This window comes from Salmo salar, chromosome ssa06 (assembly GCF_905237065.1).
Source record: "Salmo salar chromosome ssa06, Ssal_v3.1, whole genome shotgun sequence".
NCBI classification, from domain to species: domain Eukaryota; kingdom Metazoa; phylum Chordata; class Actinopteri; order Salmoniformes; family Salmonidae; genus Salmo; species Salmo salar.
The window spans coordinates 66,476,258-66,548,346 of NC_059447.1; the positions used below are offsets into that span (position 1 = coordinate 66,476,258).

The following is a 72,089-nucleotide window of genomic DNA, read 5'->3' on the forward strand; positions in this document are numbered from 1 at the left end:
ATTTGTAGCCTGCCCTACAATACGTCATTGTTTAGGGCCCAATGTCCATCTGTAGTTCAAAAGCACAGGTTAATCTCTAATAAAACATTTATTAATGATGCAAAATAACATTAAACCCTCCCTCCAATATATTAGGAGGATCGCATATAGCCCATATAGCCCCAGTCCTTGATAGAAAGTCCTCCATATATTTCTATGATCCATACCCAGCATCTCTAGCTGTGATCCGTGAAAGGGGCCAGAGATGGGTTGGAGCCAGCGCTATGGGGAGCCAGAGCCGCTTTCTGCCTGGGAATGGGATAAATGGGCCCATGATGGCTTTTTTATTGCAGTTTTATCTGCCCATGATTGAGTCGAGAAGACCATTAGGATTCTGGATTTGTTCTGATTTATCCCCAACATTGATATCCTTGCAAACGTCCATCTCCACTGGCAGGATTGGCTTGGTGCAGAGAGGGATACCATATGGGAACGTTATCTGAGTATTGTAGCCTAAAGAGACTGAGTAAGAGAAAATTGTGCCCTATGCACTGATTTAAAGGGCAATTGAACGCAAGAACCAACTTCGGCTGTTGAAAACAGCCTTTGTGGCATCGATATTATTCCGAAACGTTTACTCCAGAGCCAAAATTGACAAAAAAGTGTAAGTAGGATAATTTTGGTCATAAAGTCAGTATATTCCAACATTTTGTTTTGTGAGATTTGCGTTACTGAGTTTGTCCTGATTTACGTGGGCTTGGATTTTGATTTAAATTGTGCCAACTTGCTCACTAACACGGGATTGTAACGCCTAAGAGGAATTGTCAGGCGAAATGAGAATTGAGACGATGCGTACTTATTTGTATCCCAACTGCCATTTGTCAGTATTAAAAAATTCTAAAACATATTCATGATCATCTTGTGTCCTGCAGTGACCTGTTTTGTAACATGATTCCCTATGAAACACTGCCAGACAGACACACCCTGATAATAGATAGTGAAAAAGTTGTAAAAAACAAAATGGCACCGTCGCACCCGCCAGTGACTTGATAAGCTAATTTAGCTAGCGTGGCTCGCCTGCTCAATGTGTCACGTTCTGACCTGTAAAGGTGTTATTTGTTAGTGTTTAGTTTGGTCAGGACGTGGCAGGGGGTATTTGTTTTATGTGGTTCAGGGTGGTTGTGTGTATGTGTCCATGTAGAGAGGGGTATTTGATTTATTAGTCCAGGGTTTTGGTTATTGTTCTATGTTAGTTTATTTCTATGTTCTGTCTAGTCATTTGTATTTCTATGTTTAGTTAATTGGTGTTGGGGCCTTCAGTTGGAGGCAGCTGTCTATCGTTGCCTCTGATTGAAGGTCCTATAATTAGGGGTGTGTTTGTATTGTGGGTAGTTGTATTCTGTTTTGTGTTCTTCACCTGACAGAACTGTTAGTGTCGTTTTCGTAATTGTATACGTGGTTCATTTTGTTTCACCTTCTTCAGTATTAAAAAGAAGATGAGTATACACTTCCCTGTTGCGTCTTGGTCCTCCACACACGACACTTGTTATACAACTGCCTACTAGCTACTGCTAGCTAGCTTAATTGACAAACACAAATGGAACTTAGCTAGCTAGCTAGTGATTTTCAGTGGTGGAAAAAGTATCCAATTGTCATACTTGAGTAAAAGTAAAGATAGCTTGACTCAAGTAAAAGTGAATTACTTTTACTTGAGAATGACTCAAGTGAAGGTCACCCAGATTTTCAGTGGTGGAAAAAGTATCCAATTGTCATACTTGAGTAAAAGTAAAGATAGCTTGACTCAAGTAAAAGTGAATTGCTTTTACTTGAGAATGACTCAAGTGAAAGTCACCCAGTAAAATACTACTTGAGTAAATGTAATTGCAAAAATATACTTAAGTATCAAAAGTAAAAGTATAAATCATTTCAAATGACTTATATTAAGCAAACCAGACAGCACAATTTTCATGTCTTTTAAAAAAAAAATGTACAGATAGCCAGGGGCACACTACAACACGCAGACATAATTTACAAAAAAGCATTTTGTGTTTAGCGAGTCCTCCAGATCAGAGGCAGTAGGGATGACAAGGGATGTTCTCTTCATAAGTGCATGAATTGGACCATTTTCCTGTCTTGCTAAGCATTCAAAATGTAACGAGTACTTTTGAGTGTCTGGGAAAATGTATGGAGTAAAAAGTACATTCTTTTCTTTAGGAATGTGGTGAAGTTAAAGTAAAAGTTGTCAAAAATATAAAGCGAAGTACAGACACCCCAAAAAACAACTTACATCACTGATGAATTTGGGCTCTGATTAAGTGTGTAGCTTGTGCTTTACTTACGATAGTTTGACAGCTTGTTGACAGTCCTGCACAGCGGCAGACTCGATAATGTGACTGTATGCAGTGCACTGCTTGTTTTCATGCACATTTTTGAACTTGAGAAATACTGCACCAAACACCTTAGCTAGATGTAAAATTGAGCGACTAAAACCTCCTCAGAAATTTTTTTCCTAATTAATTATAGATTTATTGATTTATCTTAGATGAATTCTGACTATTTTGAGGAAGTGGTAGGCTAGTGGTTATGTTGTTGCTACGCTGTCTCAAGAGTGACAAACAACAGTACCTGCCAGGGTACAATAACACACATCGAACCACACCCCCAAGACTGAAATCTTGTTTTTCTTAATGAGCAACAGAAAAACGCATTGGAAAAATCGATGAGTTCAGTCACTCTTTAAGGCTAGTTTCGTCCTAACCCAACTACCGCCTAAAATAGGATTTGTGTATGGTAAGCTGATCCTAGATCTGTGCCTAAGGGCAAGCTCTACCTGAAGCATGTGGTCCTCACCTTAGATCCAAGTTATGTAAAAACATCAACTTTGAAGCGACAATGTCATCATCAATTACATTGAAGGTACATGCTTGTCACCACAGCTAAAATCACAACTGACCTGTTGACAGTGGCTCACTGTGTTTATTGATCAGCAGTGATGACACGTTTGTCACATTGCTGTCACTGTCATCAGAAATGAACCTTGTAGTTTTGTCTGCATGGTCATTATAAACTCCAAAATAAAACTTTCGGGTGAGTTTTTGCATGGCTTTAACAACATAATAAATCCACATTTCAGTTGGGGCTTTGCAGTTGGCATCTCTCAACTACAAATTACATTACTGTAGCAGTGTCATCGGGCGTGTGAGGCCAGGACCCTCTACCGTACCGTACTGTAATGATAGAGGTCCGATCCACAGCACCTGGCCTGGCCACCGACAGAACGGACCTTCATCTGCACAGGACAGCCATCCGGACCACACTGTATATGCTGAGGTAGCATATTATAAACATCAGCTGAAAAAGTAGGATGATCAAGTTACTATGGTGTAAGGGCCGACGCCGGAGATGAGAAGCAGGTACGGGATGTCAACATTTAATCAGGGACAAACAGGTAACAAGACAGGCGCAGCGTCGGCACATGGGTAAACTAGGACATGTGACAATTAATGCCGCAGCAGGGAATAGAGCGGGGAACAGACAGATATAGGGGAGGTAAAAAAGTGCGTGAAAACATAAGTCTCCTTGAATGACAAAAAATACGTAATTGAAGAATCCCTACTGTTGACCAAACCTAGATGAAGGGCCGTAGACATTGACTTGCGCCCTGAAAAAATATGCCCTAACAGCCGAAATAAATAAATAAAACCTTGACAAGTCCAAAACTAACAAAACCGTCACAAAATGTAGTCATAATATATGCAAGAACTCTTCGGCTGGGAAGCATGCAGGCGCTTTTAAGTGGAATGACATCACAGTTTTGGCTTCCCCTGCACTCAAATGGGGCCTGGGGGAATCCTGGAGAGCCCTAATGGGCTAATTTGAGCCCTGCCTGTTTTGTCTGCCCTGGTAATTCAAGCAGTGCATGATCACTGGGGTGTTAAGCTGTCATGGTGTGTTTACGGGTGTGAAGTGTGTGAGAATTGTCCACAATGTTCAGGTTGAAGACATCTACAAGTGGGTGTTGAAGAGCAGTGCCTCCTTGGACTTGGTGAAAATGAGAGTTGGTGTGTGAGTGAGATTCAGCGGTCTCACTGTCGCCTGTACTCTGTCTGGTCTTTGGAAAATGCTGAGTCTGCATTGTGGTTTTACACAAACCTTGTCAACAGGAACTATTTTGGTGTGTTTAGCCTGCTTGGCTGTGCAGCACTAGTGAGGAAATAAAGCCTTGTTTCAACATTTCAATTCTATAATAGTCTCTGTTATTTTTAACTAGGTGATCACATTTTGGCCTATTTAAGGAAGGTAGGCGTCTTGGAGGATCACTTTTAACTGAAACTAAAATAATCTGTCTGTTGTCCATGCTGGTTGAAGGCCAGGCCTCAGGCCTTAATGGCCATTTTCCTCACAGTAAGCAGCCATTGTGACCTGGAAGTAGGTTTTAATGGCTTATAAGTCAGTATGTGAGTAGAGCAGAGCGAGGAGCGGAGCGTGCCTAGGAGCGCTCTCTTCACCAGCTCAGGGCATGTCCGCCCCAGCATGCATTTGTAGTCTACTTGTGTGCTACTATAGCCCCTTGCTTTAGCTACTGTCATGGAGTTAGCTAAATATTTTCATAAAGAAACTAATATAGCACACAAGTGCTAAATCAAGGTGACTTACAAAGATGAGTACCAAGAGAGGGAGTGCGGTGATTGTAGTGTCCACAACTAAAGAATCATTGTGGAATCTGAAGACACATATCCCAAAAGCAAGATGGTGTACTTATTGTGTGCACATGCTAAAATAAAGGAATGTGGTGGGTAGATAACTGTATCATTGTAGAAAAGTATTTGTAAACTAAAAATCAGATCTCTTAAATGTTTACTTCATTTCCGTTGTATTATTTATACAATAAGCCATAATTGATTTTGGCCTAATAGGCCTGGGATATTCCCACATTCAAGGAGCTTTCTGTTTTGATTGGGGCCAGTACAACAAAAGAAATGCATGAAATGTATGCATTCACTACTGTAAGTCGCTCTGGATAAGAGCGTCTGCTAAATGACTAAAATATAAATATAAATATAGGTAATGACAGAGGTGATTTGAGTCCAGGTGAGTCTGATAAACGCTGATGTGCGTGACGGGTAAAGGCAGGTGTGCGTACTGATGGTGGCAGGAGTACGTAATGCTGGGGAGCCTGTCGCCTTCACGCACCAGGGAGGGAGAGCGGGAGCAGGCGTGACATACGGACTATGTAGAGCAAAGAGAACTACTGGTTTAACAATGCGTACGATGTACATGTTGATGTCACTCTGTTTAAACATCAGCCCAAAATACACACCCTTCCTGGATCAAGTCGCTGTAGAGTATAAAGATAGAACACCTTGTGAAGTCTAACAACAAAGTGTATGATGCTGGTAATATTAGCAGCTGGCTGCCTCTGAGGAGTATTTCCCTTGCTTGCTGTGTCGGGGGAATGTTCAGGTGCATTTTCAAGTGACCCAACATTAGCTTGGAGGTTGTGATCATTATCAGTGACTTAGCTATAATGGTTTTCATCCTTACCAACGTTCTGCTGTGTTGACCAGAACTACAGCAGATACACTTCTTGTCTCCTCTTTTCCAATTAGATGAATAGGAGCATGAACGACCATATCCTCCACTCCTCCTCAACCTGCTCTTTTACCATCCATTCATTACTGTTAGATCTCGGCTAGAGGAACAGTAGTGTTGTTTTGGAGTTTAATGATTAACATCATTGGTTGCAATTGCAGAACACTCTCTTGGAAAGGCTGTCATCACCGATTGTGATGTCCTCTCCAGTGATCAGGTGAGTAGGTTCAAAGAGCCACTTTTAGCCACTCTAGCAAAGAAAGGCATTATTTCCTGAGTGAAGTTAATGGAGATAATTTACATGAGTAGTGGACTGATAATGCAGTACAGATAGATTGAAGTGGTGTTGGAGATGATTTGTCATGTGCCCCGAACGATTAACTCCCACAATGTGAATTCATCACATCGATAGGCTCGTACCATGCTTCTGTGGTTTGTGTACAAATGGTGTGTGTGTGTTGTGTGTGTGTGGGGGGGAAGCAATAGAGGTACTGTACATCTCCAGCCCATGACTGAGCAAATTACTTTTTTTAATCCACACTCAGACAATCATGTCATTGTATTCTAAATCTCTAGCTTAGTTTATACCTGGTTCTAGTATGTGTCCTGTGTCCTGATCTAGTCTACATTCTGATTGTGCCTACATTTTCAGACATGTATCTACACATAAAATGTGTCTCTTATCGGTCCACTGTGTCCACATTTTTACAAGATTTCCTGGTCCCTCCCTGTATGCAAGTTATTTGACAGATATTGTTTCAAAATAATATTTCATTTTGACAACAGTTGATGCCCTAAGTCAATGGTGCCACCTGTCAATGATTTTAGAGGGTGGAATAATTATGATTTAAATGGTTTATCTGTCCAGATCTGTCTATACTTGTAAGATATCGAGACACAATGCATGTCTGACTACCTCCAGAGGTGGGCAGGATGAACTGATCACAATCAGATTACATTACATAGATTACATAGATTACATGTATTTTGATTGTCAACACCGGTCTAAAAATGTGGGCACAATCAGAATGTGGACAAGATCAGGAAAAAGGACGCATGTTAGAACCAATGATGTATATATACCCTGGATTGGTAATGTTATCCATTGGCCATTGAGAGGCTTTGAAGACACTGGTCGGCCATATTGGTACTCCCCAGTAGGAGCAGTCCTCCATAGGAATGGATGAAATGCTGAAGTATATAAATTAAATGTTTGAAGGATAAAAAATATATATATTTTCTATTTTTTTAATGTTTACACAATATAATTTCAAAGTATGCATTGAGGTGTCTGTAATAGAATAAATGTAGCAAAAACGAATGTAGACATTAATAAATGCATTTCTATAGCATCCAACATCGTTTTTTACAATGGTTGGGGAGTGCCAAATATAGAGGCACGGTGGTTTTAACACAGCGCCCTCTATCAGTCATCCAGTGTATATATAAATCATTGTTTAGAACCAGGTATAAACGAGACTTCTCTGTGCTTTATTGATGGAGCTGGGCAATTCACTAGGATGGATGCTCATGAAGGCCAAAATAAAGAACGGGTCTACAATTGTAGGTGTGTGCGTGCGTGCATCGGTGCGTGCGTGCGTGTATGTGTCTGATGGTATTTGTGATGCTAACCATCTGTGAAGTCCTAGGAACTCCTGGAAAACCTGTGCGGTGTTGGGATGTATAGTAGCTCCATGCAGCAGAAGAATCAGCCTACCAGTGGAGTCTGTGGGGAGCCATCAGGCTGCTCCTGGTTGGCAGGGAAAAGAGAGAGTATAGTAGCACCCGAGGCTACATCATAAAGACGAGAGGAAACACTTTCTGCAGTAGCAATAACAAAGTGTTTTACCCTAAGAAAGCAAATGAAGTCAGTCATGTGACGTGGAGCTCAAATGGAGGACAGTAGGCTAATAGGTGTCGTTCGGCAGCAGACATGTCATTTGAGGCCAAGGGGCTACTCTTCACAATGCATAAAGGGATTACAAAGCACTGGGACTTGAACATTGTGAAAATTCAGTGCAACTTTTGGCGCGCATTTACTGTGAATACTGAGGCTGTACCCGCTTTAAGTTACATTTATAACAGTATCCAATGGCTACTGTGGCTATTTGATCATATAGTAGGCCTATCAGAGTGGCCTACCATAAAAAATAATGGAGAAAATACATTTTAACATGGAAATAGCTATTCTATCGTTCAGCCTACAGTATCAGCCAATGTGTGGTGTTCAACGTAGCCCTACATTCCATGAGACTTTTGAAAAATAACATGTAGAGATTGACATAAACCTGTGTATCCTCTTGTTCTTCAGATAAGGAGGTGACTAAAAATATTGTGTTGTTTGATAAAAGAAAATCTTTACAAAATAAAATGTGTTATTATTCCCATAGCATTATTACAGAGAATCAGACAAATTATTCTACCCTCTACCTATTGGCTACTTAACTTATTCAAGACTATCTCAAAATACAACACTGCCCCAAAATACAACACTGCCCCTTACAGAAAAAAAGCTCTTTACCTGACTTACTTTTCAAAGATGGCTAGAAATGCACATTTTTGTGTGTATTAAAATAACATCAAATTGATCAGAAATGAAGTGCAGACATTGTTAATGTTGTAAATGACTATTGTAGCTGGAAACGGCTGATTTTTTAATGGAATATCTACATAGGCGTACAGAGGCTCATTATCAGCAATCATCACTCCTGTGTTCCAATGGCATGTTGTGTTAGCTAATCCAAGTTTATTATATTAAAAGGCTAATTTATCATTAGAAAACCCTTTTGCAATTATGTTAGCACAGCTGAAAACTGTTGTTCTGATTAAAGAAGCAATAAAACTGGCCTTCTTTAGACTAGTTGAGTATCTGGAGCATGAGCATTTGAGGGTTTGATAACAGGCTCAAAATGGCCAGTTTAAGACCTTCTGAAACTCGTCAGTCTATTCTTGTTCTGAGAAATGAAGGCTATTCAATGTGACAAATTGCCAAGAAACTGAAGATCTCGTACAACGCTGAGTACTACTCCCTTCACAGAACAGCACAAACTGGCCCTAACCAGAATAGAAAGAGGAGTGGGAGGCCCTGGTGCACAACTGAGCAAGAGGACAAGTACATTAGTGTCTAGTTTGAGAAACAGACAAGTCCTCAACTGGCAGCTTCATTAAATAGTACCCATGCTTCTCTGTGCGGACTGATATTTCTTCTGTGTGGCAGTCCCGGGGGAGCTGCGCGCCCGCATGCAGCTTAGAGGGAACATTGCTGCCTACGTGTGTGCATGTTAGAATGTGTGTTCTTGCATGCATTAGTCTCATTGTGAACAATGCTGAAGGCTATTCTGTGTCAGTCCTGTGCATGTGAATGAGGTAATGACAGCTGGGAGGCAATAGGATTCCATGCTGTCAGAACCAGTCTCTATGGTGACCAGATGCCACTATTACATTACATTTAAGTCATTTAGCAGACGCTCTTATCCAGAGCGACTTACAAATTGGTGCATTCACCTTATGATATCCAGTGGAACAACCACTTTACAATAGTGCATCTAAATCTTTTAAGGGGGGGGGGATTACTTTATCCTATCCTAGGTATTCCTTAAAGAGGTGGGGTTTCAGGTGTCTCCGGAAGGTGGTGATTGACTCCGCTGTCCTGGCGTCGTGAGGGAGCTTGTTCCACCATTGGGGTGCCAGAGCAGCGAACAGTTTTGACTGGGCTAAGCGGGAACTGTGCTTCCTCAGAGGTAGGGGGGCCAGCAGGCCAGAGGTGGATGAACGCAGTGCCCTTGTTTGGGTGTAGGGCCTGATCAGAGCCTGAAGGTATGGAGGTGCCGTTCCCTTCACAGCTCCGTAGGCAATCACCATGGTCTTGTAGCGGATGCGAGCTTCAACTGGAAACCAGTGGAGAGAGCGGAGGAGCGGGGTGACGTGAGAGAACTTGGGAAGGTTGAACACCAGACGGGCTTCGGCGTTCTGGATGAGTTGTAGGGGTTTAATGGCACAGGCAGGGAGCCCAGCCAACAGCGAGTTGCAGTAATCCAGACGGGAGATGACAAGTGCCTGGATTAGGACCTGCGCCGCTTCCTGTGTGAGGCAGGGTCGTACTCTGTGAATGTTGTAGAGCATGCACCTACAGGATCGGGTCACCGCCTTGATGTTAGTGGAGAACGACAGGGTGTTGTCCAGGATCACGCCAAGGTTCTTAGCACTCTGGAAGGAGGACACAAGGGAGTTGTCAACCGTGATGGCGAGATCATGGAACGGGCAGTCCTTCCCCTGGAGGAAGAGCAGCTCCGTCTTGCCGAGGTTCGGCTTGAGCTGGTGATCCGTCATCCACACTGATATGTCTGACAGACATGCAGAGATGCGATTCGCCGCCTGGTTATCAGAAGGGGGAAAGGAGAAGATTAATTGTGTGTCGTCTGCATAGCAATGATAGGAGAGACCATGTGAGGATATGACAGAGCCAAGTGACTTGGTGTATAGCGAGAATAGGAGAGGGCCTAGAACAGAGCCCTGGGGGACACCAGTGATGAGAGCGCATGGTGCGGAGACAGATTCTCGCCACGCCACCTGGTAGGAGCGACCTGTCAGGTAGGACGCAATCCAAGCGTGGGCCGCGCCGGAGATGCCCAACCCGGAGAGGGTGGAGAGGAGGATCTGATGGTTCACAGTATCAAAGGCAGCAGATAGGTCTAGAAGGATGAGAGCAGAGGAGAGAGAGTTAGCTTTAGCAGTGCGGAGAGCCTCCGTGACACAGAGAAGAGCAGTCTCAGTTGAATGCCCAGTCTTGAAACCTGACTGATTAGGATCAAGAAGGTCATTCTGAGAGAGATAGCAGGAGAGCTGGCCAAGGACGGCATGTTCAAGAGTTTTGGTTAGAAAAGAAAGAAGGGATACTGGTCTGTAGTTGTTGACATCGGAGGGATCGAGTGTAGGTTTTTTCAGAAGGGGTGCAACTATTGTAACAACCCTGTAGACTACACCATAGCATGCAAAGGCCTCACCATATACACCAGAGAGATTCGTAGCAGGGAGAAACTCTGAGAAACTGTTGGCCCAAGAACAGTTTGGGGAAATTGCTAAATGCCAGAACAACTCTAAAAGAGGAAAGAGGAAAAAGAAAGGGGGAAAAGTAGGTTGCTTTAAATTTGGCTCATTGGCGCTGCTCATTTGGATAATCCCCTGCTAAATCGCAGGAGAATCCGCCCTCAAAGCAAGGCAATGCTTCTCCAAAAAAATAGGGAAAAAAACTGTTGCTGTGTGCTTTCTTCTACAGTTCTCCTCTTACATTTTCAGGCGTGTAATGCTTTATGTGGTGGCATTGCTCTCTTTGTGCATACACTCACACATACCTTATTTTCCCTCTGTCTCTCACTGTTTCTCACTCACACATGTACATGTGTACACACACTCATGGCATGCTCTCTCTCTCTCTCTCTCTCTACCTCTAATCTCTCTCTCCTCCTGCACAGATGCTACTTTAGAAAAGGGCTGCATAGAATGCTCTCTCAGGGGACCACCATAGCATCTGGAATCCCATATCATTCTTCCTGTGCATTCTAGCTATCTGCACAGAACCAGATACTCTCTGCACTCCAAATGATCACACACATCATGGAATTGCTGACACATAATCATGGCCATAATGACACTGATCAAGGTGTTGCCTTGGAAAACACTCCACTCATCTCCAAAGGGAGATGCTGCCTGGTCCTAGTTGATAGAGCCCATCACCATCTTGGCAAGGTGCTAATATAAGTGGCTGATGCTTGAATTGCTGCAGAAACCTATTTTAGGTGGGTCTGTATCTGACCAGAGTCCATGCATTGAATCTGATTCGACTAGATTCTATCCGCTTAATAGTTAAGACATACAGCATATATTCTCCCTGTTCTTTCTACCTTTTGATGCTTTATTTACAGTTCAGACTCCTGCTGGTGTTGGATTATATTCACTTCCTTATACCAGTTCGTTTTTTTGTTTTGCTTTGCCTAGCTGCCTTACGTAATGAATGAATCCACATTGAGAAGACGTGCAGTATATTCATGGTTCTCTGGTTGTTGTGTACCTCTGTCACATTATACAGACTTTCTAGTGCATACCTCGCAGCAGATTACTAGGTTACAGGCTCAAGTGGACCTCTGTTTGAGCCTTGTGAATGACAAATCAATGGAAATATATTCTACCGGAAGGTCAGTAAACTTTGTGTAGTGATCGCATTGAGGGGGAAGAGATGTAATAGAAAAATGTTTTCTATATTAGATTAAACTATTCAGTCCAAAAGTAAATGTAAAGATATTTTATTTGATTACTATTTTTGTTTCTTTAACCTCTATGAAAGCATAGAAACAGTATTCAAATATATGAGGGAGTGTTTCCAATTTCTTTTGCAGTGTTTTTGAGTGATCTTATGTCCATAAGTCGACCATTATGTACAGAAAAGTTTAGAAATGTATCTTTTAGTGTTCTATTGATATTCATGTGTTCTTGGGGAGAGACTGTGTATGCCCTATTTAACACTGCACAGAGAAAGAACTTCCTTTGGGAGATCAAAGATAATTAATTCCCCATCCACTCCCATTATTAAACTCACATGTTTCTAATTTGATCAAAATGTAGTTCCGTTCATTAGAAAGTTTCCACTAATTAGATTTTCCCCTTGTTTTCCCCTTTGTCGCTTCTACAATGTGGTTGTTGTCATGTGTGTGCGTGTGTGTGCGTTTTTTTTGGACCCGTTCCGAAATGGACATGAGTCTTTCCCACCCGGACCCAATACACAGAAATATTTTTTATTAAATATAGAGACCCGTGCTGTTCGGATCCGATGGACAGACCTGTTCCGTATAGACCTGGTTGGATCCAGACCAGCTCCAATCCAATCCCAGTGAGGGAAGCAGCAGAAGAAAAAAAAATGAAGCTACTTTATAAACCAGTTGATAAAGCGCGAGAGGAGGGAAAGAGGTGCCACTCTAGCAGGCAGGGAAGGGCCGTACTGTGAGCGAGTGACACAGGGAGCGAGAGACGAAAGACACCAACCAACCAAGCCGACTTACCATACCTAGGTGGCGTTAAGCTAGCTAATGTTAGCTAGCTAGGCTACCTAAGGCTGCAGTGCATTGCAGTTTTGATGACTCATGATTGGCCAACAACAAGCTACACGAGGCCACGCTCCACTCTCGTGAAAAGCAAGTGCAGCAGCACAAACAGCAGCATTTCTCTCTTTCTCTACTGTAGCAGTCACGTTCAGATCAGTTCAGTCAGTTAAAATTACACACACCCGAAACCCGTGACAATCATATCAAATCCGACCCAGACCTGTGACATTATTTAGAATTCTGGATCCGGACACACTCGGGTCCTGGATCAGGTCTCGGGTATTCGGGTACAGGTGGATCAGTGAAGACCTCTAGTATGTGTGTGTGTGTGTGTGTGTGTGTGTGTGTGTGTGTGTGTGTGTGTGTGTGTGTGTGTGTGTGTGTGTGTGTGTGTGTGTGTGTGTGTGTGTGTGTGTGTGTGTGTGTGTGTGTGTGTGTGTAAGAGAGATATGATGATGATGTCAGACTAGCACAAACCTTCCTCACATACGCATGGTCATTATGGTCCTAATCTATATACTACATGAAACAACTCAAATGTTATCTATGGATTTTATTCATTTAATCTCAAAAACAACTCTCGTGTGAAATAAAAAATGAGGCCTTCCAGATATATTGACCAATGATAACAGAAGAAAGCAATTTTAGTGTCTCTCAAAATTCCCACACAGGCCAGATCTTGGCCTTCTAATTCAGCTACTGCGTGGAGTAGCCCAGTGCGGATCACTAAGTGGATATCACGTTATAAGATGCATGTCTGCAACTGAAGTAAAGGCCACAACATGGAATGGACATGAAAATAGTTTGATTATATAGAGATCCCTCTGCAGTGCAAAGAACATAAGGTATTCACAGGACGGTATCAGCATTGTACACACATGGAACATCTTGCCTCCGAATAGAATATGCATCTCCTTGCCTCCTTGCCCCCTCTAAATGTGTATCGTTGATACCGACGGCCATTCCTTAAGTTACACATAGCGAGTCTGCACAGCCTACACATAGTATTTAATGAACTGAAATGCCTATTGCTTATTTTATGCCTTTCTAATTATCATGCCTTTTATGTCTATGCTTATTTTCTTTGATGTGTAGAGACACATTAGTGTGTTATGGAGGACGAGAGACCCAAAATAAAAAAAATGCAGCAGCAGTCAACTTCCTCACTGCCCCTTCTGTACATATAAGGCTGAACAATATATGGACAACAACCACATCAAAGGTCATGCTTCAGTGAGGCACATGACCCTGTCTTTCAAAGATAAATCGTAAAAATCCAAATAACTTCATAGATCTTCATTGAAAAGGGTTTAAACACTGTTTCCCATGCTTGTTCAATGAACCATAAACAATTAATGAACATGCTCCTGTGGAATGGTCGTTAAGACACTAACAGCTTACAGACGGTAGGCAATTAAGGTCACAGTTATGAAAACTTAGGACACTAAGAGTCCTTTCTACTGACTCTGAAAAACACCAAAGAAAGATGCCCAGCGTCCCTGTTCATCTGCGTGAACGTGCCTTAGCCTGTTATGGCTAGGGGGCAGTATATTCACGGCTGGATAAAAAATGTACCCGATTTAATCTGGTTACTACTCCTGCCCAGTAACTAGAATATGCATATAATTATTGGCTTTGGATAGAAAACACTCCAAAGTTTCTAAAACTGTTTGAATGGTGTCTGTGAGTATAACAGAACTCAAATGGCAGGTCAAAACCTGAGAGATTCCTTTACAGGAAGTGGCCTGTCTGACCATTTCTTGAACTTCTTTGCCATCTCTATCTTTTACAAAGGATCTCTGCTCTAACGTGACACTTCCTACGTCTTCCATGGGCGCTCAGAGCCCGGGAAAAAACAGAATGTCGTCATCCCAGCCCCAGGCTGAAACACATTATCGCCTTTCTCAAGTGGCCGATCAAGGGACTGTGGGCTTAGGCGCGTGTCCTGGCCGCCCCCGTCTTTGATTTTTCCTCTGTTTGCCGAAAAGGAGATTCCCGATCGGATTATTATCGCTTTTTTACGAGATAAATTGCATAAAAATTGATTTTAAACAGCGGTTGACATGCTTCGAAGTACGGTAATGGAATATTTAGATTTTTTTTGTCACGAATTGCGCCATGCGCACGACCCTGATTTACCATTTCGGATAGTGTCTGGGACGCACGAACAAAACGCCGCTATTCGGATATAACGATGGATTATTTTGGACCAAACCAACATTTGTTATTGAAGTAGCAGTCCTGGGAGTGCATTCTGACGAAGACAACAAAAGGTAATCAAACTTTTATAATAGTAAATCTGATTTTGGTGAAGGCTAAACCTGCCGGGTGTCTAAATAGCTAGCCCTGTGATGGCTGGGCTATGTACTTAGAATATTGCAAAATGTGCTTTCACCAAAAAGCTATTTTAAAATCGGACATATCGAGTGCATAGAGGAGTTCTGTATCTATAATTCTTAAAATAATTGTTATGCTTTTTGTGAACGTTTATCGTGAGTAATTTAGTAAATTGTTAGCAAATTCCCCGGAAGTTTGCGGGGGGTATGCTAGTTCTGAACGTCACATGCTAATGTAAAAAGCTGTTTTTTGATATAAATATGAACTTGATTGAACAAAACATGCATGTATTGTATAACATAATGTCCTAGGTGTGTCATCTGATGAAGATCATCAAAGGTTAGTGCTGCATTTAGCTGTCTTCTGGGTTTTTGTGACATTATATGCTAGCTTGAAAAATGGGTGTCTGATTATTTCTGGCTTGGTACTCTGCTGACATAATCTAATGTTTTGCTTTCGCTGTAAAGCCTTTTTGAAATTGGACAGTGTGGTTAGATAAAGGAGAGTCTTGTCTTTAAAATGCTGTGAAATAGTCATATGTTTGAAAAATTGAAGTTTTTGTATTTTTGAGGAATTTGTAATTCGCGCCACGCCTATCATTGGATATTGGAGCAGGTGTTCCGCTAGCGGAACGTCTAGATGTAAGAGGTTATTAAGCATGCTGCAAGTAGGCATGAGGACTGCAGATGTGGCCAGGGCAATAAATTGCAATGTCCGTACTGTGAGAAGCCTAAAACAGCGCTACTGGGAGACAGGATGGACAGCTGATCGTCCTCGCAGTGGCAGACCACATGTAACAACACCTGCACAGGATCGGTACATCCGAACATCACACCTGCGGGACAGGTACAGGATGACAACAACAACTGCCCGAGTTACACCAGGAATGCACAATCCCTCCATCAGTGCTCAGACTGTCCGCAATAGGCTGAGAGAGACTGGACTGAGGGCTTGTAGGCCTGTTGTAAGGCAGGTCCTCACCAGACATCACTGGCAACAATGTTGCCTATGGGCACAAACCCACCGTCGCTGGACCAGACAGGACTGGCAAAAAGCACTCTTCACTGACGAGTCGCAGTTTTGTCTCACCAGGGGTCACCATCAGATTTGCATTTATTGTAGAAGAATGAGCATTACACCGAGGTCTGTACTCTGGAGCGAGATCGATTTGGAGGTGGAGGGTCCGTCATGGTCTGGGGTGGTGTGTCACAGCTTCATCGGACTAAGCTTGTTGTCTTTGCAGGCAATCTCAACGCTCTTCGTTACAGGGAAGACATCCTCCTCCCTCATGTGGTACTCTTCCTGCAGGATCATCCTGACATGACCCTCCAGCATGATAATGCCACATGCCATACTGCTCTTTCTGTGCGGGATTCCCTGCAAGACAGGAATGTCAGTGTTCTGCCATGGCCATAGAAGAGCCCGGATCTCAATCCCATTGAGCACGTCTGGGACCTGTTGGATCGGTGGGTGAGGGCTAGGGCCATTCCCCCCAGAAATGTCCGGGAACTTGCCTTGGTGCCTTGGTGGAAGAGGTGGGTAACATCTCACAGCAAGAATTTGCAAATTTGGTGCATTCCATGAGGAGGAGATGCGCTGCAGTACTTAATGAAGCTGGTGGCCACACCAGATACTGACTGTTACTTTTGATTTTAACCCCCCCTTTGTTCAGGGACACATTATTCAATGTCTGTTAGTCACGTGTCTGTGGAACTTGTTCAGTTTATGTCGCAGTTGTTGAATCTTTTGATGTTTACACATGTTGAGTTTGCTGAAAATAAACGCAGTTGACAGTGAGAGGACGTTTCTTTTTTTGCTGAGTTCCTTTTTTCTTCGTTTTTTGAATATATTTGATGTTCACGTTTTTTGATTTGCCCTATTTTTTCAGTTACATCAGTGTTTTTAATTACATTTTATAACTTGTAACTTTACTGTTATTTCTCTCTTTCAGAGTTCACAATCATAAAGTGTGGCTTCAGTTGTAGAAATGCGACACACTTTCATTGTTGCTGTTGCACGGCAACAATAATCAACAGAGCACAGTTTCTGAACACCTGACATACCATCAGCATCCAGTGGCCCCTCAAAAGCACCCAGAGGCCCTTAAACAGCGGCCAGTGGTCCCTCAAGAGCACCCAGAGGCCCTTAAACAGCGGCCAGTGGTCCCTCAAGAGCACCCAGAGGCCCTTAAACAGTGGCCAGTGGCCCCTCAAGAGCACCCAGAGGCCCATAAACAGTCCACACAGTGTTATGTGTTATGTTATGTTGTTTAGTAAAGCTGACGTTGAAGTCAGCAGAGTCTCTGATCTCTTTACAGGAGCTGGTTTAAGTTAATGTACAAAGCACATTCAGCTTGTCAGTATGTCTATATTGTATAGTCTGCCTCCATTCTCATGAGGAAAGTAAATTGCATTATAAATCAGGATAGGTAGTAACTGTATATATATGCTCAATTAAATAATATAATTACAAAGTTATAACATTTATCAACACAATTTTAACAGTACATGACATACATAACAAGCAGCAATATCAGTAGCTTGTCTCAAATATAGCATGAGGCAAAAGTGTTACTGTGCTGGTACCACTTTATATAATATTTCTTATGATCTTCAAAAATGAAATACGTTCGTATTCAACGTGTGCCTTGCACAAACATGTGTGTTTATATTCAGTGCGTGACTGTCAGACCTCAGCCCACATTGAGCCCGGCCCTGATATGCACACTGCAGTCAGGGGTACATGTATCTTTCTGTGTGTGTGTGTACAGCACTCAATGCTAATACTGTTATTATGAGAAGTATTCTTCTCATTGGGGGACTGGAGCCGCGGTGAACATCTCTTCTGTTGATATTTTTATGATTTAGTCCTTTGCTGTCATCACCAGCCCCTCCACCCCTCCATCTCTAGTTCTGTGACAGCATTATGAATGTGAATACCCCCACCACCTCCTGCAGAGAGATATCAGAGAGCCTCACAGCGCCAACCAAAATAATGAAGTCATTTTCATAATGAACCGTTGAAAGAAAAAGCACCATATACCTTCTTGGGTCAGAGGAGATAAAAATGGCCAGTCTCCTTTACAACATTTGTATAATATTTTAATGTGAGCCAGCTGGTTCGTCTTGGCTCGATGGAGTGCTGGTTATTTGCCATCAAATCACTCAATACCTCTCCATAGCTCTTACACCTAAAGGACTCATTTGACCTTCATCTACACTGATTGTTTCAGCTGCATCATCTACCTTAGCCAGCCAGATGAGTCACCTAGAACTGAGATTTAACCCAAATGGCACCCTATCCCCTGTATTCGGCTCTGGTCCAAAGTAGTGCACTATGAAGGCAATCGAATGCCATTAAGGATGGAGACCTGGGCTTGGGGTAGCAGGCTCACGGGAAGGGAGGGGCCAGGAGATGACGGATGGCCCATTACACCAGTCACGCGACTGCAATAGTCACCAGAGGAGAAAGCAAGGGAGAAACCCATAGCCAATTAATTGTGACCACTCAACTTTCTACATGTGGGTGAGTACTGAGAGGGAAGGAGGGTGTAATCCAGAAAAGCTATGTCAACTTGGTGGCGGTAGAATCCATTGTGACAAGTGAAATTATTAATACGTTTTTTTTTTACCCCCACAACCCCCACAACCCCCCACCCTGCTCCTTGTTATTCATTTGAAGTGGTTAAGAGATATTGCATTACAATCACAGCAGCATAGTACTACCTATAGCAGAATAGTACTACAGTATAGCAGAGCCAGTGTGGACCGAGGCTTGGCCTGTCTCCCCTTCTTACAGGAGGGTTCACGATCGTGTGCTCGATGAAGACGTACACAAGGAAAACACGGTCAGATTTCCAGACCAGGTGGTGCTTCCTGTTCCTCTGACCGGGTGCCAAGTCCATCCATGACTCAAGGTTGCTCTGACTGGGAATCAGAGGTGGGAGTCAGCACAAGACAAGGTGCACAGTATGTATAAAAGCCCATTGATAACACTGGCTAGAAACAACGGCAACAGACTGTCCTTCTCTGGCCGATGTTCCATTGAACGGCTGTTGCGTTGTTTGTGATTAATTGATCAAAAGATAGGAACAATAATGAGAGACCTGTACCTCCCTCTCTTTCTTCTTCTTCTTCTTCATCTTCTTCTTCTCTCTCCCCCCTCCCTCTCTCCCTACTGTTGTGAGTTAGTATGATGTTTACCAGAAGCTATAAGTGCAGTGTAACACTTGGCCACCCAAGTGGTGTTATGAATTACCCTATGTGTATAAAAGCGTGTCACGTTGGAGCAAAGCACCCATCATTTCAAATCGCCATACACCCGTCGTAGGCCTCGTTCGTAAGTTGCTGCAACTCAAACTACAGTACATTAGGCCATTATACATGTGATTGCTGAATATATATGGCTCTGCAATGTTGACTCGCTTTCAATGAGGGTTGTTGATCATCGACAGTCAAGATTCAAATAAAAAAAAGAAATTGCCTATAGTGTGCACTTTGAGTACACTTTTCCAATATCTCCAGCTCGTAGATATGATCCCATCCCACATGAGACGTCTTTAAAACCGCATTACGCAAGTAGATATTAAATAATGCATGAGGTTTCGTATTTATATGATATGGGTGTATTGACAGCAGCAGTCTATGTGGGTCCCTTCAAGAGGAAGCTTTGTTTTAAAGCCAGTCTTAATCAAAGAGGCTCATTCATTTTAGCTGGGATGTTATGGCTGGCCCAGTGGTGATCTATACACATTAGTGTCAGCTCATGTGGGTGGTGTGCTCCTAACCAGAACACATGTCAATACTTCTGTATTCATACGTAGAAACAAGCATAGCAATATGGCATCTGTTTGATATTGTATTATTGCATTAGTAATGTAAATAGATGTACAATTCTATACTATGAAATGAAAATTAAGTATCATTTTGCTACAGTACAGAGAATATTAATATATACATAACAATTAAAAGCCTTCTACCACCCACATAAAGAATAACAATCACAAATGCAAATTCTCAGCTGATGTCAATTATAGGTAACATAGTGAGATAAGTAAGATGGCGCCGGAAGAAATGGCAGCAGTTTTACGGGCGCCCAATCAATTGTGCTATTATGTGGGTTTTTTTCTCCGTATCTTACGGCAAAAAAGAGCTTCTGGATATCAAGACAGCGATCACTCACCTCGGATTAGACAAAGATTTTTTTCAACAACAAGCAAGACTGTGGCAGGGCTTGCAAACTACTACAGACTAAAAGAAAAGGGAAGCACAGCCGCGAGCTGCACAGTGACACGAGCCTACCAGACGAGCTAAATCACTTCTATGCTCGCTTCGAGGCAAGCAACACTGAGGCATGCATGAGAGCAGCAGCTGTTCCGGATGACTGTGTGATCACGCTCTCCATAGCTGACGTGAGTAAGACCTTTAAACAGGTCAATGTACACAAGGCTGCGGGGCCAGACGGATTATCAGGACGTGTGCTCCAGGCATGTGCTGACCAACTGGCAGGTGTCTTCACTGACATTTCAACATGTCCCTGATTGAGTCTGTAATACCAACATGTGTCAAGCAGACCACCATAGTCCCTGTGCCCAAGAACACAAAGGCAACCTGCCTAAATGACTACAGACCCGTAGCACTCACGTCCGTAGCCATGAAGTGCTTTGAAATGCTGGTAATGGCTCACATCAACACCATTATCCCAGAATCCCTAGACTCACTCCAATTTGCACACCGCCCAAACAGATCCACAGATGATGCTATCTCTATTGCACTACACATTGCCCTTTCCCACCTGGACAAAAGGTACACATATGTGAGAATGCTATTCATTGACTACAGCTCAGCGTTCAACACCATAGTACCCTCAAAGCTCATCACTAAGCTAAGGAACCTGGGACTAAACACCTCCCTCTGCAACTGGATCCTGGACTTCCTGACGGGCCGACCCCAGGTGGTGAGGGTAGGTAGCAACACATCTGCCACGCTGATCCTCAACACTGGAGCTCCCCAGGGGTGCGTGCTCAGTCCCCTCCTGTATTCCCTGTTCACCCACGACTGCATGGCCAGGCACAACTCCAACACCATCATTACGTTTGCAGACGACACAACAGTGGTAGGCCTGATCACCAACAACAACGAGACAGCCTATAGGGAGGAGGTCAGAGACCTGGCAGGGTGGTGACAGAATAACAACCTATCCCTCATCATAAAGAAGTCTAAGGAGATGATTGTGGACTACAGGAAAAGGAGCACCGAGCATACCCCCATTCTCATCGACGGGGCTGTAGTGGAGCAGGTTGAGAGCTTCAAGTTCCTTGGTGTCCACATCAACAACAAACTAGAATGGTCCAAACACACCAAGACAGTCGTGAAGAGGGCACGACAAAGCCTATTCACCCTCAGGAAACTAAAAAGATTTGGCATGGGTCCTGAAATCCTCAAAAGGTTCTACAGCTGCAACATCTAGAGCATCCTGACCGGTTGCATCACTGCCTGGTACGGCAATTGCTCAGCCTCCGACCGCAAGGCACTTCAGAGGGTAGTGCGTACGGCCCAGTACATCACTGGGGCAAAGCTGCCTGCCATCCAGGACCTCTACACCGGGCGGTGTCAGAGGAAGGCCCTAGAAATTGTCAAAGACCCCAGCCACCCCAGTCATAGACTGTTCTCTCTACTACCGCATGGCAAGCGGTACCGGAATGCCAAGTCTAGGACAAAAAGGCTTCTCAACAGTTTTTACCCTGAAGCCATAAGACTCCTGAACAGGTAACCAAATGGTTACCCGGACTATTTGCATTGTGTGCCCCCCAACCCCTCTTTTACGCTGCTGCTACTCTCTGTTTATCATATATGCATAGTCACTTTAACTATACATTCATATACATACTACCTCAATTGGCCCGACCAACCAGTGCTCCCGCACATTGGCTAACCGGGCTATCTGCATTCTGTCCCACCACCCGCCAACCCCTCTTTTTATGCTACTGCTACTCTCTGTTCATCATATAGTCACTTTAACCATACCTACATGTACATACTACCTCAATAAGCCTGACTAACCGGTGTCTGTATATAGCCTCGCTACTGTTATTTTCAAATTTATTTTTACTGTTGTTTTATTTCTTTACTTACCTACACACACACACACACACACACACACACACATACTTTTTTTTGCACTATTGGTTAGAGCCTGTAAGTAAGCATTTCACTGTAAGGTCTACACCCGTTGTATTCAGGGCACTTTGATTTGATTTGAGATACCAGTCGATATGTATAGATGTTTATATCATATACACAGCTTATGGACGTTGCATATGATAGTCTTTAATAACCCTATACTGACGTTCAGTACTATTGAAAATCCAATATACTGTTATCGCCCAGGTTTTTACCCTACTACAGTAGCTCAGGCCTACTGCCAATTTGTTGCCATGGACATGGGTAGATTGGAGTGGTATAAAGCGGATTGATGGTCTGACAGTAGTGATTGTGGATTCTGTCCGTGGCTGTGTGATTTATGAATGTACAAGTCGTTCTGGGCCGTGTTTCTGAGGCAGAGCACCTCCAGAGTGCAGCACCTGGCAGCAGTGCTACATTCGGTGATCCACCCAACATCCCTGCATCCCTGCACAGAAGTAGGCCGTCATTGTAAATAAGAACCTGTACTTAACTGACTTGCCTAGTTAAATAAAGATGAAATAAAAATAAAAATAAACAGAGAAGGGATCCCTAACTCATGGAGCACCCTGTCCTGAACCACATCCTCCTCCTGCCTACTCCTCCACTCTGTTTCTCTGTCTCTCTCAACCTTATCACAACCTCTAAATGCATGAAGCCTTTCTCACCATGGTCTCTCCATCTCTCTCTACCAAGACTCAGCCCATCTCTTTCTCTAGGTGCTGTGCATGTACTATTATTCTTTGGGGAATTGATGATGTCTTGTGCTTCCCGAGATACACAGAATAATATTTTGCACTACCTTTTAAAGAAAAGCAGCATGTACTGTACATCCAACATATGTATGCACATATGTTTCCATTATTAAGTATTAATGAATGGATGTACAGTGTATTTCCATGGACAGTCATGAATAAAACAACAACACAGCAACAAAGTTTAACTGGAGTAACACAACACACATATCTCAGGCAATATCTGCTGTCGTGAGTTTGAAACCAGGAATCCTCCATATGGTAGCGTAATTGTTGCCTTACTGGGGGGGTTTACTGAGGAAAACTTTGAGCTGATTGAAACATAATGACTCCCAATTTAGGTTAAATTAGCTAACTAAGAAATGTAGAATACAGTACTCATTTGGTTCGACTGTGGGGAATAGGCAAGGACAAGCTGAATTAATCAGTGACATTCTCCATTGTAACCTCATTAGGGACAAGGAGTGTACATTTCTGCTAAGTCACCTTTACATGGAGAGAGGAAAGAATTGCTCTTAAGATGCTCTGTGAATGTACTACTACAGAAAAAACTAGCTGCCGGCTAAATGTAGATTTTTTTGGAAAAACATTTTTATAAATAATGATTAGAACAGAGATGGTGAAATTAGAACATGAATCAAATGACAAAGCTACATCCTTCAATACTTATTATACTTAGGTAGACAGTAGGCCTTTAGTAGTCAGGTAGAGACAGAAATAGCTCATTTGAGCATAATAAAAGGCTCATTTGCTCAAGTCTTCCTGGAATTCACTGACAGTTTACTGATCCCCTTGAATCTATTTCAAAAGATGAATAACAGATCCGTAATTCCTTGTATTATATTATTGTGGCTAAGCTCCTTGCAATATAATATATGAAATCATATGGCCTAAAGAAATGTTTGTTTTGTAACATTTGAATATTATAGCATAATTCAAGGGAACATTTTGACGGATGTGTATTGCATTTATGTGCCAAAAATAAAGCATTATTATAAGTATTAAGCGTATGATGATGCATTTGAAACATAGCTTGACCTTGTCACTGTTCAAACAGGATGTGCTGCAGTCACAGCTTAAGGTATTATAGAGGTTTTAAATGTCAAAGCATTACCTCTGTTTGTCATGCTGCAGACCACATGGAGATTTGTGTTTGAACAAGTGCACACGCATATATCAACACAAACCGTTGTGACGTACTGTACAGTATGCTTGGCAAGGCCAACCACCCTCTTGACAGTGACTGTCATCTTTCATAGAACTCCACAACAAAGGAGAGCAATCCGTAATTCAATGGGTAAACGTGTATACACTCTCTCTCTCTCTTTCTTTCTCTCTCTCTGTGTCTGGGGGTGTTGATGAATAGTGGTGATTAGTTGTGAGAGGCAATGTGAGAGCCTTAATAGCAGTTTGCAGGATTACAAGCCATCACAAGGGTGGAAGACGATCACTGAGGCAGAAAATAACTTTCATAAAGAGTCTACATTTAAATAATACACACCACATACAAACAAGACCTGATAGGCCCAGGGTGCTGTAGTGGGTTACGTATAAACAATTTAAACATGGACAGCGAGGAATAAATTAAACCCCAATGCTGGTTCCGAACAAGAAATATAAAACGGGAAAAAATCATTGCCACGTTTCAAATTAAAACCAGCAGTCACTGGTGATATCAGTATGTCAGTGTGACATCATTCAAAACTCCACAGCTGAAAGGAAATAACACTGTCCATAGAAAGTTTATGGAAGAAAAACTGAGCACTGTTAAAGAAGTAAAAAATATATACTATAATAACTGCATGTTTACAACAACATTGGTTGGCTTGACTGTCATCTGTATGCTATGTATTTAAGAAACGCATAACTTATGCAAGGCTTGCGATCATTCAAATCAATTGTTATTTGTCACATGCTTTGTAAACAGCAGATGTCGACGAACAGTTAATTTCTTACTTAGGGACCCTTCCCAACAATGCAGAGAGAAAGAAAATAGAGAAATAATAGAAAAGTAAAAAAAGTAATAATAAATACACGAGTATCGATGACTTGGCAATATACACAGATGTTGTGACTTTACCTTCATTAATCTGATGACTGTTATTTATTTAATCCAATAACTATGTTTTGAACAGTCAGTTATGAACAAATTCTTATTTGAATTGATACCCGATTAAATGAATCATGTAACAATTAACTCATTAGGAATTTGGGGCACCACAGTAGAGGTTGTTAAAAGAGTTAACATCTCCTGAATTAAACTCTTTTAGGTATATATCTATTACATTGATAAACAGTCATCTTATTAATCATTACCTCTTATCATATCATCATTCTGAACAGTCGTAACCTTCTTGGATCTGCAAAAAACCCAGCCTTACTCATGATTCAGTACTCCACAAATTGGTTTAATTATTTATTTACTAGCTAACTAAATAATAACAGGATAACATGCACATTATATACATGTGTCACAGTTGTCTTCGTCTTCTGACGATAATGCGAAATCGTCATCAGAAAATGTGGACCAAAACGCAGCAGGTACGTGAATGCTCATCTTGATTTTTAATTAATCTCAAAAATGAACATACAAAATAACAAAAAACGAACACTCGACAAATAAACAGTCTGGTAAGGCACAAGGCTATACACAGAATAATCACCCACAAATAACACATACAAACACACCCTAATATATGGGACTCTCAATCAAAGGCAGATAGACAACACCTGCCTTCAACTGAGAGTCCCAACCCCAATCAACCAAACATAGAAACACACACACTAGACTAACCCTAGAATTAACTAAACATAAACCAAAACCCGGAAAACTAAATCAAACACCCTTTACACAAACACAACACCCCGAACCACATAAAACAAATACCCTCTGCCACGTCCTGACCAAACTACAAAAACAATTAACCTTATACTGGCCAGGACGTGACAACATGACACAAAGGTCCCGAGCGGACTTTTACAAGATGGTGACTTTTTACACAACGAGAGAGAGAGAGAGAGAGAGAGAGAGAGAGAGAGAGAGAGAGAGAGAGAGAGAGAGAGAGAGAGAGAGAGAGAGAGAGAGAGAGAGAGAGAGAGAGAGAGAGAGAGAGAGAGAGAGAGAGAGAGAGACTTATCGTGTATATATTTCAGAACTATCCTCACAGTAGTCAAATAGTTTGCACACGACCTGCCGACCGTTTGGAATAAGAAATCATGAATGTATTTACGTGTGAATGCCTTTGTTTTCTGTTTATCTCTGTCGGGAACCAGCCCTCCTTAGGAAGGTTGTTGGCCTTTCAGCGGCAAGATTGTATGGCTCTGATTGTCCGAAAGGGGTCACCCCTTTCCCGTCTTCTACTGTTGTTCACTCTGGAAGATAGCTAGCTAGCCATGTCGACGGTTCGACGGTTATGTGATGAGCGTAGTAGGATAGTCTCACTTAGATTAGCTTTTCTAGATATTTAACTCAAGACAGCTAATCAGCTGTCTCAGTGATTGTCTGAGAGGGGAGTTTGTTTTCCCCCTTGTGTTGGTATTCAGGATTTGGACCACGATGGACATGAGCTACAGCTCATCGTCTTTCTGGTCTAAAGGAAGAAGAGTTTATTTCTTCACCTCATGTTGAGGTTCAAAGTTCAAACCACTTCAAACGTGTAGCTCCTGCCTCACGTTTCCTGGTCTCTGAGATTCAGTGTTTAAACCACTTTAGATGTGGGCTGCAATTCCCCGTCTTTCCTGGTCTGAAATGTTAACTCTCAGCCAGTCCTTTCAAGCACTCTGGTCGAAAAGGACGGTTCCATCAGGCTGAAACACTCTTCTGACCTCACTCGGGGCATGGCTACTTACTATGCACAAAGTTAAGTAAAACTATTTTCTCTTATGGCTCCTAAAATCATGTACTTATCTTAACAATAATACTTTCTTAATTTTTCATATTACTTGCACATTGTATTGGATGGAAACTTGACAGAGAAAGTGGACATACTTTCCAAGTTACAGTATTTCGTCCATACCATTTTTAATGGCATCACAAAATAAAAACCAATATGACATTTGTTTAATATAGCTCTCCACTGACCATTCCCCACATTCTTATGTTTAAATTATTGTTTCCAGTATTCACGTTTGACCGCGTTAGAGTTTCGGTCAGGAAAACTGTCTGTGAAACAAAGACACATTGCTATGCGCATTTGAAGAGGGAGGGAGAGAGTCTTCTTCTACCTTAATTTACAACAGGGTGTGGAGGTGTTAAAACCCCTACACCAGTTCCATCCTCCCCTCTCCTGTGGGTGAGAGAAGGTCTGGTTACTGTCAGCCATTGCCAAGCTGATCTGACCCATTCTGATCCTCACAGAACAGTCATGACACAGAGTACCTGTGCCTAGTCGATGTGTAGGGGTACAAGGTAATTGAGGAAGATACACAATATATACAAATGTATGTGGACACCCCTTCAAATTAGTGGATTAAGCTATTTCTTCCGCAACCGTTGCTGACAGGTGTATAAAATTGAGCAAACAGCCATGCAATCTCCATAGAACCAAACATTGGCAGTAGAATGGCCTTACTGAAGAGCTCAGTGACTTTCAATGTGGCACCGTCATAGGATGCCACCTTTTCAACAAATCAGTTCATAAAATTTCTGCCCTGCTAGAGCTGCCCCGTGCAACTGTAAGTGCTGTTATTGTGAAGTGGAAACGTCTAGGAGCAACAATGGCTCAGCCGCGAAGTGGTTGGCCACACAAGCTCACAGAACGGGACCGCAGAGTGCTGAAGCACGTAGCACTTCAAAATTGTCTGTCCTCGGTTGTAACACTCACTACCGACTTCCAAACTGCCTTGGGATGCAATGTCAACATAATAACTGTTCGTCGGGAGCTTTATGAAATGGGTTTCCATGACCGAGCAGCCACACACAAGCCTAAGATCACCATGAGCAATGCCAAGCTTCGGCTGGACTGGTGTAAAGCTCGCCACCATTGGACTCTGGAGCAGCATAAACTCGTTCTCTGGAGTGATGAATTACACTTCACCATCTGGCAGTCCAACGGACTAATCTAGGTTTGGCGGATGCCAAGAGAACACTACCTGCCACACATGTAGAGTTTGGTGGAGGAGGAATAATGGTCTGGGGCTGTTTTTCATGGTTCGGGCTAGGCCCCATAGTTCCAGTGAAAGGAAATCTTAACGCTACAGCATACAATGACATTCTAAACAATTCTGTGCTTCCAACTTTGTGGCAACAGTTTGGGGAAGGCCCTTTACATTTACATTACATTTTAGTCATTTAGCAGACGCTCTTATCCAGAGCGACTTACAGTAGTGAATGCATACATTTCATACATTTTTTTTTTTTTTTGTACTGGCCCCCCGTGGGAATCGATCCCACAACCCTGGCGTTGCACACACCATGCTGGCGTTGCAAACAACATGCTCTACCAACTGAGCCACAGGGAAGGCCTTTCTTGATTTAGCATGACAATGCCCCCATGCACAAAGTGAGGTCCATACAGAAAGGGTTTGTCGAGATCGGTGTGGTAGAACTTGACTGGCCTGCACAGAGCCCTGACCTCAACCCCATCGAACACCTTTGGGATGAATTGGAACGCCAACTGCGAGCCAGGCCTAATCACCCAACATCAGTGCCTGACCTCACTAATGCTCTTGTGGCTGATTGGATGGATGCAAGTCCCCTCAGCAATGTTCCAACATCTAGCGGAAAGCCTTCCCAGAAGAATGGAGGCTGTTATAGCAGTTAAGGGGGGACCAACTCCATATTAATGCCCATGATTTTGGAATGAGATGTTCGACGAGCAGGTGTCCACATACTTTTGGTCATGGAGTGTATGTACATAAAACTAGGAATAAAGTGACAGATAATAAACAGTAGAAGCAGCATATGTGATGAGTCAAAAACGTTCGAGCAAAAAGGGTCAATGCAGATAGTTTGGGTAGCTATTTGGTTAAATATTTAGCAGTCTTATGGCTTGGGGGTAGAAGCTGTTCGGTGTTCTTTTGGTTCCAGACTTGGTGCACCAGTACCGCTTGCTGTGAAGAGAGAAAAGTCTATGACTTGGGTGGCTGGAGTCTTTAACAATTTTTTTCTGACACCGCCTGGTATTGAGGTCCTGGATGGCAGGGAGCTCGGCCACGCAAAATGTACTGGACTCTACGCACTACCCCCTGTAGCACCTTGTGGTCGGATGTCATGCAGGGTCCATACCAAGCGGTGATGTAGCCAGTCAATATGCTCTCAATGGTGCAGATGTAGAACTTTTTGAGGATCTGAGGTTCTGTGCGCCCATGAGAAATCTTTTCAGCCTCCTGAGAGGGAAGAGGCATTGTCATGACTGTATTGTTGTGTGTGGACCATGATAGATCCTTAGTGGACACCGAGGAACTTGAAGCTCTCAAACCAAGCTCTTCATCCAATGCAGATCAGCATGCAGCAAAACCTACTGTACTACGATATGGTTTCTTTCTTTCTAGAGTAATTGGAGAACTTCCTTTACTAGCTTTGTTGGTGACTTAATTTCCTCCCTGACGTTATGATTATTTATTTGAGGTATGCCGTATATGACTTCATTGCCGTGATGGATGTCTTGCTGCACTTTCAATGCCGTGCTTGTTTTTATGTGCACTTTGGAGAATGCATCACCATAATTAGATAATTTCTCTTATAAGTGAGCTGAATGAAAAGTCATTAGTGTGAAGCAACGCAGGCTGGAGGATTGTGTTACACTCTTTCACAACACCATTCATCAGAAAGCGTCACAAACGCAATTCATTCGTTTTTTGACGTGGTGTGACTGGCACTGAGTGAAGGGAGAGTTACTTAACATTAGCCTACAGGTATTACATTGCATATTTGATCATATTGCAGCAACCAGGGGGGTCTCAGCATTAAGCTTCCACTTCATCCACTTGTCTTGAGATGTTTTCCTTTCACTCACAATAACAGCAGTGTGCATGTGACCATCCCACAGAACTGGTGGATTTTTAAAGAAAACACTTGGCACATATTTAAAGGCAAGTGGTCTGGTCAATCACTGAGGAGAGCAATAGTGAATCCGTTCTCCAAGGAGAGGGCACACTTCACAGTGCACAAGGGAACAAACGTGACTATATTAGGCAACAATTTTGTCAATGTGTCTTTTGAATGTATGTAGCCAAGTGGAGGTAGTTGCAGCTAGCGTCATGCAAGGATGCAGAGTTCATAGGGGTGCCTTCCAGGTTATTCGAGGCGTCTCCCTCACTGTATAGGCCTCTTTCCATGTATCCTGGACGCGGACTCTCCAGGGTCAAGTGACTGTCGCTGTCCACGCTGTCCTGGTGCTGAAAATACGAATTCCGATTATGTCGCTGAATCGCCTCAATAGTGCTGAATTGCTTGTTTGTTTATTTACTGCCAATGAATCCCAACAGATAAAAGGGATCTATAGGTAGCCTGCTGTAACCCGATGGTATCATTGACAGTATTGTCCCAGATTGTGTGGCAGGTGTAAACAAGTGTTGTATTGAGAGGCAATCCAGCGTTGTCTTTACTTTACTTTGCTCCTGTAAATCGCTCTGGATAAGAGCGTCTGCTAAATGACTAAAATGTAAATATAAACTTCCTGGGGTGAAAAAAGTACTTCATCAGCAAACTCCCCATGACTTTGAAAGGCTTTGAAGGTCATGCTGTCTCCCCCTCTCACGAGCATAATTCATTAGCTAGTGTTAAATCTGAGCAAGACTATGTGATTTATCAAATACACCCATGTATAAAATACACCTAGCATAGCCTAGGCTACTGGCTATTTAGCGTTAAGCGCAACAGTATGGTTCTCATTCATGGGGTATTGGGAGTGATTTCAGAAAGTGCATTTGGCCATTGTGCCACCAGTGAATATTTCACGACTCTTGTGGCTATTGCGCGTGTTCCTAAAATAACCCACCATCAGCATTTCTCCGTCTTCCCCCTTCAACCAGCACATGGTTACAGTCAAGTAGGCGGCACCAATAGTGTAGTTAGAACTAGGTATGCAAGCACATCAGACAGCCGCAGGTTGCTGCTATTGCAGCAGGAGCAATGGACTAGTCACGGATCTGAGGTTAATAAGTGGGAGGAATGGCTTGAGATTAAACAAAAAAAAAGCAACGAGAGATGAGCAATATCTGACAGTCTTGTTGGAAATTGCTGCAGTGCTCTTTTTCCAGGTGTAGTGTATTATCATACAGATTGACTAAACTGGGCAACGGAGTCTCATGTCACATGTGCTTCATAGGAAGAAACGGGGCATCTGCAAGCTGGATCTGGAGGAGGATGCTGCGGCAAATGATACACAGAGGGCTCAAAGCTTCTTTCTACTGGCTGGGCTTATTTGTTAGTAGGCATCCGGTTTTTTTCCTCACCGTTCCCGCAGTCTTAACCATCATTTTCGGATCTACAGTGCTGAGCAGATTCAAGCCCGAAACGGACCTCGAAATACTGGTTGCCCCGACCCACAGCTTTGCTAAAGTAGAGCGGAGTCTTGCGAACAGCCTTTTCCCCATCGACCAGTCAAAAAACAAGCTGTATTCCGACCTGCACACCCCCGGCAGATATGGCAGACTGATTCTACTGGCCAAGTCTGGGGGAAATATATTGGAGCTAGCCGACCAGGTCCTGCAGGTTCACAAGCAGGTGTTGGATTTGAGTGTTAATTACAAGGGATTCAATTACACTTTCGCTCATCTCTGTGTCCTGAGCCATCAGGATAAGCGATGCATCTTGGATGATATAATTACGATATTTGAAGATATCCGTTTAGCTATTCTGTCGAATTATACTTTCTCGAAGGTGCCCGTAAGCTATCCAAATACAACCTTAAAGGTAAGAAGGCGAGAATTATGTTTTATTATAGTAAAATGATAGGCTACAATGTTGGCCGCAAGCATCAATTACCGATTTGAGTGTCAGAGAACGTGACTTGACACGCTGTGTTATTAAAAAAACGAATTACTTGGTTTAGCAGTGGGACAATGTTTTTGTAATGAGACCATAACCCACTGTCTGAAACCTGCAATAATTTCTCAATGAACGCAATAGTTGTATTCACTAAGCCTATTATGTAGGTTGCTGATGTCTTCATTTCAGGCAGTGAAGGCAAGGAAACACTCAGAATAGATTGATTGAATTGCCGGTGTGTAGGCTAGTTAGCTGCAGGTTGTGAATTGGCGGCACAGCCCTGCACTGCTCCAGTATACAGGGAATGTCCCCCTTCCTATTCTGATGCAGTGTCTTTCTCCCTCTCCTGCACACATATAATGACATAGCTGATAGACTAGTATGGGCCTGCATCCCGTCTTCCCCTGTAAAATATTGTTATGCCTCCTAAGTGTATGCTGTGATTGCAGCCCTCTGCAGATGTATCGCTAGGCTGCTAGGCTACCTCTGCCCATGTCATTTTACAGTAGGTTATAAATGAGGTTTATATTTTAATCAGCTGTTACACAGTTACAACAGGTAGCCTAATTTTACAACAGGTGACCAGATCTGTTGCTAGTAACATGGCACATTGAGCCCATTAAATTAATGAGTGTAGATAGAGCCTTAGGTAATAATCTACATTGAGTGAGACTCATTATGCTGGGTAACATGAGTAGCCTAGTCACTGAGTGGAAAACTGTACTGTACTAAATAATGCCTTTGCTACACAGAGCATCTTAAATTGCAAGGCACATGTCTAGCTACTGTGTCTCCTCCAATATGAGCATTTCTAGTGTGAGCTAGCTAATCCTCCTGCACCAGGCCTAGCTGTGTAATGCACTTGGGCCTGCTCTGTTCATTCATACTGGGCTGTCCCTAAATCACTTCTAGACAGCACATGCTACTACCGTTCATTCCTCTGCATCCAAGGCCACGGTCTCCACGCATTAGTAGTGCAGCTAGTTGCCTGATTACCTATATGTCTCTGGCCCTTGTGCACCCTTTGCCACCAATCCCTTTCACCTCATCGGGGTAAAAGGCTTCCGTTTTAAGGTTGGAATGTACTGACCATATACTGACCTTCTTTTCCACCCCTCTTGGCAGATACTTTCATGGCGCCATGCGTTGTGTGGTGTCGTCTGCATCATTGATATTCCCCGTCTGTCTGAGCTGAATGTCTTGACACATTTGTTGCTCTTCATTCAGTGCTGTGATGTCAGCTGGTGGCTTTATTCATGTGCTTACTAGTCTGATGCTAAACCAAGCCACGGCACAGTACTACGAACGTTTACATCTCTGGTTGGTATGTCAGACTTTCATGTCGTCTGCTTGTTAGAGGAGTCTTTGTGGTGTGCGGTTGGCTATAAATGTTCAGGCCCACTATTTTGAGAATTTCTTACTGATTACCCCATCTACATGATAATGATAGGGAATGAATGGCAATACTACCAGGCAATTCCCTGTTCTGCTGACAGTGCAAGTGGGTTTTAATTACAATACCCCATGGAATCATTCATTTTCTGACGTTAGAGTTGTACAATCAACATCAAGTATTGTTTTGAAGAGATCCAGGATTGTCTGTACAGTACAGTAGGCTGCAGATTACAAATAGTGATCAAATCAGACCAGCTAGGGCCCTTGTCCGAAATGAACAAACAATGCTCTATGACATTTGCATAATTTCACAATTGGCTGACAAGTTAACTGTTCCCCCACTTGTCTAGGAGGTCCATCTTCTCTGGAGGACAGTTAAGTGGTGTCCTATATCTCATCTCCACATATCAGTCACCTTCTGGGGGAATGAATATCGCTGCATCCCTATACAAGTGGCGCACCGATCTGATAGGACAAAACATGCCTTTCTAAAAACAACAAGGCAGCCCGTGATTGGTTTAACGTATGTCTTATTCAACAGTGTTTTGGGAATCATACAGTACAGTGCATGTGCTCTGATTCTGGAGTAGCTGTAGTAATCAGACATTTTCAGGAATGATTGCCAGATACACAATTTACTATAGTATAAATGATGGGAATAGTTTATCATGCAATTTTACTATTGCTTAGTAAATATGATATTATAACATTATTTATCTTACCGTAAAATGTATTAAATGTGTCATTATCTCTCCTGCAGGGAATTCATGCATTATGTAATGGTTGATTGATGGGTCACAGTGTTCAAATCATTCACAAGATAATCATAATCCAAAAACATAACCGACTGTTGTTATTTCAGGTAACAGAAACCAAACAGCGTATCTCCAGCTATGCTCTGTAGGGACTTGAGATTCCTCTGTCAGTGTGTCTGATAGTATCCTGTCTGCTGTGCTCCATCTCCCAGGACGGTCGTGTGTCTTTCATCGGCCACCAGCTGGGTGGAGTGGCCTTCTCGCCCAACAGCCGAGACCAGCAGGTGAAGTTTGCCCGGGCCGTCCAGATCACCTACTACCTCCGCAATCATGGCCCCGTGGTTCAGGACGTCATCGCAGAGAAATGGGAGAACGCCTTCTGCGCCCTCATCACGCGCCTGTCCACGCTCAGCGAGGACCTGCACATCCAGTCTCTCACCTCCTTCAGCCTGTGGAGGGATTTCCACCAGACGGGCGTGCTGGCTAAAGGGGAGGTGCTGGTCAGCATGGTGCTCCTCCTGCTGGCAGCCACCATCTCCAGCTCCATGAGGGACTGCCTGAGGGGGAAGCCCTTCCTGGGTCTACTGGGTGTGCTCACCATAGCCATCGCCAACGTGACTGCAGCTGGCATCTTCTTCATCTCCGATGGGAAGTTTAACTCCACGCTGCTGGGGATCCCCTTCTTTTCCATGGGTGAGTCTGGAGCTGCTTAGTCTTATCAGGGGCAGCCATGTTGCTGATTGGGGAGAGGATTAGGGTAATTGGCTGCTGTGGGCTTCCTCAAAGAGGGCCACCCCTTCCTCCACTGATTGTTTTCAGTTTGTTTTGGTGGGAGTGTGTTGAATTGTGTTTGTGTGTGTGTGTGTATGTGTGTGTATGTGTATAAGTGTGTGTGTGTATGTGTGTGTATGTGTATAAGTGTGTGTGTGTGTGTGTGTGTGTGTGTGTGTGTGTGTGTGTGTGTATATGTGTGTGTGTATGTGTGTGTGTGCGCCTGCCCTGCATATATGTGAGTGTATCTAACATCAGTACAACAATGCTTGATATTTCCCAAATAATCATCAGATATATGTTTTAATCAACTATTAAATCACAATTAAAATTCATTGTATTACGTACGTTACAAAGCACTACTGTACATCATCTAATGGCTGCAATAAAAAAGCCTGACTAGTTATTGTTTGCATGAAAACTTTGAACTGAGTTATGATAATCTTAACAATCACAAATTGCAGGCTACTTATAACATTTATATTTTCTAAATAGATAAACTCTTTATGAAAGTGCCAGCATCTACAAACATCTCCATCTTAATTGTCCCATTGTCTGTGGAGGGTAATACAAGTTTCCCAGCAGAGTTTTTACTCAAACCATTCTAAGCCACAGTATCACAAGGAGATCTCCTGTGTATATGTGGTTTTCTGCCACCACGGTAACCTATTTTCCCAGTCTGAAAGGTTCAGAAGTCAGTCAATCCCTGGAGGCAGCCTAAACTACTCTGACGTAAATAAAGTTTAAGTATGAAGCAGGAACAGGAGGCAGAGGCATCTTGGTGACCTGCAGGTTGTGTCTCACCAGGGAAAGGGAGGAGGAGAGACAGAGTCAGGGAGGAATGGCGGGAGGATAGACATAGGCAGGGAGGAACTTAGTTAAAGGGGCGATCTGCAGTTGCTACAACAATTTTTTAACTTATAAATTAATGATATGTACCCATTTATTCATGGAGAAAATAACTTATTAATGTCTCATGAGCTTAGTTCAACTGTTGTACCCCATCAGCACTCAAAATATAAGCTTGTTTTACTCCAATGTTAGTTAACAATGTAAATTTAAACAAACACTATGCAGCTTTAAAACATGGTTAAAACTCATTTTGATATCGTGGATGGTCAGTCCTTGCATCCATAGCTCAGTCTATGAATTTGAGAGTAGTTACATTTCTCCAGCCCCATCCCTCAGCTTTTACTGAAACAGAGAGCGCTTTGTTATTGTTTCAACTGCTAATTGCTGCTTTAAATCACTAAATACATGTGACATGTCCTCCGAGACTAAAGATTTCCACCACCCACCACCAGGGATGACACTGTAGTTTCTCACAAAGTAAACAAAGACTGTACTTGACTCCATCCTTGTCCAACATGTGTTTTGTAGTTATCCTCGAAATGAATGCAACATGATTATCGGCAGACTCAAAGTCCAAATGATATTTGAGTTCTGTAATGTTAAATCATCTGACAAATTGTACTTAACCAATCAACGATAATCTTTTTGGACTGGGCCAACCCCCATGTGGGTAGTCGACTCTCACCACATGTCAGTGGACAACTGTAAGATGAGACAGATGGACAGTCTTAACACAGTGCACCTTTTCATGTCTTTTACCAACTATGTCTACCTGGGATGTCATCTTAGTGAAGCCAATTACTGTATCGCTGAGCTTGTCAGTTTTTGTCTCCCTGGGCAGATAGTTGTTAACTGGAGGAAAAGAGGGAGAGAGAGGGCTTTGTGCCAGGACTCATGAAACGTACATGACACCACTGGCAGGGCCTGTTGTTCTCTCTGCACCAAATGAGCTGTGGACATTCACCTTACCTACTGTACTGTAACTCACACACTATTCACTTTGCTGTAAATAAGTACTTACTTTCTGCAGTTCTTCTGAATCCTCTGTTTTACAAAATGTGTTATTCTTTGTCCTAGAAAGATTTCACTCGCACTACTAAAACATAGATCATTGTCAACAAATAGTTTTATAGGACCAAATTAAAAAGTGTTGACTCTGTGTGTATGGTTAGCAGAATGGTTCTGCAGACAGGCACGGTGGCCTTTGTGGGAGTTTTACTCCATTTCAAAGTAATTTCTCCTGTTTCGTGAATACTGAACACTACCCTTGAAGAACTGGTAAAAGCCTACACCTAGTACTTGTATCTAAACCATGCCTCCTAAATCTAGTCCACAGTCAGATCAATCACAGTGAATGCTCTACAGGAAGTCCTTTCTGATTTACAGAGTTTGCATTTTCCTTTCTGGAAAACATAATTCTGGAGGAATTGATTTTATCCCACAGGCTAAGACGAATAGTGACACTGGACACGGCTGGTTACAGGCTTCACACAATGTGGTGAACACTGGTCCTCTGAGACCCAGCTGGCCGCTGATGGACTGGAACACTGATGACACGTTCATTAATATTATTGTCATGAGCGTAGGATGATGATGATTATGGATGTGACAATTTCTCAGCCATTATAATTATGGCCATAGTATCATGACACAAGGCGAGACCCAGATGCAGACACAGGAGGCAGATGGTTGGAGTCTTACAATATTTTTTAATCCAATAAGGCAAGAGAATGGTTGTGGACAGGCAAAAGGGTCAAAACCAGTTCAGAGTCCAAAAGGTACCGAAGGGCAGGCAGAATCAAGGTCAGGGCAGGCAGGATGATCAGGCAGGCGGGAAAGTAGTCCAGAGTCAGGCAGGGGTCAAAACCGGGAAGACTATCAAAAAGAGAATAGCAAAAGAAGTACGGGAAAAACACGCTGGTTGACTTGACTAACATACAAGACGAACTGGCACAGACAGGAAACACAGGGATAAATACACTGGGGAAAATAAGCGACACCTGGAGGGGTTGGAGACAATCACAGGAACAGGTGAAACAGATCAGGGCGTGATACATAGGGAATACAATATTCTTTAGGGCTTGATTAGCAAGAATCTATGAATTGTACTCAGATTAGTGTCCAGGAACAGTCCTATCAGAGAGTGATTGAAACATATATTAGAAACCTTCTGAGAGAACTCCACAGTGAATCAATGTCAGGATGAGGGGATGATTTTATTTTAGTGTATGTCAATGCAGACAGTTGTTCCATGTACAGTATACAGTATGGTCGAGTTAGAACCATTTTAATTTTCGAGTGGCGACACTGAAGATACGTGTATATATTTTGTTGGCAAAAGCCTGTCCACCAGGACCAATGAGAATGGAGAAGGAAGCGGTGGGAAATGCTACAACTGATGTGTTTGGTACCTAATGAGCACACTGAATAATAAGCATGAGTGGAAGTGGGATTTACAGAGAAGAGGGAATAAGTAAACACAGTAGTATAGCTGGTTGAGGATTGATTTTCATTAGTAGTGTGTTGGTTATTATCATTCATGATCAAAAAGTCCATAGAAGGAATGGATAATGTCGATACACCACCGAAGAAGAAACCACCACATTTACTCATTCCACATAACACATTGATTCCTAAGAGCAGTCAAAGCAATACAATAATGTAGGTTCACAGGCAGCTGATGCACTTCTTGGGCCAATTTGTCACCACTGTTGGGTCACAGACAAGTCATTCGTATTCAGTGCTGTGCTGCCGCTGCCACCAACCTTGAGTCAATGGCCTCAGATAGGGTATGTGTGATACAGACAGACACTTGGTGGGTGTGGCACGCTACCAGAGACAGTCCCTCCTCAGTACGTCAGCTCATTGATCCAAATCATTACTGTTATTGGCCTTAGACTGGGGAGGAATGTGTGCTATATGCACACACACGTGGATCTACGTAGACCCATTGCCTCCAGGACACATACATTGCAATTTTGTTTAAATACATACATAAGGGCGCTCCAGCCGGTGACGCCTCCACATATGATTTAAGAAAATCATCAATGATAACACAATGAAGCTTAAAAGCTTACTTCCATTGTGGTCCAATACATTTTGTTCAAAACATATACTTTCCGATCCAATAAATCGACATCTTTCGGCGAGAGTAACAGTGAGAGAGCATTTCTGTGTGTGGTCACACATGCACACATGCTCACACATGCACTACTCACTCACTCGCACATGCACCAGCACACTAGCAGGCAGCCCCTGTCCTGTTTAGAATTGTAAACAGGACAGGGGCTGTGTGGTCATGGCAAACATGCTCAAGTTGCTCCGGGAAGGAATATGACAGTGTCCCCCCCCAATCAGTGAGCGAGACCACACACAGACATGCTCTCTCACAAACACAACCACACACACACACAGAGAGAGAGAGAGAGAGAGAGATTCACACAAATCAATGTACCTCGCGGAGCAGACCGAAAGATGTCAATTTATTGGATCGGAAAGTGTATGTGTTGAACAAAATGTATTGGTCTGCTCCTGCTCCAAGGAGAGAGAAAAATATTCAGGGAGACATTAAAGCCATTTTGATAGAGCTACTTATCGCTAATGTCCTCAAGCATGACATATAACATGTCATTAAAAACTTCTTAAGGCTAGGGGTCCCGCTAGCGGGACAACTTCCGATGAAACCGGAGGGCGCGCAATTCAAATAAATAATCATAAAAATTATGGATTTTAAACATTTAGGTACATACGAGTGTCTTATATCAGTTAAAAGTTTAAATTCTTCTTAATCTAACTGCACTGTCCAATTTTCAGTAGGCTTTACAGCGAAAGCATGCCATGCGATTGTTTGAGGACGGCTGCCCACATCAAAATATTTTTCCACCGGCACAGGTTTCATAAATTCACAAATAGCAATTAAATATTCACTTGCTTTTTGAAAATCTTCCTCTGATTTGTCATCCAAAGGGTCCCAGCTATAACATGTAGTGTAATTTTGTTAGATAAAATCCTTCTTTATATCCCAAAAAGTCTGTTTAGTTGGCGCCATAGATTTGAGTAATCCACTCGTTCAACATGCCAAGATAGGAATCTGAAAATGTACCCCTAAACTTTGTTTCATCAAGTCAAAATATGTTTCTATTTAATCCTCAGATACCCTAAAATGTAATTAAACTATAATATTTCATACGGAAAGAAGTATGTTCAATAGGAAGGCGATATTAGCCGGTGCATGTACTCTTCGTCACGCGCATACACGAATTTCCAAGTCTGTATCCCTGTAGTAAAACTCCTATTTCTTCCTCATTTTGGAAGAAACATGCCTGAAACCTTGAACAAAGACTACTGACATCCAGTGGAAGCCATAGGAATTGCATACTGGGAGCTAGATTTAATGATTTCCCTATACGGTCCATTGGAAGAGCATAGGCTCAAAAATAAAAAATAAAAAAAATATTAAATTTTTTATTTTCTCCTACCATATCTATTGTGTTATAATCTCCTACATTATTTTAACATTTCTACAAACTTCAGAGTGTTTTCTTTCCAATTATATGCATATTCTGGCTTCAGGGCCTGAGCAACAGGCAGTTTACTTTGGGCACGTCAGTCAGGCGGAAATTGAGAAAAATAGTTTTTAAGCTAGCAGCTATTTAATATCCCATTGCCGTGTTGGGCAGGACGCAGGGAGATTTCTTGGCAATGCAGCAGCTAGTATGGCATTTCCATGTTCATCCAGGCAGAGAGAGGAACCACTCATCGTGCAAATGAAATCAAACTGTATTTGTCACATGCGCCGAATACATGTGTAGACCATACCGTGAAATACATACTTACAAGCCCTTAACCAATAGTTCAATACAGGTAGATGACGGGTAGATGACGCCTACTTTCCTCTATCTGAACTTTTGCCCATACTTAGGCCTATGTTTTGTCCAGATTCATTCACGTCATCTATCTTGTCTTTGGTTTTATGCCTGTATCAAGACATAATGAACTCAGAGAGAGGATAATTTTGTCAAACATCTCTTTTCTTTATTTTCTTACCATTTACTCCAGTTTACAGCAGTAAGAATTAGCTTGATGCTGTTTTAAGTGATCTGCTTTGTGGTAAATAAGCAGACGAGTATCGACTGGGGAGGAAGCCACTATAGATGAGAATCAATGCGGTGGTATTTTAGGGTAATCCATCTTTAATTGAACAATCAGCAGGAAATTTACTTTGACTTGACAGATGTGCTCCTGCCAGGGCTGTATTTCCTTCTATTGGCCTCCCAAGCCAGGTCGCTCCAGTTCATGATAAGAGCTAGAACAGCCACCATGTATTTATGTCTAGACGTCAATTTATGCTATTATTTTCTAGACAAATACTGTAAGGTTTGTAGTCTATTTAATCAGCAACAGCAAAAATGATATAACTGTGAGAATGTTTCCAACAAGTCATCTTGAATCCCACAGGGTTATTTTTCTTTTAGTGGTAAAACATATCTTGCAGATATGTCTGAATAGCTCCTTTATTTGGTTCTATTTCTGAAGTGGAATCATAAAGACTCTCCCCCCACTGCAGTCATGTATAACGTCTGAGAGAGCAAGTGTCAATAAAACTTTACAGCAAAACTGCATCCAATAAGTTGTTCTTGAATTTATGTGACCCAAACACTGTTTTGCAGTACAGAGTAAACTAAAGTGCCCATAACTGGAGAAACTGTTTTGAGTGTTTTGGAGCATTATCCTTTTGGTGTAATATTGGTAAATGTACCAACATTTTTACTCAGAGTTTTAAATCAGGATTGATGCTTGGCTGATATTGTCACGGCTATTGACATGGTAAATGTAATGCCATTTTATGGGCTGATAGGCTATAGTTGGATGTTGAAGGTGCTTCTTTGTTTTATTGTGAAATGATCAGATGGAAGCCACACATGCACGCACAAGCACACACTCTCTCACTCACACTCACTCACTCTTACAAATCAGCTGTCTTTCTGGATTGGTGTATGACTGGAATCAAATTACAGAAATCAAATCCAATAGAAACCAATATACCTTGTTTTCCCTCAGGAATGTCATAATCCTGCACAATACTGAGATATGTTCTAACTGCACACAAACATACAGACCTACAGAGTAAAGAGGGTTTCTTTCTTGAATTTCTAGTGCAGCCACCATGAACACAAGGTTTTAACAATTCATGCTAATTAGTTTTCTTCCAGGAAGATAAACCTTCAAAATGCAAATTAAAGCATTTGCTGTTCCATAACCGCAGGAATGTTTCCGGATCTGTTTATGCCAAACGGGACTCCTGACAGTTTTACCGGAGTAACATACAGTTGAAGTCGGAAGTTTACGTACACTTAGGTTGGAGTTATTAAAACTCATTTTTCAACCCCTCCACAAATTTCTTGTTAACAAACTATAGTTTTGGCAAGTTGGTTAGGACATCTACTTTGTGCATGACACAAGTCATTTTTTAAACAATTGTTTACAGACAGATTATTTCACTTATAATTCACTGTATCACAATTCCAGTGAGTCAGAAGTTTACATACACTAAGTTGACTGTGCCTTTAAACAGCTTGGAAAATTCCAGAAAATAATGTAATGTCTTTAGAAGCTTCCTATAGAATAATTTACATAATTTGAGTCAATTGGAGGTGTACCAAGACCTCAGAAAAAATTGTAGACCTCCACAAGTCTGGTTCATCCTTGGGAGCAATTTCCAAATGCCTGAAGGTACCACGTTCTTCTGTACAAACAATAGTACGCAAGTATAAACACCATGGGACCACGCAGTCGTCATACCGCTCAGGATGAAGACGCGGTCTGTGTCCTAGAGATGAATGTACTTTGGTGCAAAACGTGCAAATCAATCCCAGAACAAGAGCAAAGGACCTTGTGAAAAAAAGCCAGACTACGGTTTGCAACTGCACATGGGGACGAAGATCGTAGTTTTTGGAGAAATGTCCTCTGGTTTGATGAAACAAAAATAGAACTGTTTGGCCATAATGACCATCATTACGTTTGGAGGAAAAAAGGGAAGGCTTGCAAGCCGAAGAACAACATCCCAACCGTGAAGCACAGGGGTGGCAGCATCATGTTGTGGGGGTAGATGGCATCATGAGGAAGGACAATTATATGGATATATTGAAGGAACATCTCAAGACATCAGTCAGGAAGTTAAAGCTTGGTCGCAAATGGGTCTTCCAAATGGACAATGACCCAAAGAATACATCCAAAGTTGTGGCAAAATGGCTTAAGGACAACAAAGTCAAGGTATTGTACTGGCCATCACAAATTCCTGACCTCAATCCTATAGAAAATTTGTGGGCAGAACTGAAAAATTGTGTGCGAGCAAGGAGGCCTACAAACCTGACTCAGTTACACCAGCTCTGTCAGGAGGAATGGGCCAAAATTCACCGAACTTATTGTGGGAAGCTTGTGGAAGGCTACCCGAAATGTTTGACCCAAGTTAAACAATTTAGAGGCAATGCTACTAAATACTAATTGATTGAATGTAAACTTCTGACCCACTGGGAATGTGATGAAAAAAATAAAAGCTGAAATAAATAATTCTCTCTACGATTATTCTGACATTTCACATTCTTCAAATAAAGTGGTGATCCTAACTGACCTAAGACAGGGAATTTTTACTAGGATTAAATGTCAGGAATTGTGAAAAACTGAGATTAAATGTATTTGGCTAAGGTGTATGTAAACTTCCGACTTCAACTTTAACTGGCTTTACCAGAGCGAGCCGGCTATTGTGTGAGCTCACATTTGTAATAATAATTTATCACCCTTAATGAAACTCAGACACAAGTCAGAGTAATTGATTTAGAATGATATGGATATGGGTCACAGAACTATGAAATGGGTTTGATCCATCCAGAGAAATAATGAATATATAATGTACCTATGTTTGGCAGATACATGTAGATATGCATAGACACAGAACCAACCATTCTGTCCCATACAGTATTTCATGTTATAAAGCAGTTCTATTGATCTTACTGAGCCTGCTTCCGATGAATATAGAACTAATTAACTGATTACACTAACCTCTTTTCCATCCATAGTTTTTATGCGAGTAAAGTCATATTGTATATAAAAAAAAATCTCGACAGCTGTAATGGAAACAGGAAGTTTCGGTGTAATTGTATAAATGTCAACAGATAATTTGTTCGTTTCACATGGTGGGATCTATTTGTGTTGGTAAAATGAATTATTGGGGAAATGCTGTGGAAACGCCTTTAAGCAAATATTGATATAATAACCATTATCTCGAAGTACATTTGGAGTCACGCGATGATATGGTGTGTGGTCCTCCCACTACGACTCGGGAAGCCATGCAGTTTATTAGGCTACAGATGGAATAATTTATGATGAACTTCACAGGGTGGTGAAAGTGCAAGGTGATGAACGTGATGCTGTTTTCCAATAAATATGGAGGGTCTTATTCTGGTGACATGGTGATCGATGCTTGACTGCTGTTTGACAAATGAAAATATTCTCGCTCTTGTCCAGAGCACCTAACAAATCAACGCTATTGGACATTATTCTAACGAATACCCCTCACAAATACACATCGAATGGGATATTCTGTAATGATGTCAGTGATCACTGTGCAATTGCTTGTGTTAGAAATACAAAAATGACCAAAGCCAAACACCGTTATATTTTTTAAAGACATTTTAGACAGTATTATGAGCAAGCGTTCTTACATGATCTGTACCATAATAATGACAGAGTAAGTCTGATTCCCGATGTTGGCACTGCCTGGGACTATTTTTATATTAAATTTGTGTCGCTTTGTGATAAGCATGCCCCGGTGAAGAAATGTAGAATCAGTGGAAGGGGACAATCCCTGGTTTTCAGATAACTTGGCAGAATTAATTACAAAGAGAAATATCTCTTGGGCTCAAGCTAGACATACACATGCTCCTGTTGACTGGGCCTCTGTCAGAGCGCTAAGAAACAAATGCACAGGATTCATCAGGAAGTCCAAGTCAGATGACTATTTAAATGCAGTCACAGAGAACCTAAACAACCCTACCAAGTTCTGGAAGCTAATCAAATCAGTGTCAGATTCTAGTGTATCCTCTGGCCTTCCTGACCATTTAATGATGGATTCTAATGAAGTGAAGGATAAAGCCCATATTGTAGGGGTTTTTAACAAGCACTTCATATTGGCTGGTTCAGTTTTTGATAATGGTGGGGCCCAGGCCTCTAATGTAAGCTCTGTTACAGTCAACTATGATATAGGCCCTCATGTGAGCCATTTTAACTTTGAGCCTGTTTCTTATACTGAAGTCTATAAAGCACTAAAGGCAATAAACACAAAAAAGTCTGCAGGTCCAGACAACCTGGACTCCTACCTCTTAAAGATAGCAGCTGGTATTATTACTGAACCTGTGGCTCACATTTTCAACTTGAGTCTCTTGACCAATTCCATACCCAACATTTGGAAATCAGCTTATGTCCTCCCACCGCTAAAGGGTGGAGATCCCTCAGATGCTAATAACTATCGTCCTATCTCTAAACTCCCTATCCTGGCCAGTCTATGAATCCCTAGTGAACTCACAGTTAAAAAAAAGTCTTAATTGAAAAGAACATACTGAGTGGGGTTCAGTCTGGCTTTAGATCAGGGCACAGCACCACAACTGTAGCTATAGCAGTGGCAAACGACATCATTAATGCACTTGATAAAAAGCAACATTGTGCTGCTCTGTTTGTGGATTTATCAAAGGCCTTTGAGTCAGTTGACCATGAATTGTTGCTAGCTAGACTCAGAAACATTGGTCTCAGTGAAGGGCAGTAAATTGGTTTAGGAACTATCTTTCTGTCAGAACACAATGTGTATGTACTGACAATCACAAGTCTAGCTTTGTTGAGGTTAATAGAGGTGTGCCCCAAATAGAGGTGTGCCCCAGGGTTCCATTTTAGCTCCTGTGTTGTTCTCAATGTTTGTTAATGATTTGGGAAATGGGATGCAACCAGCAAAGTTACATCTATATGCAGATGATACAGTTATATATTCATGTGCTCCTTCTCTGGTTCAGTTCTGTTGAAGAGCTCCAGACTGCTTTTTAGTCACTGCAGGCCTCCCTTTATGGTCTCAAACTGGTCTTGAATATACAAAAAACTAAATTCATGACCTTTACCAGAGCTAGAACTCTGCCAGGGAACGTTAGCATTGTCACATCTGGTGGCTTATCCACTGAAAAAGGGTCATCCTACAAATACCTAGGTATTTGGTTGGATGACAAGTTGTCCTTTAAAGTTCATGTGGATGATCTTGTGACAAAGCTTAAATTGAAAATGGGTTTTTATTTTCGTAATAAGGCTTGCTTCCCATTTATGGCTAGAAAGAAGCTTGTTCAGACCACTTTTCTCTCTGTAATTGATTATGGTGACTTGTTGTATATGCATGCAACCTCATCCGTCTTACAGAAACTGGACTCTGTTTATCATGCATCCTTGCGCTTTATTACAAATGCCAAGTCACTCACCCACCATTGTCCAATGTACAAAACGGTAGGTTGGACCTCACTTTATATGCGCAGAAAGATACAATTGTATGTGTTCATCTACTCTTTACCTCTATAGTCTGGTCTCCTTCACCACCAGCAGTTACCATACCCGGTCTGCTAGGTGGTTGCTACTTAAAAAGTCCCCAGGGCATTCACAGTATTAGGCAAGACTGCCTTCTCTTCTTGTGCACCAGACGCATGGAATAGTCTACAATCCATGCTTCATCTAGATATGTTAGTGCCACTGATTGAATTTAAAATATTGATGGGAGACTCTGTTACAGAGGAGTGTAAATGCTTTTTTTAGGCTGGATCATGTTGTTGTATTGTATTGTTGTATGTTTTAATTCTGTAATGTATGGATTGTTGCTGCCTTCTTGGCCAGGTATCCCTTGAAAAAGAGACTCTGGGTCTCAATGGGCATTTTCTGGTTAAAAAAAGGTAAAATAAAAAAAATAAAAGTTTATCTCATCATGTAGACTAGACAACCCGCACAGCCTACTGGCAATGTATTTTTTAATTTAACCTTTATTTATACGGGTTTTTCTCATTGAGATAACATTTCTTTTTCAAAAGAGACCTGGTCCAATAGCAGCAGGGGTGAACAAAGTTTCAGACAAAACAACTTACATGCACTAACACAACATTAAACAAAACTATAGACATGCATACAGTACAGGGGACAGTATTGATTCCCTTCCTTCCAATTCATTCCTTTTACTTGTCCCCCATTTTAACTCTGTAACAGTAATTTATGATTTCCCATGAATTCCTGAAGTATCAAACATTCAGTTCTATTTTTCCCATCCACACAGGGACACACTCCTAAAGACACATCACACTCCTGTTAGAAATATCAAGATTCACGGGTGAAACTGAAAGTTTACAGTAGAGCAAACTCTGCCACTTTTGGGTTTTTAGATGTGCACTCAACAAACAATCAGAAACAAAATAAAAGAGCCACAAAACGAACTAGTCTCTGATTGTGTTTGTACAGTATATCATACATTTGTCAAAGGAATTTGAAGATGATTGATGTTCCAAATGCAGTGAAATCTTTATTTACCCAAGGTGGCTCTGTTAGTCAGCAGATTTTTTTATTTTACTAGGCAAATCAGTTAAGAACAAATTCTTATTTTCAATGATGGCCTAGGAACAGTGGGTTAACTGCCTTGTTCAGGAGCAGAACGACAGATTGTTACCTTGTTAGCTCGGGGATTTGATCTTGCAACCTTTCGGTTTTTATATCTTTCATATGTTTTCCAACATGCTGCAGGTTTATGGAGTAGCCTGATAGTACCTCTGTGTGTGTGTTTGTGTGTCTCACATCCCTCAACTTCTGACCGTTAGTGGTGAGTTTCTCCAGATGGCTGGGCATTCCCTCTCCATGCTTCAGGGCAGGCAGTGGGTGGATGTGGATGTGCTGTACTGTGCTGCTGGCAACACGTGTGATGCCCATGTGTAGGCTAGCTAGGCTGCCGCTGTGTTTGTAGGTCTGTATTCATGGCTTCCCTCTATCACTCATACAGTACTGTAGGCTTCACTCCTTGCATCTGTAATCCACTGCAGAGGGATTAGCTCACCTACAGAGAGAACGAATGCTGCTAACTAGGCCAGGGTTTGGAAAAAACGCATATTTTGGGGTAGACAGCACTGGGAAATCTGTAGCCTAATGAAAGCCTAACGAAAGATATGCCTCAAAGGTCTAGCAAGAGCTAGTTTGTTGTTCTGAGGGAGATAGAATGATACAAAAATATTATAAAGTAGGTTATTATCTAAACACCTAGTTTTATTCGAAATTTTGTCAAGATATTACATTTCACATTAGTTTACTTCGATATTGGTAAGCTATAATCCGCAAAGACGCATTCTCTATTACATTCTACTCATCTGTCTTTTTATGGAGTTTGATACACACAAAACAAAAAAAATCCAATATTTGCTCTGTCACATTACCTGTGACAAATGTATGTGGTTTCTAAATCCCTTTCCTCATCTGAGATTGATGTGTTTTCTGCCTGTGTGCCACTGACGTTTTAGAGCTGTAATTTGGTTTAATGACTCAGGCTCGGGGTTGCGGTCTCCCTACTTCCAATAAGGGTTTCAGTTCCACAGTGTTGTGCCTGAAATGGTCCACCAGAGGCCTTTGACAAACTGCCCTCTTAAGCTCAATGGAAGGTTGTACCTGGGAGCTGCGGTGGACATGAAGTACAACCTTTCATCTAACCGCCTGCCTCCTCTTGAGACACCGTTGGCCAATGCCTCATGGCACGCCGCGTCTGAGATCATTCCCCGGGTGTTGTCCTCCGTCCGTCTGAAACACAATTTACAGCCTCATAAAATGTTTCCCTCCTCCTGAGAGAGTTGGGCAGGTGTGCCCCCCTAGCCTATTGCTCATGACTCTAAACGTCCTGAGATGTGTGGCTGTCCTGTCGGTTACAATGTGTCTTGACTGTTTGGCTAAGGGTTGTCCGTCCGCATGGCGATAGGACAATCGTTAAGATGAGATTGTGAAGGATCAAGAGGCACTGGTTTTGTTTTATTGGCAAATTGATCTGAGTTGAAGCCATGCTAGGCCTTAACCTCAGCCCATTCTGTATGTGCTGCTAACAGTATAGCTCTACAGCGCATGAGGGTTTATGGCTGGGAAGGCCAGTGGACTGCAAATTGAACATTCTGAGCATAACATTCTCTGTCTAGAGGAAAGCTTTGAACAGTCCTGTTTTCAGACCCATGTTTGACTGAGGAGTTTGGATTCTTTCAGACATTGCATTTCAGACATTGTGTGCATAGTGGATGTGAGAGTGTCTCCTCAACTGTTTGAGGTTGCTCTGCCTGAATGAGTATCACACTCGTGAATATGTTGTTTCTGAAAGTGCTCTCACCCCTTAATTTGAATTCTGTTCCATTCCCTGTTTTACATAGTGGTTTCTTGTTAAAGAAGCAGAATTCTTAAAAGTAAACCTCAAAGTAATCAAGGTGAAACTGTAATCTTCCAAGTGTGTATTCATTAAACAGTATTTTATCAATACGATCAAGTTTTTGCCCAGAGGCAAAAATTGATTGAACATATTCCCCAAACTACAGTCTTGTTCTTCACTTGTTTCATAACTCTACCTATACAGAATGATTAGATCAAAGAAAGAGCTATGCCCATGTGCTCAATTATATTATTTTATCTTTCGACCCAAATTCCTGGCGAGTTACCAGCTTCCATGGCCCTGCATTCTCTGTCTCAAACAGTAAAGACAGATAACACCATACCTTAGAGAGATCAAGCATCTTCATTACTGGGGGGGGGATCTCCTTCCCTCCCCCTCCTCTCTCCCTGGTGCTTCCCCCCCATGTGTTGCTGCATCACAGGCATGCACAGTGTATTCCCACTAGCTCCCAAAACACACAGCAGCCACAGTGAGCAGGCAGGCAGAGTGTCAGAGGGAGGCTGAGCAGCAGACTTGTATGAATCAAGCAGCCAGCAGTGCTCCTGACCTTGGCCAGCCCGGCACTCAGCCATGATTAGAATATGCAACAGGGATTCATACAGCCACGTGGGACACATCTGTATCACGCCGAGAGTGCCACCTCGCGTCGCATGGCGTCTAGTCCTCTTTATCCAGATCTTCTCCCTGCTTATGGCCAGCTTCACATCTTACATTAGCTAGCAAATGCAGCGTTATAGCAGCATCTGAAGGGAGTGATAACATACTGTATTTATCTCTGTGGAAAGGGTCCAACATGGAACCCAAAAGGGTTCTACCTGGAACCAAAAAAGGTTCTTCAAAGGGTTCCCCTATGGGGACAGCCAAAGAACCTTTTTAGGTTCTAGATAGCACCTTTTTTTCTAAGAGTGTGGAGTTTCATGATAATGGCTCTGTCAGGGGTTCGGTGGAGTGGAATGAGAAGAGCTTTGTTATTGGCTGTGTGTGGAGGCTAATTCATTCCCCTTTTTCTTACACACATCTTAGTCTGCACAAAGTGAGTGGAAACCCTGTCCCAGTCTGCCTTATGAAGTTTTTATGTTTTACATCAACATGGTGACATCAGACCAAGGCTTTGGTAATGGAGTGGAGATATTATCTGGGGATATTTTACCAGATGGGCCCAACGTTATTACCCATTCCCCACCTGTGACTCATAAATCACATTAATGTAACCCAGGGCTTTTCCAATCATACACAGAAATGCCAGATATGTAGAAAATGGGTACCATCCTTACTGAATAATGTTAGTAAACTGCTGCATATACTGTAGTGCGGAATTCCCAGACACCATCTAAATGAACTGACACTAACTAATTGACTTGTACCGCAGCTTAATACAACTAAAAGCAAGCCAAGTAAATCCACCTGACTCATTATATTGGCCTAATCCTTTATAGTTAATTAACTTTTTTTCATTGTGTCAAATGAGTCTAAATTTATGACGCCGTCGAGAGCAAGGAACCAACCAGGCAGATTTTTCAGGAAATCTTTAAAACAGTGTGGACACAGCATGCAGACGAACCAAATCCACAACTCCCACTGAAATATTTAGGAGATGGAGGAGCGTTAAATTTATTCAAATGTTTCAAAGCCAACACATTCATGGCAGGCAACTCCAAGCCAGAAATATGTCAAAAAATGTGTGTGTGTGTGTGTGTGTGTGTGTGTGTGTGTGTGTGTGTGTGTGTGTGTGTGTGTGTGTGTGTGTGTGTGTAATATGGGTGTGTGTGCCTGTGTGGGTGAATATGGAGAATATGCCCCTGAGTGCGTCTATTCATGTCTATTTTTATAGCTCATGAGCAATCCCACAGATTTAACTCACATGCATTTTTATAATGCATGTGCTGTATTATATTAATTTTAAAATGTTACCATACTTATACACAGATCATGAATAGTGGCATTGGCATTAACAAAGTATGTGTTCCTGTCATTTCAGGTCATGGAACCAAAGGAGTGTTTGAGCTCCTGGCGGGCTGGAGAAGAACTCGAGAGAGCCTTCCCTTCAAGGAGCGCGTTGCAGACGCCTTCGCCGACGTGATGGTGTGCTATACCATGACCAGTTCCCTCTACATCATCACCTTCGGCATGGGTGCCAGCCCCTTCACCAACATCGAGTCGGTGAAGATCTTCTGCCAGAGCATGTGCGTGGCCGTCCTGGTCAACTACTTCTACGTGTTCTCCTTCTACGGTTCCTGCTTGGTGTTCGCTGGTCAACTGGAGCAGAACCGCTACCACAGTGTGTTCTGCTGTAAGATCCCCTCAGTGGAGTACCTGGACCGTCAGCCCACCTGGTTCAAGACCATGATGAGTGACGGCCATGACCACGTCACGCACCACGAGGTCTTGCCCTACCACAACCACTTCATCCAGCACTTCCTGAGGGAGCACTACACGGAGTGGATCACCAACACCTATGTCAAGCCCTTCGTGGTCATCCTCTACCTGATCTACGCCTCCTTCTCCTTCATGGGATGTTTACAAATCAGTGATGGATCCAACATCGTCAACCTCCTAGCCAGCAACACGCCCAGTGTGTCCTACGCCACGACCCAGCAGAAGTACTTCAGTAACTACAGCCCCGTGATCGGCTTCTACATCTATGAGCCCATCGAGTACTGGAACTCCACAGTGCAGGAGCACCTCACAACGCTGAGCCACGGCTTCAACAAGATCTCCTGGATGGATAACTACTTTCAGTATCTGAAGGTGGTGAATGTGAGCGCCTCGACCAAAAGTGATTTCATCACCATCCTGCAGGGCTCCTTCCTGCGCAGCCCGGAGTATCAGCACTTCATGGAGGACATCATTCTGTCCAAGACAGATGGGGATGAAATGGAGATCATCGCGTCCAGGATGTACCTGGTGGCACGGACCACGGAGAAGACAAGGGAGGAAGTGGTGGAGCTGCTGGAGAGGCTCCGCCCACTCTCGCTCATCAACAACATCAAGTTCATCGTCTTCAACCCCACCTTCGTCTTCATGGACCGTTACAGCTCCTCCGTAGTGTCGCCCATCCTCACCTCGGCTTTCAGTGTGCTCACCATCCTCATCCTCACCTTCTTCCTAGTCATCAACCCTCTGGGGAACTTCTGGTTGATCCTGACCGTCACCTCTGTAGAGCTGGGGGTCCTGGGCCTCATGACCCTCTGGAATGTACACATGGACAGCATCTCTATCCTGTGCCTTATTTATACTCTAAACTTTGCCATGGATCACTGTGCACCCCACCTGTATACCTTTGTACTGGCCACGGAGCACACCAGGACCCAGTGCATTAAGATCTCGCTGGAGGAGCACGGGGCGGCCATTTTGCAAAATGCCTGCTGTTTCATTATCGGGATGTTGCCCTTGGTGTTTGTGCCTTCCAACCTGACCTTCACACTGTTCAAGTGCTCCCTCCTCACCGCAGGCTGCACAGTGCTGCACTGTTTTGTTATCCTGCCTGTGTTTCTAACGTTTTTCCCCCCGTCCAAAAAAAGGCACAAGAAGAAGAAACGGGCCAAACGGAAAGAGAGAGAGAGGGAGCGGGAGATGATGGAGAGGGAGAGAGTGAGGGAAAGGGAGGAGATAGAGTGCATTGAAGTCAGGGAGAACCCTGATCATGTGACTAACGTCTGAGAGGCCGTGTGTCTGAGCGGTGAGCGGCGAACGTTGAGCGTCAGCGGGACGGTCTTCAGTGATTGGTGGGTGAGGCGTTGGAAGCCGTTCCTAAAGTGAAGGTGACCATGTGGTGTAGCACCTCACAGGGCCCAAGGGGTTAGAGCTGACCGGTCCTCAGAGGGAGGAGGGAGAGATAGGCTAGCAGCCATGACCCAGTCAGACAGCCAGCAGCCATGCTGTCCAGAGTAGAAACCAGACCAGATCAGACCCATAGATCAGCTATGCCTTCAGACTGGACGGGACAGTGTATATTATCTGCACAGTCTGCTCATGGTTCCCTCTGCTGTTCATACAGACACATGCACACAGCCAGGATGCAACTACAAACGCCTACATTCACTTACAGTGTTATGTGTATGTGAATAGTACATCTTATTTTAACAATTGTAAATCTACAGTACCTTGAGCAAAGCATGCTAGCATGACAATGAGAGACACGTCTACCTCCAGGATGGTTGTCAAAGTTATCTAAATTGTTTTCTACCATTTGTCATAGTAAATCTGGCCATTCACTGGCATATATGACCACCCTTCTAGTATGATTAGTTTGATGAATGACAGGCAGAAGGATCTATACCTTTGAATTTGTTTGAGAGTACACAGAGATAATGAATACCAACAGTACATTCCATTCTGTCTTTTCGGTGAACACCCAAGCGAACAGCTGAACTGGGCAGATGGCATACACTGTGTCCATTATGAAGAATTATCTTGCACAGTACAATTGTCAAGGTACATTTTACAGGAAGACAAGTATATCTGCTTTATTTCTGTTTTCACATCTGTTCTTAGCCAACAATTACAGTGGAACTGCAGCAAGGTACGTCATTTAACAGAGTCATGCATGTTCTAGAAATCCTAGCAGAATGAACTAGGTGTGAAAGGGCCTCTTTAGAGCAGTAAAACCAAAAGGATGGAGTACTGCAGAGGTTGAAGATTGTATTGCCATACTAACTGGGCTCGGATATGGGGTCATCTGAACATCATGGTTGACGAGGCATGGTTAGTGTCTAACACATTTCAGGGTCACACGTTTTGATGGCCCATGATTATGGGTCATGAACAAAATAAATGATTGGGTGGGTTAGACACGACAGGCTACATGTTAGGTCATCATTTAATCAGAGATACTGTATATTAGCTCTTTTTGTTTGTGTGAAATTCTATGGTGCCAAATAATTAGAGAGAAAAACAACTTTTGGGTGCAGATAAAACACTTCTTGATTTGTTTTGTAAATGTGGACATTCTGTCAAATGAAACCATGATGTAAAAGACGTCTTATTGGTTCTAACCTCAAAGCAATGTCGTACGTCACAATTATTCTAGTTTAAGCAACCATTGGTATTCATATTCCAATGGCTTTTATGGTCCCATGCTTGATGTACTTTAGAACTTTCCAGAGAATATCAACGTTCTCCTCCAGTAGCCTCTCTACGATCCAGAGTGGCCAAAATGTAGTCCCTCTCCCCTGGGGAAAACCAAGCGCATTAACTAGCTACGTCTGGATAGGATCTCTGTAAGGGCTGAGAAGAACACTCTCAAAGTCAGACTGCAGGGGATAGTCATCACGAACCTCTGGCACATTATCTTAGTGGCTTGTGGCATGTGACAGAGTGCCTCTCATGTCAAAGGATGTGGCTGTCCTTAGGTTATTCTTATTTGAAAGTTATGACTTTTGAGAAAGCATTGCTGTCTTTATATGTTGCTTGAAAGGGTTGAGGTTCTCCTCAAAAAGGACAGATAAAGCTAGCAGGGCAGCTGAGGCAGCTTTGTGTGTGTTTGGACCAAAAGTTAGAGAAGCTTACGTGAGAAAAATGGTTAGTAGAAATAACCATCATGAAAGCATCATGTTGTAGGCGTACATATTAATGTAAAGAAAAGAAGAGTGGTTTATACTTCAGTATGATAGTTCGCTAGTTATCAAGATAATGCCTTTAACTGCTCATGGGCTTTCCCATTCCTCCGTTAGTGAAATAAATGCAATTAAAGGGGTCCTCCATCATGAAATAATCACCCTCCTTACAAAATGCTTTGTCTCAGTGTTAGCAAAGAATGAATCTCTCATGTTAAGAATGTTGACAAGGTAAATCCCTAATTTCATTCTCAAATCTCTTGTCTGTGGTGATGATTAATCATAAGCATTTAAACGTAAATAGCAAGAGAGAATCTGGTACCTTTTAACCAGACATAGTTTAGTGAGGGGTATAGGCTAGCTACAACACCTGCAGCTGTTGGTTTCTCTGCATTTTGTAAAAGCCATGTCATATATGTATAGCAAGAAAGCATGAACATTTAATATAATGGGAACAAAATGTCAATTGAAATCATTGACTTCCCAAAATGACTGTACGCATGGCACTGTAATGTATGTATGCATGTATTTAATTTTTGTACATTTAGTCTTTGTATCCTCATTTTGCTACTCTGTAGTAACCTATTTCAATGCATATTCTATAACATCTTGTGCAAAAAAAGAACAAAATGTCCTTTATGTTCAACAAGACAAAAGCCAGAGAATCACATTATGACATGTAATATAATTGTATATGATTTTTTTGTAAGATTTTATAAGAAAAATAGGAAAGAACTCTATAATATAAGATTTTTTTAAGAATGACATTTTATTATAAAAAAGCAATAAAGAAAAAAAAGGTTGAACACAGTAGGCCAGTAATAAACTGTGGAATGCCAACAGTATACAGAATAGGTCGACCCATCGCACACTGCAGTGGACCTACATGTTTGTTGTGCTTCAACAAATGTAACATGTTTTCTATGGGGAGACTTCTTTGTTTGTTTATTTGTTTGTTTGTCTATTGCTCACTACCTGGCCATTATATTACAGGGAAATATTACAGCCTCTTTTCACTACACCACAATTTTATCTGGCTTGGTTTTAGTCTACCAGAATAGTTTGCAACATAACAAACATTAACAACAAAGTATTTACATTTTATACGCTGAAAATGTCTAAGACTGAGCTTAAAGGCTTGCCGTGCTGTTATGAACCATATGTACATAACTTCTGTTGAATATCCAGATTACAATATGATTATACATGATCCATGAACATGCTTAACCTTCCAATAACTTTCATTGCTTTTTTGCAAGACTCTCATGATACAGGATAGTCGATTCATATTTTCAAATACTCTGCTTGCTGTGGTTACTGTGTACAAGTCATCTCTGATGAAGCTATGTTTAATGCTGTCTTTCTGAGTCTACTGTGTGTTCAAACGTGCGACCAATCATCACTTGTCTAACTTCACTGTCTGCTCCGCTGAGAAGTCAGTACCTCCACCAATGTTTAATTTGTCATCATTAAGTATTCAATATCCAAAATACACTACGTGGCTGTCCAGTGTCCAGATCCTCTCGATCTCCAAACTCCCTTGCTTATGATTTTATTTATCCCTTAAATCAGGCTGTCTGATGCAGTAATTTGTTGGTGCTTAAAGTATGTGTGGTAGGGTGTAATTTGGAGTTTGGAGTTTGGACAGAACGTGGTCACTGATTGAGGACATCCGTGAAGACGTCATTATCTGAGGTTTGGTATTGATCACTGTGGTGTCTGATGCTCTATGTGTGAATATAAAAACCCAAACACTGTTATTGAGTAGCAGATGATATCAGGCTACTTTAAAATTTCACCACACTTTGTCATACTAAGTATAGGCATCAACCTGCTGCAGTTGGGCTCATGATACTAGCTTATACTACTTGCCAGGAAAACACTGCAATAAGATGTGTGAAACAACCATTGAGCATGATGACTGAATTAGAATATTGAAAGATGCATAGGAAAGTCAGAATAACCCAAGCAGCAGGTTAACTAATGTCTGCCCCTCAATCATACACAAGCATAGCTAAGTTTGCATGTTCAGGTATACAACAACACAGTGCAATAAGATTATGCAATTATAAACTGTGGTTGACTACGCTGCATTACTGTTATAACAGCAAGAACACATTTATTCTGTATTGTTAGGTATCCATTTCCTCATTGGTTGTAACCCTGACAGTGGAGGCTACTGAGGGGAGGACTGATTATAATAATGGCTGGAATGGAGCAAATGGAATGGCAACAAACTATGTGTTTGATGTATTTGATACCATTCCACTGATTCCGCTCCAGCCATTACCTCGAGCCCCTCCTCCCCAATTAAGGTGCCACCAACCTCCTGTGAACCCAGCCAATGTATTTTCTGCTCATTCATCAATACTGTAGTCATCCCCTTTTTTACATTTGCAATTTCATATAGAATTTCTACACCACATGTCAATGTCAACAATTGAGTACTGCAGTAGGATTTCCCCCCTTAGAATAAGCAACAGACTGAAAAGGGAACTGTCTCAACAACTTGTGTGTGCTAGGCCAGTTTAAATACAATGCTGCTAACATAGTGAACATCCATGCCAGCCATCTTTCAGACAGTACAAATTGCTCAGTGTTAAAGATAGAAAGTCTTGGGTGAATGACTTGATAATTTATTTGGAGTCTGGATTAGGCTTGAAAATGCTAATGTCTGAGGCTATGTACGTGTCGTCATACGCTTGAAACAACATGTCTATGTGCACGTCATAAGCTCTACATAAGGCTGTGGGGTCCAGGATGGATGCACACCATTCATCTACAATGGAATTACTTTTAATTTGTCAGAATGGTTTGGTTGCATTGCTTTGTTTTTCAATGCTTTATGTGTCTTTTATGTAAAAGAACAGTTTGGATTCTGGTAAATGGTTTGTCGGTGCTGTTGTGATCCTGTCAGACAGAGTTGAAAACTGGTGGTGGGTTGAGATGACTGTACATCAATCAATACATAGTATTTGGAGTTTGATTGTGACCAAGGTTGAGTGTTATGTTGGATATGCTGTACATAGATAGGATACATAGAATGTAGGCCCTGAATCAAGCAGCAAGTGTAAGGATGTGGTTATGACAACAATGCGTGTTTGTGTACTATAGTTAACACACCTCCTAATCCCTAAAATTACACTTTATTTACTTTGCATACACCAACTGTAACCACTATGCTGCTATGAGGCTTATGGTGAAAACAGATGACATTGCATGAGGAGTAATCACAGCTTTGTTTAAGTGTACATCAGTGTAGGCTCCTCAAAGGAGGAAGGGGAGGACCATCCTCCTCTGTGAATTTCATGAAAATATAAATTGCGAAACATTAAAAAAGTAATACTTTTTAGATAAAACTATTATTTAGTACATCACGTCACCAAATAATTGATTAAAACAAACTGTTTTGCAGTGGAGGTCTACAGTAGCCTCAACAGCACTCTGTAGGGTAGCACCATGGTGTAGCCGGAGGACAGCTAGCTTCCTTACTCCTCTGAATACAATGACTTTAATACAAAACCTAGGAGGTTAATGGTTCTCATCCCCTTCCATAGACGTACACTAATTATGACAACTTCCAGAGGATGTCCTCCAACCTATCAGAGATCTTGCAGTAATAACTGACATGTTGTCGACCCAATCAAAGGATCGGAGAATTAATATGTTTGTGAAAGCATCATCTACAGCTAGATAGCACTGCAGTGCATACAATGTGGTGAGTGTTTGGCTCAAAGAGAGAGAAAGACCATAGTTGAACAGTTTTGAACAAATTCATTTCTTAAAAAATAAAGGAGAAGCGAGAGAGAGAGATGGCTAGCTACAGTGACGGAAAAAAGTATTTGATCCCCTGCTGATTTTGTACGTTTGCCCACTGACAAAGAAAGGATCAGTCTATCATTTTAATGGTAGCTTTATTTGAACAGTGAGAGACAGAATAACAACAAAAAAATCCAGAAAAACGCATGTCAAAAATGTTATAAATTGATTTGCATTTTAATGAGGGAAATAAGTATTTGACCCCCTCTCAATCAGAAAGATTTCTGGCTCCCAGGTGTCTTTTATACAGGTAACGAGCTAAGATTAGGAGCACACTCTTAAAGGGAGTGCTCCTAATCTCAGTTTGTTACCTGTATAAAAGACACCTGTCTACAGAAGCAATCAATCAATCAGATTCCAAACTCTCCACCATGGCCAAGACCAAAGAGCTCTCTAAGGATGTCAGGGACACGATTGTAGACCTACACAAGGCTGGAATGGGCTACAAGACCATCGCCAAGCAGCTTGGTGAGAAGGTGACAAAAGTTGGTGCGATTATTCGCAAATGGAAGAAACACAAAATAACTGTCAATCTCCCTCGGCCTGGGGCTCCATGCAAGATCTCACCTCGTGGAGTTGCAATGATCATGAGAACGGTGAGGAATCAGCCCAGAACTACACGGGGGGATCTTGTCAATGATCTCAAGGCAGCTGGAACCATAGTCACCAAGAAAACAATTGGTAACACACTACGCCGTGAAGGACTGAAATCCTGCAGCGCCCGCAAGGTCCCCCTGCTCAAGAAAGCACATATACATGCCCGTCTGAAGTTTGCCAATGAACATCTGAATGATTCAGAGGACAACTGGGTGAAAGTGTTGTGGTCAGATGAGACCAAAATGGAGCTCTTTGGCATCAACTCAACTCGCCGTGTTAACGAGGAGGAGGAATGCTGCCTATGACCCCAAGAACTCCGTCCCCACCGTCAAACATGGAGGTGGAAACATTATGCTTTGGGGGTGTTTTTCTGCTAAGGGGACAGGACAACTTCACCGCATCAAAGGGATAATGGACGGGGCCATGTACCGTCAAATCTTGGCTGAGAACCTCCTTCCCTCAGCCAGGGCATTGAAAATGGGTCGTGGATGGGTGTTCCAGCATGACAATGACCCAAAACACACGGCCAAGTCAACAAAAGAGTGGCTCAAGAAGAAGCACATTAAGGTCCTAGCCAGTTTCCAGACCTTTATCCCATAGAAAATCTGTGGAGGGAGCTGAAGTTTCGAGTTTCCAAACGTCAGCCTCGAAACCTTAATGACTTGGAGAAGATCTGCAATGAGGAGTGGGACAAAATCCCTCCTGAGATGTGTGCAAACCTGGTGGCCAACTACAGGAAACGTCTGACCTCTGTGATTGCCAACAAGGGTTTTGCCCTTGTACTAAGTCATGTTTTGCAGAGGGGTCAAATACTTATTTCCCTCATTAAAATGCAAATCATTTTATAACATTTTTGACATGCATTTTTCAGGATTTTTTGTTGTTGTTATTCTGTCTCTCACTGTTCAAATAAACCTACCATTAAAATTATAGACTGATAATTTCTTTGTCAGTGGGCAAACTTACAAAATCAGCAGGGGATCAAATACTTTTTTCCCTCACTGTAGCTACATTTCATAGTATTTTTCTTTCACTTTGAATTACCTAGCTAGCGAATGCAGCTAGCTAGTTTAGCCTACTCAAACAGAGTTGGATATGGCTATCCAACACTGGAACTCTTCCAAGTCAAGAGTAATGGAAGGTAGATCAGCTTTAATGTTTCAGATAAAATTACATCAATGTAACACATATGGAATCATGTAGTAACCAAACAAAAGTTTAAACAAGTCAAAATATATTTTAGATTTGAGATTCTTCAAAATAGCCACCATTTGCCTTGATGACAGCTTCCTTCAACCAGCTTCATGAGGTAGTCACCTGGAATGCATTTCATTTGGTAAAAGACCGAGTCCATATTATGGCAAGAACAGCTCAAATAAGCAATGAGAGATGACAGTCCATCATTACAGTCCATCATTGACTGACATGAAGGTCAGTCAATACGGAAAATCGCTAGAACTTTGAAAGTTTCTTCAAGTGCAGTCGCAAAAAACATCAAGCGCTATGATGAAACTGTCTCTCATGGGGACCGCGACAGGAAATGAAGACCCAAAGTTACCTCTGCCATGGAGGATAAGTTCATTAGAGTTACCAGCCTCAGAAATTGAAGCCCAAATAAATGCTTCACTGTCACGATTCCCACCGACGGTGGCGCCCCCTCCTGCTCGGGTGGCGCTTGGCCGTCGTCGTCACCGGCCTATTAGCTGCCACTGTTTCCCTTTTTTGTTTTCCCCCCTGTGTGTGATTGTGTGCACCTGTTCTTAGTGGGGGTGATTAGCGGGGCTATTAGTGTTAGCTGGTCTGCTTGTTCATTGTGCGGGATTATTTTCCTGTTGTGCTTGGGGTTACGCTTGTGCGTTTGTTTTTGCGCTGCATGTTATTTCCCCTGTGTTTGGGACTCATTATTTTGTGTGCGCATTATTTCGCTGTTTGGGGTGGCTTGTGTGTGCTCGCCTGTTGCAACTATTAAAAGCCACTACCCTGTGCTCGCTGCTTCCTGTGTTTGATTCCTCACTACGACGCCCGAGCCGTTACATTCACAGAGTTCAAGTAACAGACACATCTCAACATCAACTGTTCGGAGGAGACTGGGTGAATCAGGCCTTCATGGTCGAATTGCTGCAAAGAAACCACTACTAAAGGACACCAATAAGAAGAAGAGACTTGCTTGGGCTAAGAAACTCGAGCAACGTACATTAGACCGGTGGAAATCTGTCCTTTGGTCTGATGAGTACACATTTGAGATTTTTTGTTCCAACCGCCATGTCTTTGTGAGACGCAGAGTAGGTGAACTGATGATCTCCGCATGTGTGGTTCCCACCGTGAAGCATGGAGGAGGTGTGATCGTGTGGGGGTGCTTTGCTAGTGACACTGTCAGTGATTTATTTAGATTTCAAGGCACACTTAACCAGCATGGCTATCACAGCATTCTGCAGCGATACGCCTTCCCATCTGGGTTGCGCTTAGTAGAATTATCATTTGTTTTTCAACAGGACAATGACCCAACACATCTCCAGGCTGTGTAAGGGCTATTTGACCAAGAAGAAGAGTGATGGAGTGCTGCATCAGATGACCTGGCCTCCACAATCACCTGATCTCAACCCAATTGAGATGGTTTGGGATGAGTTGGACCACAGAGTGATGTGTGAACTCCTTCAAGACTTTTGGAAAAGCATTCCAGGGGAAGCTGTTTGAGAGAATGCCAAGAGTGTGCAAATCTGTCATCAAGGCAAATGGTGGCTACTTTGAGGAATCTCAAATCTAAAATATATTTTGATTTGTTTAATACTTTTCTGGTTATTACATGATTCCATATGTGTTATTTCATAGTTTTGATGTCTTCACTATTCTTGTACAATGTAGAAAATAGTACAAATAAAGAAAAACCCTTGAATGAGTGTCCAAACGTATGACTGGTACTGTATATATATTTTTTATTTGATTATTTTCCCCTAACCCTTCCAACCCTAGCCTAATTGGAGTAAACTAAGGAACATCACCACTTAGGCTTCTACTTCCAACTTATACATACTATTTCCATTTTACGGACACGATGTATTTTACAATAGTTATGTTTGTTTTGTTTTGAATCCCATCCTTCAGATTCCCTCAACCCTATTTGACATATTTTTTAATTGCTGTTTCACAAAAGTTCTGAACCTATTTACATTTTACAGGCACAGTATATTTTACAAATCCATTTATTATTTGCCATATATTTTTCAACTGTGCTGTGATGTTTCACAAAAGTTCTGAACCTTTCTATTCTCATAGTTTCTACAGCTTGTAAATTAAAGATACATTTTTTTGCTCAAATTATTATTATATTATTGATCGATTGAGTATGACTTTTCAAACCACCCAGCAGTACTATTTACAGAGTTAGCTCCAGGTAAATGTTGCAAATCTTTAGCCATTCCTGGACCTGCCACCAAAAACAAGTTACATATGGGCAGTACCGAAACAAATTATATAATGATTCTGTCTCTTCACAGCAAAATCTGCAGATTTTGTATCCCCCATATACAGTATATAACATTCTATTGGTTGCAAGAATTTTGTATAATTTAAATAGAAAAATTCTAAGTTTGGAATCCGGTGTCATTTTGCATATCAGTTCATAAACCATGTACCGTGGAATTGGTACATCGCAAATCTCTTCCCAACTATATGGCACAACTGTCAGTTTTGCTTCTTAAATTAAACTGGTATACTTTTTTATGTATCACAATTTTCTTTAACCAATTTTGGTCTTTAATGCAGGGCCGACAGACAAGTTCCTTACTTTATCCCCTTCCACTTCCCTCTTCCATTTTTGCGGTAATGCTGCAATTAGTTGGCTGTAATTTTGGGTAGAGCAGACATTTCCATATATTTTTGTTAGCTGCATGTGTGACATAACTGCACCGGTCCTATGATATCATTTACAAAGATTATACTTTATAAAAAAATATATATCAATTAGAATATTTGAGTTTAACCATAATATTTGTTGTATTATTTGAAATTGCAACCAACTTTTTATTGCAACCAACTTTAAAAATAGCAATATTTTGGAGATTGTAATCTGAATAAAAGGAAAAAGGCCATTCTTGAACATGGGGCGAGACATTCTTACTCATCTGCTAGAGAACCAGTTTGGATTTAAGTATAACTTTTCTATGACTGAAGCCTTTAGTAAAAGTTCTAATGCTTTAATATTTCATAATTTCTGTCCTCTTAATTCATATGCATTATATAAATAGGCCATTTTAATTTTGTGTGGCTTGCTGTTCCAAATAAAATTGAATATATTATCAAGGTAAGATTTTGGTTTTACACATTTATTGCCACTGGGGCCTGCCGGTGTAACTGCTAAACTGCTTGCTGTACATTGTATTGCATTATTGTAGTGGGTTTATTAACTCGTTAGTTATAGTAGCTAGCTATGTTGACTATGACATTAGCTAAAATGGCGGCAACGATGTATGCTGTGTGTAGCTGCTAGCATTCCACAAGCCAAGGGAAAAAGTGAGATGAGGAGAGCACGTAGATGCGAGAAGGAATTGTACAAAGAGCAAATTATCATGGTGTTTGTATGTGGCTGCTATGAAAGGGAACTGTTTGAGGTTATCAGGGGTGTATTCATTCCACCGATTCTGTTGAAAAACGTTTCTTAAATGGAAGCACACAGATGGAAACGGGGATAAACATACCTGAATTTGTCCAATAGAAACTCTAATTTGCAACTGTTGGACTAATGATTACACCCTAGATCAGATAGATGCAGGCAAGAATGTGCAAGGTGGTATTGAATGTGTCACTGTCTGTCACCTTGATTATTCAAATATTTCTCTCAACCTGTGCACCTACGTTGTAAACTTTAATTCGTAGGCTAGGTTGTACAGTAGCAACCTCATGATGGGTATATGGAAAATTTGAGTATCATGTAGTAGCCTAAACCTATTGATGTTACATTGAGCTAGGTGAATGGAATATGAATGACAGTCATCCAATATGCTGTAATAGAAATAAGGCCATCCTCATTAAAAAAGATTGTCCTCCCTCATTTTAAACGGCACCGACCGCCACTGGTGCACATGTTTAAGCTAAATCACTTAGCATATTTTGTCTAAACCATTGTATATAGGGACAACGTTTCTCCATGTGTAATCACCCCAAATGTAATCCATGTACTGTAATGTAAATGCAAATGTGGTCAGTCACCCATTAGGTCTTCCCATGGCTCAGAGACACTCGGCCCGGCGTAGAGAGAATGATGGAGGGAGGAGGGAGGCAAAGGGGTGTGAAGTGGACAATAGCACAGGAACACTGGCCAGTGACCCTGTGACTACCGCAATGTTCTTTCACACTCAGTAGCATAGACAAGGGAGCCCTCAGACCAGGCCATTAGTGTTGAAATGTAGAACTATCATTTCTGATGCTCTACCCAGCTCCTCAGTGGCTGACTGAATAGGCTTTTCTAGGCTTCAGTGCTGTGGTAGCAAGCTGGCAGGGCTGACAGCAATCCTCTCTCTCTCTCATTTTCCTTATCTTGTGGCAGCAGGAGAATATTTAAAAGATTCAGAGAACTGGAGAGGTAAGCCCTCATTTTAATCTCAAACGATTTTAGCAGCTAGCGCAGTAAGGAAACTGTGATAGTCATTACAGAAGATGACTGCAAGCTGTCTGATTGCTGCAACAGCAGAAGGACTCTCAACCCGCAACGTTTACTCCTCATGTTGGAGAGTTGGATCCAAACACCCAGAGTTTCCACACTCATTTTTTAAATCTCCATAGACTACCTGAGAGGAAAAGTTGGCAGAATGAAGGGTGGTTTGTGTCATGTATTTGGTTTGTGTCTTTACTGTTCTGTATGCTGAGTGGGATATTCTTGGCTCCTGTTTTTGATTCTGCTGAGGCTTATGTGTGCTGCGTCTCTGGCTCTCCTTCCCGCGACACTGGCCTGTCTGTTGGGCTGCTTCGGCCCGGTGTGGCTACTGCTGCCCGCTGGTGGCTAATTCAATTAACTGTTCCCATTCTTCAACCAAGTTACAGTTATTTCTTCCCCCTTACTTCTACTGCTTTCTTTCTTCGGGGGATGTCAACCCAGCTGAACACTGTGTTTTTGGGCAGAGAATTGACTATTTAGTATGAGTGAGCCTTGTTGTGGTCAGACAATATTCAGATTTATGTTTCACTGGTACTGGTACTATGGCTGGATGATGACAGTGTTTAGAGTGAGTTGATTTTGAACTTTTGTTGCAAGCGTGCTCATTCACCTGCTCTCGAAGACCACATTCGGTACGGTTGTATCTTCAATGATATATCTACTTAAGCAAATACTACAAATGGTCATAGCACCAAATGAACTACAGTCTTCCATAAATGCAGAAATCGCCGTAATAAATGGTCTCTAGGACAGTATCGTACATCTCAGCTGACGTACTCTAGACAAAAGTTTAGCTATGCAGGTGTCTAGCTGAATTGAAGTAATCCATCTCCAGGAACATCTTTACATTTGAATTGTAACGTATAACAACCCGACCAGCCAAAAATAAAACCATAGTGAACTGATTATGTAAAGGAATGTTTCAGTGTGAATTTATTAGAAGTATGCTTTTGAATGCTATTCATATTTTCATTGTAAACTATTTTCTACTGCCTGCTATGTTGAAGCTATAAATAGTATGCATATGTGAAATTTTTATATGACCAAAACATTTTCATTAAAACCTTTGTCTATTTAACTGACTGTGATTCTTTACTCTCAACCTATCTAAAGTGAAAATGTTCATCTTCATTTATTATTTGATGAATCTTCATTTAGTATTAGCCAACAATGTTTTCATATATTATACAGCAGGCAACAAGGTCCCGCTTGCTCTCATTAAGCCCTATTTATAACTGGTTCTAACTTGCGTCCTTTGTCCTGATCTTGTCCACATTCTGATTGTGCCCACATTTTTAGACAGGTGTAGACAATCAAAAGACACATTGTGGTCTGATTGTGATCAGATCAACCTGCCCACCTCCAGAGGTAGTCAGACACGCATTGTGTCTGTATATCTTACAGGTGTAGACAGATCTGGACAGAGAAACCATTTAAATCATAATTTTCTGCACTCTAAAATCATCGACAGGTGGCACCACTGACTAATTACATCCATATGTGTCTTACATTAAATAAATCATATTTTGAATGAATATCTGTGAAATCATTTGCATAAAGGAAGGGACCAGGAAATCTGGTCACAATGCAGACACAGTAGATGGATAACAGACACATTTTAATACAATGCATAGACACGTTTCGGGAAATATGGGTACAATCAGAATGTAGACAAGAGCAAGACAAAGGACCCATGTTAGTACCAGGTATAAACAGGGATTAAGTAATTGTGTCACGGCTGTCGAAAGGAGCAGACCAAAGTGCAGCGTGGTTGTAATTCCACATTTTATTTAATCCGTGAAACTTTGCAAATACATAAATAACTGAATTAACAAAACAACAAAACATGACGCAGCGAGAAACAAACACTACTCAAAATATATAATCACCCACAAAACCCAGGAAAAAAAAACCCTACTTAAATATGATCTCCAATTACAGACAACGAGGACCAGCTGCCTCCAATTCGAGATCAACCCAAAAAACAACAACATAGAAATAGAAAAACTAGAACTTAAACATAGAAATACAAAATATAGAAAAACACAAAACACCCCCTGTCACGCCCTGACCTACTCTACCATAGAAAATAACCTCTTACTATGGTCAGGACGTGACAAATTGACCCTGATTCTCAGCACAATTACAGTTTGACTCATCCGTTTGCCTTTTTATAACATTACAGGCCACCCAAAACATTTTTTTAAACTATTTCAGCCGAACACATTTCCACTTTACTAGGAGATCGGTGTCTGTTTCAGACTGGAGCTGTATCAGAAAATAACTCTGCTCTTCTGAACAACTCACGCATGCACCTAAGCACGCACGTATTCATGCACACACACACATGCAGGCACATACATACGCAAGCAGGCATGCACGCACACACACACACTCAAACGAAACCCCAGAGTCTCTGTGTCCTTGTTTCTTCAATATGTGGTCCAAACCATTACGTTTGTCTGTCCATCTTGGGAATGTGATGTCATGTGATTTGTATTTGTATCTATTTGTGTTTATTAAGGATCCCTATTAGTTCCTGAGGTTCAAACAAGATTAAGGCAATTGCATCACACATGCAACACATTATTACACCACTCTACCACTACATTACTACAATACAACATTTATAATACCACAATATTACAACATTACATTGTACATGTGTGTAGAGAAACCCAAATTGGTCTACATGGACAAGTTCTGGCCTGGTTTAGATCTTATCTGTCGGAAAGATATCAGTTTGTCTCTGTGAATGGTTTGTCCTCTGACAAATCAATTGTAAATTTCGGTGTTCCTCAAGGTTCCGTTTTAGGACCACTATTGTTTTCACTATATATTTTACCTCTTGGGGATGTCATTCGAAAACATAATGTTAAATTTCACTGCTATGCGGACGACACACAGCTGTACATTTCAATGAAACATGGTGAAGCCCCAAAATTGCCCTCGCTAGAAGCCTGTGTTTCAGACATAAAGAAGTGGATGGCTGCAAACTTTCTACTTTTAAACTCGGACAAAACAGAGATGCTTGTTCTAGGTCCCAAGAAACAAAGAGATCTTCTGTTGAATCTGACAATTAATCTGGATGGTTGTACAGTCGTCTCAAATAAAACTGTGAAGGACCTCGGCGTTACTCTGGACCCTGATCTCTCTTTTGAAGAACATATCAAGACTGTTTCAAGGACAGCTTTTTTCCATCTACGTAACATTGCAAAAATCAGAAATGTTCTGTCCAAAAATGACGCAGAAAAATTAATCCATGCTTTTGTTACTTCTAGGCTGGACTACTGCAATGCTCTACTTTCCGGCTACCCGGATAAAGCACTAAATAAACTTCAGTTAGTGCTAAATACGGCTGCTAGAATCCTGACTAGAACCAAAAAATGTGATCATATTACTCCAGTGCTAGCCTCCCTACACTGGCTTCCTGTTAAGGCAAGGGCTGATTTCAAGGTTTTACTGCTAACCTACAAAGCATTACATGAGCTTGCTCCTACCTATCTTTCCGATTTGGTCCTGCCGTACATACCTACACGTACGCTACGGTCACAAGACGCAGGCCTCCTAATTGTCCCTAGAATTTCTAAGCAAACGGCTGGAGGTAGGGCTTTCTCCTATAGAGCTCCATTTTTATGGAATGGTCTGCCTACCAATGTGAGAGACGCAGACTCAGTCTCAACCTTTAAGTCTTTACTGAAGACTTATCTCTTCAGTAGGTCCTATGATTAAGTATAGTCTGGCCCAGGAGTGTGAAGGTGAACGGAAAGGCTGGAGCAACGAACCGCCCTTGCTGTCTCTGCCTTGCCGGTTCCCCTCTTTCCACTGGGATTCTCTGCCTCTAACCCTTTTACAGGGGCTGAGTCACTGGCCTACTGGTGTTCTTCCATGCCGTCCATGGGAGGGGTGCGTCACTTGAGTGGGTTGAGTCACTGACGTGGTCTTCCTGTCTGGGTTGGCGCCCCCCCTTGGGTTGTGCCATGGCGGAGATCGTTGTGGGCTATACTCGGCCTTGTCTTAGGACGGTAAGTTGGTGGTTGGAGACATCCCTCTAGTGGTGTGGGGGCTGTGCTTTGGCAAAGTGGGTGGGGTTATATCCTGCCTGTTTGGCCCTGTCCGGGGTATCATCGGATGGGGCCACAGTGTCTTCTGATCCCTCCTGTCTCAGCCTCCAGTATTTATGCTGCAGTAGTTTATGTGTCGGGGGGCTAGGGTCAGTCTGTTACATCTGGAGTATTTCTCTTGTCTTATCCGGTGTCCTGTGTGTATTTAAATATGCTCTCTCTAATTCTCTCTTTCTCTCTTTCTGTCTTTCTCTCGGAGGACCTGAGCCCTAGGACCATGCCTCAGGACTACCTGGTATGATGACTCCTTGCTGTCCCCAGTCCACCTGGCCGTGCTGCTGCTCCAGTTTCAACTGTTCTGCCTGCGGCTATGGAACCCTGACCTGTTCACCGGACGTGCTTGTTGCACCCTCGACAACTACTATGATTATTATTATTTGACCATGCTGGTCATTTATGAACATTTTAACATTTTAATATTTTGACCATGTTCTGTTATAATATCCACCCTGCACAGCCAGAAGAGGACTGGCCACCCCTCATAGCCTGGTTCCTCTCTAGGTTTCTTCCTAGGTTTTTGGCCTTTCTAGGGAGTTTTTCCTAGGGAGTTTTTCCTAGTCACCGTGCTTCTTTCACATGCTTTGCTTGCTGTTTGGGGTTTTAGGCTGGGTTTCTGTACAGCACTTTGAGAATATCAGCTGATGTACGAAGGGCTATATAAAAATAAATTTGATTTGATTTGATTTGATTTGATTTAGAGTGCGTGTGTGTGCCTGTGTGTGTGTCTTCAAAGTCCACGTTGGTCCATAAGGTATAGTTGATCTGTTTTCTAAATCTGATTTTACTGCTTCAGTGAGTTACTTGATGTGGTATTTCCCAGAGTCTGTTCTGGACTTGGGGACTGTGAAGAGAACCCTGGTGGCATGTCTTGTGGGGTATGCATGGGTGTCTGAGCTGTGTGCTAGTCCTTTCAACAGACAGCTCGGTGCTTTCAACATGTCAATACCTTTTACAAAGACAGGTACTGATGCAGTCAATCTCTCCTCTACTTTGAGCCTGGAGAGATTGACATAGATTTTATTGATGTTAGCAATCGATGAACATTTAAGGGCCAGCCATGCTGCTCTGTTCTGGGACAACTGTAATTTGGCTATGTCCCTCTTTGTGGCACTTTACCATATGACTGGGCAGTAGTCCATGTGCGATAAAAGTAGGTTATGTAAGAATTGATGACAAGCTTCATGGTAAATGGTCAAATTTTCTACCCAATATTTAAAAAATAAGATACAGTCATCGCTGCACTTTGAAATGTATGTGGGGGCAATGTACCTGTGGGACTCATTAGCATATTTGGGGTTGTGATCTAATATATGTGTATTTGTGCCAACAGTGAATGGAAGTATTGTACCAGTTTAAGTGGTTGATGATTATCTTGTCAAAGGTTGTCACCTCTTTTTTAACATGGGCAGTTCTGCAATTGCTGTAAGCGCATGTGACATGAAAGAGCTGCTGCACCCAACGTTATTGTGCATGTCACAGTAATTTAATGAAAAGTAGTTGCTGTGAATTTTGTATTACCTAATTGGCATCCAGCTGTCAGTGAGTTATTGTAAAACTCACAGTAACTGCTGGCAATGCATTGGCAACCAGATGTCAGTAAGTTATTGTAAAATGCACTTGCAACTAGCTGCCAGTAGCTAGCAGTAGTTTTCTGATTACAGAAAAGCCTGAAACATTAAGTAACAACTAAGTATTCTTTGTGGTGAGCACACTTGGGATCCAGCCTCACCTTCTTGGTTGGCAGCAAGCTGACCGTCCTGTCACACCATCATTGTGCAGTGAACATTACGGTGATCAGCCACAGTAAGTTACTGTGAATTTATCAATAACTAATCGCAGCAAGCTGACAGTAAGTTACTGAAAATTAAACATGAACTTCCCAATGACCAACTGCCACTAAGTTACTAGAAAATGCACAGCAATCTCTTAACAGTGCACCTCTTGAGTGTCACACGCACTTGCAAAGACTATAGAACTGGGAGTGGACAAATTAATAAATATAACAATAACGAACCACTTAAACTGGTACAACACTTCCACTAATGGTTGGCACAAATACACCATATTTTAGACCATACCCCCAAATATGTTAAATAGCCCCTGCCAGCATATTTCCCCCGCCCACCTACGTTTCAAAGTGCAGTAAGGTAAACAACAAGTTATTTTACAACAACAACTCCTTAATTCAACTGTAAAAATACTGTATTTTTACTACAACTCAGTAGCCAGTAACTGTCAAATTATAGGTACTTTTTAACAGTGTGTGCCAAAAGCACATCAGAAGTATCCTGGAAGTATAACTGTAGAACCTGTCATTGGTTCAACCTGGAACCAGAGGCTTCTTCATGAGATGGTTTTCAACGGAACTCAAAAGTGTTCCCCTACAGTGACAAATCAAGGGGTGCTATGTGGCACCCAAAAGGGTTCTCTCTAATGTCTATTGGTTCTAATATTTTAAAAATCTTTATCATACCCACAGATAGCAGGAAATTCAGGTCACTGGCAACTGAGAGGTAGTGAACTCAACTCCCCATTGAGATTGATACCCAAGTAATCTGAATTTTGACGGTCTGCAAAACCACTCCCGTCATTAGATTTTTTTAATTGTTTGTTGCAGTATCTGTGTTTTTGCATGTACATTGATTGATTAATTAAACAATTCATTTGTTTTATGCTACACAAAGATAGCATACATTTCTCTAAACTAATCCAATCTGTTAGTTTGATTTATTGCGCCCATTACTGAAATGGTTGTTCCACTTTATATGGTTTAGGTAGTCTCATTCATTCATCTTTCTAACCTTAGTGGTCATTCTAAATGCAGATTGTGGGATCCACGCTAGGAATTAAACATCACTTTGTAAACCAGCATAATGTGACTTGATGCTGATTTCGCTTTAGCTTATACTGGTCACCAAAACACAGCGAAGGCAGGTCACCAGCAAAAACACAACAAAGGATGATCTGACAGAAAAAACAGCTAGACCATAATGGTCTGCCAGCATAACCAGCTACTGGTCGGCCAGACAAACCAGTTAGACATGCTGGTCAGACCAGCTTAACCAACATCGAACAGCAAAGATCAGCATGGAACAGCTTGAAATGTATGCTGGTCTATGTTGTTTTTTTGTTGTTGTTTTTTTTAGGCAGGGCTGAGACATCTGTTAGAGCCGCATTGATTATGTATGTGGACTAGCACTGCCTAAGGCAGGGAATATTTATAACCTCAA

General features: G+C 42.0%; 1 protein-coding gene across 1 annotated transcript; it reads left to right on the top strand.

The window, feature by feature from the left end:
• The first annotated feature begins 30,971 nt into the window (after positions 1 to 30,971).
• Positions 30,972 to 58,439, top strand: LOC106607868 (patched domain-containing protein 1). The gene is made up of 3 exons (XM_014205322.2): positions 30,972 to 31,795; positions 34,233 to 34,713; positions 51,093 to 58,439. The coding sequence occupies exons 1-3, from the start codon at positions 31,196 to 31,198 to the stop codon at positions 52,772 to 52,774; spliced, it is 2,763 nt and encodes a 920-aa protein (XP_014060797.1). The 5' UTR covers positions 30,972 to 31,195; the 3' UTR covers positions 52,775 to 58,439.
• The last annotated feature ends 13,650 nt before the right edge of the window (positions 58,440 to 72,089 follow it).

What these genes read in the sequence shown, in the direction of transcription:
- LOC106607868 (XM_014205322.2), top strand. Translation starts at nt 31,196, where the DNA reads ATGTGCTTCATAGGAAGAAACGGGGCATCTGCAAGCTGGATCTGGAGG. An exon ending in ATCCAAATACAACCTTAAAG is followed by an intron (nt 31,796 to 34,232) that starts GTAAGAAGGCGA and finishes TCCATCTCCCAG; the next exon opens with GACGGTCGTGTGTCTTTCAT. An exon ending in GATCCCCTTCTTTTCCATGG is followed by an intron (nt 34,714 to 51,092) that starts GTGAGTCTGGAG and finishes CTGTCATTTCAG; the next exon opens with GTCATGGAACCAAAGGAGTG.